Here is a 72,089-nt window from a genome sequence, read left to right as displayed (position 1 = left end):
AAGGGGAATGAAAAACAGGAGCAACAACACTAGAGGTAAAAGAAGACATAGTAGGAACAGACAAAGTAGTCGGAGTAGCAGAAGCAACAGTCTGCGAAGGTGCAGGTACAGGAGCAGTAGGAACGATAACAGATAGAGGAACAAACGTAGGGTTAACAGCGGGCTGACCCACAGCCGCTGGAGCAACAAGAGGAACAACAGGAGGTATTACAGGAGGAACTACAGGAGCAGTAGCACCCTGTACATAAGGAGGTGGTGATTTCATCAAGTATGATAGCAAGGGATCCTCCTTCGAATCTTCTTCTTTCTTGTCTAATTTATTCGGTAAAGCTGGATAACATTTATCTATTCTCATATGATGTAATCTAGTAGCTATTTCCATATCTTTTTCTTCTTTGTCTTGTCTACATTCTTTTATAGCTTGCATTATCGGAACAAATTCTTGCTTTTTATCCTTTTTAAGTTGTTTGATTTCTTTCTGCTTGGCCTCTTTGCGCCATATCCGAAAGGAATCAAACATAGCTGGCCTAGCTTTCTTTAAAAATAATTTAGCCTCAAGATTATCTAAAATCGAAAGTTCAAAAGTTCCGTGTGGTGGCCATCTAAGGTCACCGTCCTTCTTTGTGTAGCGGATCCAGTAATCATTATAGATTATGGGACCCACACCGTGTCGACTATAAAGATCATGTATCGGAGTTCCAACTGGAGGTATCGGACATGAGTCCTCCAACCGGGAATCCATTGCGCAACATTTGAAAATACGAAACAAACCACTATGGCTAGGCATCGTGCACACTAACCTAGTATCAAACTTCAAGGATTACCGAAGCAATAAAACCTCGTGTAAGTCAAAACCCTCGGTTTTTGGCAATTGCAACTGTCAAATAATACTAAGAACCAATACTAAGAACCACAAATGCAATGGAACCATGCAATACAACAAAGCCGTAAGGCTATTACAAAGCTCGGAGAGCTATTACCACAAAGCCTGAGGAGGCTATTACAAAGCTCAATGAGCTATTACAACAAAAACCTTAAAGGTTAACACCAAAGCTTTCAAAAAGCTAAAAACAATCACTAAGGACTGGGAGCGACCCACAAATACTTAACTCAGAATTTCAATGGCGTCACCAGGAAGGCCCGTCTATCGTCTCGCTCTGTACAAAGGTCTACGCCGGGCGTCGAAGACAGGTCGACAGTCAGGGCATCAGTCCGTTGCAGCCGTCAGGAGGCGGGAATCTTCGCAGGGAAAAACTTCGGGCCACTTATTTCGACAACAGGATCGATGAAGCGGGGTGCACCTTCCCTCGGAGATTTCACACGAAGTTCCTCACGAACATCAGGCTTTGGACCGGACCGGTACCGCTGAAGTCGCCCCACGTTGGGCGCCAACTGAAGGACTGGACTTTCATCAGTACCAGCGGTGCCAGGGAACAACACCTATAACCTTCATGGGATTACCTGTTTCGGCGCACAAACTACAGAGACACGGGACACTTCCTTCGGCGTCAAAGATTCAAGGTTTATTACTGCAGGGAACACAGAAGTCACGACAAGTACAACACGTGCAACTTGGGGAGACTGCTTCAAATTGGTTCTGTGGATCGCTCCTTTTATACAGTTTTTACCCATAGGACATCATGATACACAAAGTTTACAACCCGGTTCCCATAATTATCCCTCAGAGGGGTCGCTTTGGTCACTTTGAGACACATAAGGTCCGGAACATAAGTGCGGAAACATTTGGTGGTTCCCAACTGTAAAAACCCATCTTCCCAACATTAGTGAATTCCAATCGGCAGTAAAACAGATCGAAATAGGAACTAAAAACAGGTGAAGGGGAAGATGGAAACAGTGAGAGAGTCGAAAAGGGTGTAAAGGGGGAGTATCGGGAAACACGAGATACAGGCATCAAAGGGACGTGCCTAATGAGATGCACGGCTGAGACAATAAACTGGCACGGCAAGATGAGCCTCGAGCGGGGCCATCTGCCTTACAGTATCATCCCCCTCATCATAAAAACATTTACAAAGAACATGTGTCTTCCGTAAATATCGTGGGAGTCCCAGGGTCGCGAAGCGGACAGTGTCCGTTCGCTGGCTACTTGAGGGCAAGAGACAAAATGGATGCCGTATCTAAGATGGTACCCGTGGGTACAGATGGAAAACTCACATATCAAATGAACGGTTTAAGATAGCACAGCGAAACTGTGCACAATTACTAAACTCGTCATTTGCGGTTCTTAGATACCAGACTCGACCATATTCGTGCGAGTCAAAAACATCATCTAAAATTGTCACGGAACCTCAGTGCTAAAAATAGTGCAAAAAAGGCAGGTGCTGCAAATAGCACTGACTCACATTCCTGTTGCTCTCGCAGTTCCCATGTGCTCGCACTAATTGTTTCTCGCAAACTGCCTATAATTACTTACCGTGGAGTAATAGCATAACTTCGGGAATTGTGAGTAACAAGCAAAACATAACATTACTGATATTATGTGATACTATACCAGCATAACACATTTTAACCACCATCCCTGTGAAAGAAGTTAAAAAAGGATTTATTTTTTCAAAGTAGCCCGAGTGGGCATGAACCTCTTCCTATAGCTTCTGAAACTGCCACCATGAATCGCAAAGGGGAGAAGGATCCAACGAAGACGACCCATTTGCTTTGCAAATCAGTTACTATGACTTTGGAGTCAGTAACTGGTCAGTGGTTTGTGACCAGAATTAGTGTTGCAAACTATTGATACCTTTGTTACTTATTTGCAGTTAGGAATGGATGCCTCAGACCTACCCCTTCAAAATCACAAATCTGTAATGATTCCTAAAAACATTTCTGAACCGTAAATGGGTTTAGCAAATTAGAAGCATGTTTTTACGAGTCACAAGCCATCTGATTTAGTGAAATAGGGGGTTTTCAATCATTAAAACCCTTTATATATCTGGCCCAAAAATATGGATACCAATTTTAAAAGCTTGTGAGAAGTTTCTAGTCCCCATATCAGACATTGATTCTATCAACCCTTTTCTATTTGACATGTATAGTGCATTCCCACTAATTAAGAAACCTGGAACATGCTGATGCCCCTGTGACGGTATATCCAAGCAGAGTAGCTGTCAATTTATGCTGTTTTGCAAATTTTACATCTTTTATAGGAAGTTTTACTTGAAACCCATCTTTTTAAAATACAATACGCGCAGCACCAAAACAGCGATGCAATTGATGTTTAACTTAGAGAGCCCAGATATATGTTTTTATGTGGCTACATATATTTTAAAATGTATCTTTGCACGGAAATCAATAACTGTATGAATTCAACATATGGCCTAGACTTATATGCACTTTACTATTGCTAGTATGCACATGCATTATTAGATGTTGTATCATCATGCACTTTACCTTTGCCAATTTGCACATGTGCTGGAAAATGAGAATTTCATACTGCACTATATAACAGTACATTAAATGCACTTTATTATTGTCAGTGTGCACATATATTATTAGGTGAATGTACCAATATGCACCTTAACATGCTTATTTGCACATGTGCTGTAGAATGACTATTTTAAATGGTATTGTTAGTATTTGAAATCAGAGCTTGATATAATTTAATGATGTATATGCTATTTTATTTTTGCATGTTGCTATATGGTTGTAATCATACATACCGAATAAAGCATTTTTTGATTTCACTTGTATAGTGTTATAGATTATGTCTATAAAGTGTGAATCATATATTTTAAATATTGTGGTTGCTACTGCCATCTTGCACTTTCAAAACATTTTTTTTCAACTAACCATTCTGAGGTATAAGGAGAATGCTGGTTTAAGGGATTTGACCAGAATTGCTGCAATTTGACCATACTCCGCTTTCCTTAATAGACACGTAGACATCAGGCATAATCTTGTTGCAAATCATCTTCGCCTATTTTAGCATGGATAATATCTGATCTCAATTTCCAGTTGTATGTAATCTTGGCCACATATTTTCTGAATCACGTCCTAGTATTCTTACCACAAAAAGCTGGGGCTTCTGGGTACCCTCACTTCTCCATTCCAAATCCCTGCTCTTGTAAGCTTGTTAGCTCTTACAACACTATAAATAATCCCACTAAACTTGTCATGAGGTGTTCACACAATACAACATGGCTGTTAATGGGGAGGGCCTCATTTTTAGAACATTTGCACTTAAGCGGCTAGCTGTTGTACGAAACACATGCCATTTCATAGGGTTTTCACATTACTATTCTCCAAGCAGTATGAGTTAAGAGCTATTATTGCACTGAAATAAAAAAATCAGTAAAGCCATGTAATTACAGTTTTATCTTCATTGTTTTGTAAGGCTCTCCTAAGACTAGTTTCAGGTATTTTGGAGAGTTCTGTGACCCCGGTGATTGGAAGCAGCTGATCCAAGTTCAGATATACATCTTTTCAATTGCTAGTTGTGTTTCACTTAATGATTAAGATTGTGTAAGAAGTGCTATGTAACAGTGTAATTTCAGTGTGTATAATAACATCCAGCATTCCCCTGATATCACAGGTCCGGTTGTAGAGTTTAGCTGGCTTACCAGTATATAGATAAATATGTATACCCTTTAAATGAAACTTTCCTCTTCCTAATCTGTTTCGGTGTTCCTCACCCACTTGTGAGTCAAAGTTAGTGATTTAAAATAAGCCTGTAGATATTTTTGTTATCTCAGTGCAGTTGATGTCGACGAGTACAGTGCAGCTTGGTATTTTAGAATAAAAATATGTCTAATCTTAGTAGCACTTTTGCTACACTAGGCTTTTCCAATCAGTGTAGACATTGGCCCTATGATTAATGTTGGCATGGAAGGAGACAATTGAAGTCCCTGGCCTGCTTTTTTCCTGCCATGAGATGTAGAACCTAAATCTTGGCCAGAAAACCAGAAAACTAGCCATTGGACTCCATATGAATATTTTCCCAATGAACGAAAGACCCAACTGTAGGGGAAAAGCATTCTAGTACATTACACTGCCTTCAAGATGATGGTAACTTGTGGGTGAAGAAAAAGGGAAAGGGTGGCTAGGGATTCAGTTACTGACAGAAACACTCCTCTCTAACTTCTCAGACACTATCTCATCCCAGTTCACACCTCAGGGCTGAATCACCTGTAACAACTGGTGTTAAGCACTGCCAGTTTATGTCCTTTCTCCGGGTCGGTGTGTGACCTTAAAGGGTGCTACTTTTGTAAAGAAGTCTTACCCCACTTTGAAAAACTTGAAGTTCACATTAAAATGTTTTAACTCATGGTCTTTTCAGAAGCTTGGCATTACTGTTTTTCATCATAACCAACTGATGCTGATAGAATGATGCTACAAAAACATACAAAACCCTACAAACCCTTCCCCCTCCACAGATGCATTGAGTGTTGCTCTTCAGAGGGATCATTGTGCTATGTACAAGGATTCTATTAGACTAGTGCTTTTAAAATTGTGCTGCCTCTGGGCATTACAGCACCTGATATTGCCTCATACTACACAGTGGCACAATTCATGATAATAAATAAGTGATGGTATGATACCGGAGAACCCGGCTTATGCATCAGAAAATGGGCCAGGCATGGAACACCGCTGCGGCATCTCCTATATGGAGGGATTTCTTCACCTTCTCCTCCACCCGCTACTTGAGTGGTCTTCAGACATGGTACAGTATAACCAAAGCCCTGTGATGTAAACATAAACTTACCAAAGAAGCACCTTTGTGAACCGGCGATTGCTCCGACAATTGGCGGAACTTTGGGTGTTCTGACAATATGACACCACAGGGATCTCCAAACTGGCAATGCCATGGCCAGGACAGTAATAACATCCTTTGCAATACTACAGTAAGAATTTGAAGAACATTGCTCCGAATTTTTCAAATATTTACATTTGTTACATGCCCTGTTGCTCTAGAGTAGGAGCATGGACTTGATTTAGGGATTACCAGGGGTCGCTGCTCTGACCACTGGCTTCCTCCTTGCAACCCCTGGCCCTGCCTTTGTGCACCCTATACCGCAGAGGTTGTGAAATCAGTGCCAGGAACGCTGGGACAGCTCGCCTTTATGGATGTCGGTTGTGTCTCCACTCTCCTTGTTTTCTATCTATAGAAAATGGAGTACAAATAGCAGTTATATGACAGTTGAGGTAAGTAAAAATAACATTCTTTTAAATGTATGCTGTGTGCGTGATTACGCGTGTGTGTGCGTGTTTATGTGAGAGAGTGTATTATTGAACCGGAGGAGGTGCAATTCCCGGCTAAGGAAATTATAAAAACAAAGTACTGGGAAACAGTAAACCATAGGAATTGGAATGATGCTGACGCTTCTACTTTGGAGGGCCAGTATCTTGAAGTGAAATCTTGCCCTTCCCTTGAGTCTTACTGGGACATTATAACTAAGCCCCAGGAAAGAAAGTTATACTTCCAGCTCAGGGTGGGGTCTATTCCTATTAGATCGTTAACTGGAAGATGGGCCGAAGGTAACTCTTATATTTGTCCATCTTGTAAAGTCTGCACAGAGACCATTGCCCATCTACTGTTTGTATGTGTGGCCTACTGTCTACCCCGACGTGTCTGGTTGAGGGCCATGTGTAAACAGCTTGGCACAAGGGATAGTGTTGTGGCCCTTAGAATAATATGTACTAATTCTTTCCCCACCATTGCTGTGGCTGTTGCGCAATATTTAGGCCGGGCATGGGCAATTAGAAGAACTTTCCTGGCACAACAATAGGATGTTTAGAGAAATGTAGTCCTTTTTCTGCCCTTCCAATTAGCAATTGAGAATCTGCCTATACATTGGTGTTGTATCTGTATGAATTTTGTGGGTTTATAGTGAATTTTAATGGAAGTCTTGAAGCTTTATTTTTTTAACATTTCTGTGATTGTAAATAGGTTTTTAATATTATTGTTATGAACGTATGGTTTTATATGTGTTCCGCTTTTATGAGTTTTTTTACCTCGAATAAAGCATACTTGACTTGACTTGAATGTGTATATGTAAGCACTGTGTTTATTTATGAATGTGTGTGAGTGGAAGTGAAGGCCAAATGGCATGTGATGTCACTTGTGCTACCCCTAACATGTTGGTGAATTGGCGTCTATGATCATGGGCGACATGAGGACCTCCATGACTTTGACCCTTTAGAAGATAAACTCCAGACCGAAGAGTTCCAGATGCATACATTCTTGAAAATCTATTGAACATTAGTAAAAAACTTTTGTGACACTTTTCCCCACCTCCATGAGGGAGGGAGGGAGATCTAGGTTCGCTCGTCGAAGGAGATTGGAGGGAGACATGTGCTTCCCTGGCAATCTGGCTTTACATCACATTTTAGGATCATCCGACTACATTACTTTCATTGTACATACCTTACCCAACAGAAATTGTGGGAAATGGGTCTGACGAGTTCACTGCATAGCCACACATGGGAATGTTAAACATAGTATCTGGGGTTGTGGGGTGGTTGCTACTTTTTGAAATGGGCTCCTCCTGATGCTTGAAGAGGTGTTGGGCTTGTCGCATCCCAAGCACCCTAATTTCTGTTGATTGAGATAGAAACCATTACAAACTCAGACTGTTACCAATTGGTTGCAAATGAAGAACCTTACTCAAAACTGGACAGATGTTTGCCCTCCTTCATTGGAGAACTGGAAGAGGGGTATTCATTATTCCATGAATCTGGAAAGGCCAGTCTATGTGACCAGGGGGTGACACCAAAATCAGAAATTAATGGGCTCCTTATAGAGGAAGTGGACTGGGATCCCTGCCCACAACTCGTGGATGTTGAAACACAGTGGTGTAACAATAGCCCCTACGGGCCCCCAACATGCGGGGTGGAATCTGAACTTCAGGGAAGCCCCTTCATTACTGTGTGACACTGAGAGCTCCTGACTGGATCTGGAGCATGGGTCCCCCACCAGGAACTTTGCAGAGGGGCCCCCTTAAATTCCGTTACACCACTGGATGTGGGGTAGACCATTGAGGCGTTCAGGCTCCCGGGATTCAGCACAGCACGCCCACAATGCCACTGGTGTGTCAGGGTCACTGTGCTCAAAATGGGGATACTGCTGTATCCAGACTATCCTGACTCGTAGTGGGCTCTCCAAGCATTCCCACACAGCAGCGCTCTTTAATGGGCCGGTACACACCAGGATCTCCCAGCGCCACCTACATCCGATCAGGTGGCAGGAGCAGGTCTCTCCGCTGCTGTGCTGTACAGCTTTGCTGCATTATCACCAGTAGCAGCATCATACCACAGGAGGCGGCCGCACGATTGCCCTAATCCCATCGTTTGTCAGACGCCGACAACTGGGGCCTGCCACTGAAGCAGAAGGCGCGCTCCGATATTCGCCCGCTTCCATGCCCACTAGCAAGGAGCCGCGGACCCAAGGCCTTACTTTAACTCTGCTCACTTCACCAGCACAGGTCACGCTGGTTATACTTGTCTGCCCCGCCGAGCTGCATCACACCATGAAAACCCTCTCACCTCCATGCGGTTATGAAACCAGAAGGGTAGCAACCATTCAAGCTCCTAAGGCGCAGTCTCATTAGCAAGCGGCAGTGGTAGACAGACGAGAGGAGATCCCAAATTCCCTGATATGAGGCTCCCCTTGGAAATCCTGTCACAGCCGCCGCTGCTGGGCTTGCATCCTCTGCCACGCCTACTGCTTGCACACTCTGCAACCCTACAGGTGACAATTGGGTGTGACGTGAATGACGTGTCCCAGTGCTCCCTCATGCGACAGATCTACTGAAATAAAAAATGTACAGCTTGTCTTCACCACCAGAAATCTCCCCCAACAGACTCACAGCTAACTCCATGCAGATTCCCCCTCACCAATTTGCTAACTCTCATACTAGATTTTCAGATTTGGAGGTTCCAAAAAGGAATCTCAGTGACTAAGCCTGTTTGTGCGCTTTTCTGACCTGGTCACGACTCAGTTCTGGCAAACTGTAATGCAACAGCAGCTATTATGGCTGTACGGCAGCATGTAGTGATGTCTGTACATACAGCCAATAAGACGTCACCATTTTTATTCAACAATGAAGCAAATCATGTAAACAAATCATCACTGGCCCGTGAATATTTTTCTTTTTCCGGCCAAAATTGTAAATATCGCGTTCATCACGCAACTTAACTGATTCCACGATTATTTTGCAAATCACTGGAGGCAAACTGTTAGGTACTGTCAGCTCTTTCCATGAGTCTTCCATCCTAACAGCTTTTCCTACTCCCAATGGGAACCTCACTATCCTAATTGATAACAAATGTCTATTCACTAGCTAATGAAAAAGTGTCCAGAAATATCCAACATCTGCAGTGGGAAGGAAAACACATAATGGGCAAAACAACAGATACAGCATGTGCTGGCCTTTCAGCCGTTCATGTGTAAAGCAACATTCAAAATGGCATTAATATCCGGCTAACTGAATTAATTTCAAATTCAACATTATACGCTTGTGTGTTGCTTATAATGTCTAGGTTCTGTCACCTACTACAAATTATATGATTATTATACACTCCTTATCTAATGTTTTAAATCACATTTGTTTAATGAATGCATTTAATAATATAAATAAAAAACTAACACTCTCCCAAAGGGAACCAGAGCCACAGGGTAGTGGCGCTCACGTTTTTCTGCTACCTTAACCTGGTGGAATGTATTTGGGATTACCTACTGTGAGGACATCAGAAGACACCTTAATGTAGTTATATTGGCTCGTGGGTCCCTAAGAGTCCCCATCCTCTGCCCATTGATGGTGACGCACTGCCTATATTCGGAAGTATTAGAGGGAATGTGGACTTTAGGCACTATCTCCTTGTCACCCATGACACTAGGGTAACCTCTGTTCTACCACCCATGCTAACTGGGGCAATCTCCTTACAATGTGCTACACTAGCCAACCCCAGTGTCTGCCCACAAGTGGAGGGGCAGCGCCCTCTTGGGACATTTAGGGTCTCCCTGAATGGGCCTGTACCTTTATAACTCATAGAACTTGGGGATGAACTTTCCTTACTTCTTGTCAAGAAACACACTTAACTTGTAGTCAGGTTTGGATTAGGTATTCTTTCCCTGTGAACAATTTTCAAGGGCTTTAGACAACTTGGTATTTTTCGGATTGTCTCTCCCTTTTCCTTCTGTTGGGGACCCTGTCAACCATTTTGGGGTCCCCCAGATGCCTTTTTGGGCACTCTGGTGCTGACTCTGAGGTCTGCTTCCTGGGTCAGCTCCCTAGGGGAGATAAGATTGCTGTCAATTAGATACTGACACCACTCTGTAAAGCAAGTAATGAGCATGTGCTCTCTCAAAATCAGATATACAGCCCAATGAAAATACTTGCTTTATTGCTCCTCAACTTACAACTCACTGCCTTGCTGAAGAAGTCCAAGTAATCCACCCAGGACAGGTATGATAACTTCTGGCTATCCCTCAGCCTTATGCACTATTTATCTGGGTTGTGCTCCAACTTATTGAGCAGAAAGGCCTGTATTGCAGCATACCTCATCCGGTCCCCTACCTCTGTTGTATGAAGTATGTCCATCCCTGCTGTGGCTGGTGTTTCCCCTGTGTAACTGCAGGCTAACTCACAGTCAGAAAACCTTGTTTCAGTTCCGGGGACAGGTTTTGGGAGCACACACTGCTCCTTATCGTGTCGGGGGCTTCATTCTTATAAACAAGTTGTCCTCCTCAGGTTGCTGCAGTCCAGGGCCTCTGGCCAGGCCCTTCTCCTCCTCTTCAGAACCATACGCGTCTTGCTTCTTCTGGGTAGTCTGAATCCTTTTGACTTCCTCAAAGGCTCTGAGCACTACATGGAGGTCCACGTTTGAGGTTTCCCTTCCCACATTCAGCCCCCTTTCCTTGCAAAGCATCCGCAGCTCTGATTTGCTATGTTCATCCATGTTGATCAGCTCAATCTCCATTGTTAGCAAAAAGGAGATGAAGTAAACATATATTTGGAAAAAGAAAATATAGCTAAATTAAAAACTAAAAACAGTAGATAAATAATAGTTGCATTTGGTGTCAAATTATTTATATGGGATTTAGTTACACAATACACTGTGTGGTGCTCCAAAAACATAAGTATTGAATCCCACCACCAAACTCTAACATAAGAAATTAGGTTATTGGTTCAAGGTTTGAAACTGTACTGTGAACCAGTAAAGTCACTAAATTAACCTGTGCTTAACCCTCTGGGAGCTTGGCACAAAAACAGTCAGGCTTAACTTAGAGGCACCATGTTAAGTATTTATGCAGCACACAAACATTAATAAAGTGAAAACGCAACAAGAGAACAATTTAATAAATAAAATAAGGGCAAAACAACAACAAAACAATTTGGAGAACCTGAGAGATACAATTTCAAAGTTGTATGAAACATAGCACCTAAAAGCCCAAAGCACCACTCATGGTCATCAAGTCCTTCTAGACTGGGGAAAGTGACAAGTTCAGTCCGGCTGAAAATGTTACATTCTCAAAGGCTGGTACAAAAGTCCAGTTTGCTGTGGAGGGGGCCGGTAGAGGCAGGGAGAGCATTGTAGATGGTCATCGCTGTGGCAGACCTAGTGTCATGGACAATCACTTCTGGAGCTTCCAGTTGGCGATCACCATGGGCTGTTGTTGCTGTTGCTTATTGCAGATCTTGCATTTGTGGTCATCATTGAGGGCTGCTGTAGGGCGAAGAACAGGGTTTACCAGAAATTTGTGTTGGTGGTCTTCACGGGTTACAGATTCTTGGCACGAACAGGTCTAACACTACAGGATTTCTCCCTTGCTTTAAGATGAGATCACTCTGATGCCAGCCAAGGGTTCAGGGCTGGGGAGGCACCTCTTGGGGATCGGGGACTCAACCTACCAGGGGCCGGAAAGGCTCAGGCAGGCCCAGTTGCAGGTCCATGCAGTTCAAGTTTCAGTAGGTCAGCCTGGCAGCTGCCGGGAGGCCTCTTGAGCTTGTTGTGTCCTTGTAGCTCAGAGCAGGTGGTCAGTCAAATGACTTGAAGTAACTCCTGTGTTCCTGGGAAGAAGCAGATGGTCCAGTTCTCCTTCAGCCAGGCAGGTGTAAAGCAGCAGGACAGACCTCTGGGTGTGCCAGACTTTGAAGTGGGGTAGGGAATCTTCTAGACAACCCCCACATCTGGTCCAGGGAGCTTCCTTCTCCAGACTCCAAGTGCTCTAGGGTGACAAAAGGCTGGTTTCAAGTTCCTTTGCGAATGTACTGGAGGCAGTTCTATGAAATGTAAGTTGGGCAGGGAACATCTGAGCCCCACCCTTCCCGGAGGGTTTGGCCCATCCTTCCCACACCTATTACCCCTTTGTTACACTGTCTGGGAGGAATACAGAAAGGCCAATTGCCAAATATTCACAGTCATGTGACCCAGGAAACAGACTGTAGGCACCAAATAGCCATAGCTTTACCATTAAAAAGGATTTAAAATTACAATTCTTTTGTGACTAGACATAACATTTCTACTGGTTTACCAATTGAAAGTTACCACCCACTAATTGTAATGAGGTAACCCAAAGTTTGGCCTCACAGTAGTGAAAAATAACTTTGGGAGTTTTTAACAACCAGTACATGTAAAACCCCCCAAAAACATGTACTACCTTTTAAATACAATGCACCCTGCCTTGTGGGCTATCGAGGGCCTACCTTACAGATGACTTATACATATTAAAAAGGGAGGTTTGGGTCTTGCAAACGGTTAATTTTGCGGCTACTATATCCCTGATTTACTGCTCTGCAGCTGCAATATTGAGTGCACCACTGAATCTATATCAATTGAAATTATAACAATGCAGGAAATCACCTTGTCTTGAGATGACCCAGATCCTGAAATAGAAACTCGAGAAGTTCTCCCTTCATCTCCTCAAAAAAGACATGACCATATCTCAAGTTAGCCTAAGTTATAGATCTCTCCTTGCCTGTTGCAGGTTCAGTAACAGAAACATCTTTCGATCAGGATCATGATCCTCTGCTGGTATCTCACTCCTATTATAGATTTTAATGATGGTTATAATTTTGATGCTAATGCATGTGAGCTACCTACCTGAAAGTATAACAGTGGTTGAAAAGTTTCGGCTGCTTTTTACTTAATGCCAAACTAAAACGGATCACCATGCTGTTAACATACATCACCGCATAACCTGTGCTTGATGGTGTTATTTGGGAAAAGGTTCCTTATTAAATGTTTGACCCTACATAAATGATCGAGATTCTATTATATTTTAAGAATCTCATTAGATAAAACACAGCAAGCATAATAAACAGTCAGTAACTAATCAATACAATATAATTAGATCATCAAAAATTAGGAAAAATGCAACAGGGGAAAATCATGGTAGTTTCAGGACCCCATCTGATGAATTATCAATGTGTATAGTAGTATTCCTGAATTTCTGTCTGTACTTTTCAGGAGTCAGCCCAAACTTCCTGATCAGCGCCACTTTCATGGTGGGGTAGTTAGTCTGTTCCTCCTGCTCTAGGGCTAGAAGTGCATCCCTCCCCACTGGAGGCATATATTTGTATAGGCCACCCCCCCAGTGACTTTCTGATATCCCATGGGCTCTTAGCAAGACCTCATAGGCACCCAACCATTTTGCAATATCGTCCCCTACACAGTAACTGGCGACTACGTCTTTTGGCAAATAGGGTCGGGGTTCCCTGGTGATTTCTTTAGGTATGCTGCCACCAACAGGAGTACTAGGAGTCCCCATTTGCAGGGCCTTGAGGTCTAACTCCTTTAAACTCAATTAATGAGCCATCCTCTTTTCCTCCCTCTCCTTCTCTAACCTAGCTAGCTCCCACTTCAACTGCCTTTTCTCTCTCCGGTCAGCTAATTCGGCTTCAGTCAAACTCCTTACAGAGACACTGCTGCCCTCCCTCGAAAGTGTCCTAGGACCTTGCAGTAGGTTCTCCCTTTCGGTTTGGTACAGTTCATCCACTCTGATGACAGTGTCCCGATCCCCCTCTTCCTCCTCCTTCTTCCCATCCGGGTGAGCTGCCACCCATGCTCTGAAGCTGGTTTGGAGTTCCCCCTTTTTAGCACCACGCTTGAAAAACACCCCCTAACTTTGGCAAAATTCTCTGAGTTGCGCCGCAGTGTAGGTCTCCAACTCCTCTAATTCAAATTCCATTTTGCCAACAGGGTCTCACACAGACACTTTGAAGGATACAAGGAGGGGCGATAATTAAGGGCTATTTCCACCCACCACCAGGAAAGAATTTGAAAAAAAACCAACTTTTAATTAGGGAGTCCGCTAGGAGAAAACTCCAGGTGTAGGCATGTGGTGCACACCAAGCTACTGCTAAGTGGATGCAAGCACAAGCTCTTATCCCACCACTGAACACCAATTATGTTGGACCTGGGGTTACCAGTCCACATAGGGTAGCCTGGCACAGAGTAGGAATGGCTAATCCCAAAGGCAAATGTGTTGTGCTTACATCACTCACTTACAGTAACCCAGCGCCCAACCACTAAAAATAAATGACACCACACCAGATTAGAAAAATACGGTCTGCTTTATAAAACTCTTTTTAGTATCTCTTTGCCTCTAGCGGTATTTAGTTTCAGTACATTAAACAGCTCTGCATTTGATTATTAGCATATGCACAGTTTCATATAGCATTAATAACACTTTTCTCCCCCAAATGAAAGGAGCTCAGTAATAACTCCTGCACCTTATGCAAGCAGTGTATATTCCACAGTTTTAGTTAAGATAAACAGCAAATATAGAGCTTCCTTACAGTTATGCACAGCTGTACATTACCCTTGAGGACTCAATGTTATTACTGGCAGGAGGATACAGGGTTTCAGCAACAGTTCCACTAATAGCACACTAACACAATGGTTCAAGCAGCTGGATATCTGAATAAAGACAGGCAGGATATTTTATCATTCTCATACAGCCATATAGATTGCTCTAAAACCACAGTGGAATGTCCAGCTCTCACAGTGACATTCTTTGGCTCTAATTGATGTGCTTAACAGAAGCAACCCCCCAACCAATACTTTCTCACTCCCGGAATAGCCCGGTTACCACAGCTTTCATGTACAGTCAATTAAACCTCACTCAGATACTCCTTCCTTCAGGTGACTTTGAATTAGGCAGAGAATGTACTTTAATCATTGAGTCACGCACTTATAGAATACTGTTCCTGGCGCAGTTTAGCAAGTGGGAGATACTCTCAAGCCGGGTTGTTACTCCTTCGACCCCCACCGCTGGTTGTCAGTTAATCGGTATAAGGTCGACAGCCCGGGTGAACCAAACTCTCCCCTCCCGCCACAGCTTCGTAGTCAGCAGTGAGGCCCTCTCCGCCCCTGGGCCCCCGCACTTCACTTCACGGCCTTACCGGGATTCCGATAGACACGTCCCGGTCTATTCACTCGGCCACAAACCACTTCCGATCACGCTACCACTGCTCTGTGGTAATTCCGGGCCCAGCGCTGCAGGCTCCTAGCAGCTGACTGGGCCGGAGCTTTGCCGTGTCTCCTTCGGCGTTCCTCTCAGCTCCGCGTCCCGCCCTCGCCTCAATCGTCAGAGGGGGAGGATGCTAACGCCTTCTTCAATTTCCCGCCCCCTTCTTCCGGTTCTTGCTCGACTGCACACACTGGCCTCCGCGATGTCGGTCCTCAAAACCGCTGGCCCGCCGACCCAAACCAGGCCTTCCCGGCTAGGTAGGGGGTCACGTCAGCAAGTAGAGTAGCCGGCCTTTTATAGACTGGGCTCTGGTTGCTAGAATCAGATGGAAGGTTCTAGAGCCTTCCCATTGTAGTCCTATTGCTCAGGATCCTGAGGTAGAAAAATGTGGCAGTTACAAGCCTCCATTTTGTGTCTCCTTATTCTCCATTTTAAAGAACACCTGTGCCTCAGGTGGTTGTAGGGGGTAAGGAGGCACTCCGAACTCTAGGGACAACACCAAAAATTGTAGTGGACACAAAAGTAAAAGAAGGGTAGGAGGCAAAAAGGGGACAAAATAAATAAATAAATAGGAGGGACCACTCAAAGGGCTGACAGGTCTAACAGGAAGCCATAACAGATCCCTTTTAATAGCGAGAGAAATGGGAGTAACTTAGTTGGTGTTGAGTCAATGATGGAAACAGACAGCGTTCCACCATGCTTTAACCGTGACCATATCATCTTGTTTCCAATTGGAAGTTATTAAATGAAGGGCGATAGCTAAAAATAAATCTAACAACCGAAAATTGGAAAGTGACTGAGGCCAGTGGGGAGAGAGGGAGCACAGAAAGGTATAGATCTCTCCTTGCCTGTTGCAGGTTCAGTAACAGAAACATCTTTCGATCAGGATCATGATCCTCTGCTGGTATCTCACTCCTATTATAGATTTTAATGATGGTTATAATTTTGATGCTAATGCATGTGAGCTACCTACCTGAAAGTATAACAGTGGTTGAAAAGTTTCGGCTGCTTTTTACTTAATGCCAAACTAAAACGGATCACCATGCTGTTAACATACATCACCGCATAACCTGTGCTTGATGGTGTTATTTGGGAAAAGGTTCCTTATTAAATGTTTGACCCTACATAAATGATCGAGATTCTATTATATTTTAAGAATCTCATTAGATAAAACACAGCAAGCATAATAAACAGTCAGTAACTAATCAATACAATATAATTAGATCATCAAAAATTAGGAAAAATGCAACAGGGGAAAATCATGGTAGTTTCAGGACCCCATCTGATGAATTATCAATGTGTATAGTAGTATTCCTGAATTTCTGTCTGTACTTTTCAGGAGTCAGCCCAAACTTCCTGATCAGCGCCACTTTCATGGTGGGGTAGTTAGTCTGTTCCTCCTGCTCTAGGGCTAGAAGTGCATCCCTCCCCACTGGAGGCATATATTTGTATAGGCCACCCCCCCAGTGACTTTCTGATATCCCATGGGCTCTTAGCAAGACCTCATAGGCACCCAACCATTTTGCAATATCGTCCCCTACACAGTAACTGGCGACTACGTCTTTTGGCAAATAGGGTCGGGGTTCCCTGGTGATTTCTTTAGGTATGCTGCCACCAACAGGAGTACTAGGAGTCCCCATTTGCAGGGCCTTGAGGTCTAACTCCTTTAAACTCAATTAATGAGCCATCCTCTTTTCCTCCCTCTCCTTCTCTAACCTAGCTAGCTCCCACTTCAACTGCCTTTTCTCTCTCCGGTCAGCTAATTCGGCTTCAGTCAAACTCCTTACAGAGACACTGCTGCCCTCCCTCGAAAGTGTCCTAGGACCTTGCAGTAGGTTCTCCCTTTCGGTTTGGTACAGTTCATCCACTCTGATGACAGTGTCCCGATCCCCCTCTTCCTCCTCCTTCTTCCCATCCGGGTGAGCTGCCACCCATGCTCTGAAGCTGGTTTGGAGTTCCCCCTTTTTAGCACCACGCTTGAAAAACACCCCCTAACTTTGGCAAAATTCTCTGAGTTGCGCCGCAGTGTAGGTCTCCAACTCCTCTAATTCAAATTCCATTTTGCCAACAGGGTCTCACACAGACACTTTGAAGGATACAAGGAGGGGCGATAATTAAGGGCTATTTCCACCCACCACCAGGAAAGAATTTGAAAAAAAACCAACTTTTAATTAGGGAGTCCGCTAGGAGAAAACTCCAGGTGTAGGCATGTGGTGCACACCAAGCTACTGCTAAGTGGATGCAAGCACAAGCTCTTATCCCACCACTGAACACCAATTATGTTGGACCTGGGGTTACCAGTCCACATAGGGTAGCCTGGCACAGAGTAGGAATGGCTAATCCCAAAGGCAAATGTGTTGTGCTTACATCACTCACTTACAGTAACCCAGCGCCCAACCACTAAAAATAAATGACACCACACCAGATTAGAAAAATACGGTCTGCTTTATAAAACTCTTTTTAGTATCTCTTTGCCTCTAGCGGTATTTAGTTTCAGTACATTAAACAGCTCTGCATTTGATTATTAGCATATGCACAGTTTCATATAGCATTAATAACACTTTTCTCCCCCAAATGAAAGGAGCTCAGTAATAACTCCTGCACCTTATGCAAGCAGTGTATATTCCACAGTTTTAGTTAAGATAAACAGCAAATATAGAGCTTCCTTACAGTTATGCACAGCTGTACATTACCCTTGAGGACTCAATGTTATTACTGGCAGGAGGATACAGGGTTTCAGCAACAGTTCCACTAATAGCACACTAACACAATGGTTCAAGCAGCTGGATATCTGAATAAAGACAGGCAGGATATTTTATCATTCTCATACAGCCATATAGATTGCTCTAAAACCACAGTGGAATGTCCAGCTCTCACAGTGACATTCTTTGGCTCTAATTGATGTGCTTAACAGAAGCAACCCCCCAACCAATACTTTCTCACTCCCGGAATAGCCCGGTTACCACAGCTTTCATGTACAGTCAATTAAACCTCACTCAGATACTCCTTCCTTCAGGTGACTTTGAATTAGGCAGAGAATGTACTTTAATCATTGAGTCACGCACTTATAGAATACTGTTCCTGGCGCAGTTTAGCAAGTGGGAGATACTCTCAAGCCGGGTTGTTACTCCTTCGACCCCCACCGCTGGTTGTCAGTTAATCGGTATAAGGTCGACAGCCCGGGTGAACCAAACTCTCCCCTCCCGCCACAGCTTCGTAGTCAGCAGTGAGGCCCTCTCCGCCCCTGGGCCCCCGCACTTCACTTCACGGCCTTACCGGGATTCCGATAGACACGTCCCGGTCTATTCACTCGGCCACAAACCACTTCCGATCACGCTACCACTGCTCTGTGGTAATTCCGGGCCCAGCGCTGCAGGCTCCTAGCAGCTGACTGGGCCGGAGCTTTGCCGTGTCTCCTTCGGCGTTCCTCTCAGCTCCGCGTCCCGCCCTCGCCTCAATCGTCAGAGGGGGAGGATGCTAACGCCTTCTTCAATTTCCCGCCCCCTTCTTCCGGTTCTTGCTCGACTGCACACACTGGCCTCCGCGATGTCGGTCCTCAAAACCGCTGGCCCGCCGACCCAAACCAGGCCTTCCCGGCTAGGTAGGGGGTCACGTCAGCAAGTAGAGTAGCCGGCCTTTTATAGACTGGGCTCTGGTTGCTAGAATCAGATGGAAGGTTCTAGAGCCTTCCCATTGTAGTCCTATTGCTCAGGATCCTGAGGTAGAAAAATGTGGCAGTTACAAGCCTCCATTTTGTGTCTCCTTATTCTCCATTTTAAAGAACACCTGTGCCTCAGGTGGTTGTAGGGGGTAAGGAGGCACTCCGAACTCTAGGGACAACACCAAAAATTGTAGTGGACACAAAAGTAAAAGAAGGGTAGGAGGCAAAAAGGGGACAAAATAAATAAATAAATAGGAGGGACCACTCAAAGGGCTGACAGGTCTAACAGGAAGCCATAACAGATCCCTTTTAATAGCGAGAGAAATGGGAGTAACTTAGTTGGTGTTGAGTCAATGATGGAAACAGACAGCGTTCCACCATGCTTTAACCGTGACCATATCATCTTGTTTCCAATTGGAAGTTATTAAATGAAGGGCGATAGCTAAAAATAAATCTAACAACCGAAAATTGGAAAGTGACTGAGGCCAGTGGGGAGAGAGGGAGCACAGAAAGGTATTAGATAAGGAAAAAGGAAGGTTAACTTCAAAAACATTGTTCATTTGAGACCGAACAGATTGGCAGAATTGAGAGATAGGAGGGCAATCAGAAAGCATATGTTTTAAGTCAGCAAAAGAGGCAGGGCAGGACCAGCAAGTGGAAGGGGTAGAGGATGAAAAAGAAGCTAATATCGCAGGGGAAAGCAAGAGACGTTGATTAATAAAATAGAGGGTTTGGGTGGTATTAGCAGTGCGGGAAGCTTGATGGATCTTAAGCCATAGTTTGTTCCAGGTGGAGATCAGCCAACATTGTAATAAATCCTTCTCCCAAGCCATCTCGATCTTTGATTTCTGCCTCACAGAATTTGACAGCAAACGATTATAGATAGTGGGTTTTGAAAGCATTAAGAAGTGAGAATCATGATTGAAGAGCGGGAAAGGATAAAGGAGTTAGATTGTTTACGAGTTGGGAAATCCAGATCAAACCTCTTGAACGCCAAAATTTCCAATAAATGGTACTATTTTTGATTCGCAAAGATTTATTATGCCAGATGGTGTGGACAGATAATAAAGTCGAAGATGGATAAGAAGAGGGCAAGAGGGGCTTTAAAATCTTACAGGTATGTGCAATGACAGAATGGCGTAAGGAAGAGATTAAGTAGGTAAAAGCGAGGAGTTCGTGAAAATCGAAAGGAGAGACAAGAAACTTTTCAATGGATAACCTCACTGGAGAATAAGTGACTAGATTGTGGGAGACCTAGCGAGAGGTTTGCATTATGATGAGATTTGAAATCAGGGAATTTAAGACCTACAAGGTATTTATCTTTTTTCAGCGTGGACAAAGCTATACGAGGACGTTTATTATTCCAGAGAAATTTCACTAAAAGAGAGTCAATTTTCTTGAAATAAAAAGCAGGAAAATGTACAGGGATCATAGAAAGGGAGTAAAGAATTAAAGGAGTGAGCATCATCTTAATAGAGTCTAGTCGACGCCACAAAGAAAGAAAAAGAGGATGACATCGGGTAATGGAGTCAGATAACGTTTTGGTAATGTGATTGAAATTCAATTTAAGGGTGTCGGGGATATTCGATGAGAACCACAAACTTAAATACTTAAATACATAAACCATTGAGGGGCAGGACTTCACATTTATCCTGGTTAAGGCGATAGCCAGATAAATGGGGAAAAATGTCAACCTGGTGTAAAAAGGGAGGGAGTGAAGTATCTGGATTGGAACAAGACAAAAGGCTATCATCCGCGTACATGGACATTTAAACCTGTTGAGGGCCGAGCTGAAAGCCGGTGATCTGAACGTCCTGTCTGATGTTAGTTAAAAAGGGTTCCACTGCGACTATAAATAAAAGGGGCAATAAGGGACAGCCCTGTAGGACCCCCCTTAAAAGACAAAAATAAGATAAATCTTTCCCATGAACAAAAATAGAAGCCTTGGGGTCAGAATACAAGAGGGAAATCAAAGAAATCAATTTAGGAGGAAAGCCAATCCATTTCAAAGCCTAAAACATAAAATCCCATCCAATCCTATTAAAACTCTTTTTCGACGTCTAAGGCTATAGCAGCAAGAAGGTAGTCTTGAGAAAAATAAAGAATGTGACCCTCCCAAAAAATTTGTTCTGGGGATTTAACTACAGACAGGAATTGCATAAGGTCAGTATGTTGCAAGAAGAACATAATGACTCCACTAGGCTTAGTTGAAGACTTGGGACCCAGTCTATGAGCTCTCTGAATGTTGAGGGAAGAGATAGGAGACATTAACAAAAGTTTCAGCACAAAGGTCTGAAAGAAAGTTGTAGGATTTGAGCCTTCGATGTTTTCCGGAAGACCGTAGATTCGGAGGTTGTTTCTGCGGTTTCGGTTTTCCAAATCTTCGATACGCCTCTTGATGAGAGAAATCTCAGATTTCAAAATGACGATACGGGAGGAAGAGGAATGAAGGAGGTCAGTCTTTTGTTCCACCACAGACACACAAGACTTCAACAAAGACCACTTTTTGTCTAAATGTTTTTTTTGTGTCTTCAATGAAGGGTTTCAGAGCATGAATCTCCTATAGAATAATATCCTTGGCAGGTGAGGATGAGCTCACTGGAGACGGATGGTCTTTTTTTGTTCGTTTGGAGGAAGCCGCTGGAAGTTTACTGGCAGGGAGAGTCTTTGGAATGGCGCCCATCGCTATGTCAAGTTTTCATGAAGAAGACTCCTGCACGACGTCCTATAATACACTTCTCATTCCACTGCACAGGCTGACAACCGCTCCTCTTATATCTCCGTTTAACGCCACCGGGCCTCCGGGATGCCGGTTTAAGGCTGTGTTTGACCGACAATATACTTTCTTCTGATTGCATTGTAGCCGCCGGCCTCCGGGTTGTAGGCGTGTGAAGCAGTGTACTGAAGTCCAGTTATAATAAAAGCAGTTGAACTCAAAAAAAAAAAAAAAGAAAATAGAGTCGCAGTCGGAGTGTACAACAGACTTCACAAGTTAGGAGGAAGAGCTGAGCCTGCGGTTTTTCAGTCTTCCCATGGGAGGTCAAAAAGAAAATCCGAAGAATCGCCACTTCAGCACCAGAATGTCGTGACGAGATAGGGAACCGTGTAGATGCGATGTACATCCAAAGGGTAAAGTGGAGAAAGTGAGAAGTCCAAGCCCCATTAAGAGTCAATATTAATGCTAGCGCTCCAGAACTGTTAAAACCAGAATATATGGTAGGAGGATTGAGAAGAAGGACAAAGGAATGAGAAATAAGGAAGAAATGGAAGCTCACAAAAAGGTTATCATGAGTTCCAAAAGACTTCCAGGTCTCAGCAGTAGAAAGAAGGAATCAAAACAGTCAATGTTGAAATGGAAAAATAGCCATCAGAAGGCATTTATTACAAGAGTAGGCATGTAAATAGCATGACTGAAGTTTTCTGAGGCAATGCGCATTGCGGTGGTGTAGGTACAAAATGGCGGCCACTCTGAGGAGAACGGTCGCAGCAGTAAAAATGCTGAAAATTGGGAGAAAAGTCAAATTTCTGGGCAGAGAAATGTAGCGTGCTACTTCTTGATGGCACAGACCTGTAGTTGAGGTGTGGAGAAGGGCTCAGTCAGGTGTTAAAATGTTGCGATTGGAGTTCTGCCACGGAGTTCTAAAATGACGCCACCATCTTGTGCGACGCCGAAACCACGCCCCCGCCCATCATTTTAGACAACTTGTTTCAATCATTATGGGCAATACTGCATTCATTTATCCAGCAGTCAGAGGGAAGTATATATTTATACGCAGTGGGAGCATTTCATGACTCCTTGATTAACTTTCCTAACAGTTTTCAATAAGGGTTTTCTTATTTTATTATTGATGACTGATCTGACCCATCTGCATTTCATTATTTTCAAGACGCTTAAAAGCTGAAAAAGATTTTTTTAGGCATATGTTTATCTATTGCCCAAAAATCCTTGATTGATTTCCAGAACAAGGTTATGTATATTTGAAGAAAAAAAATGAATGAACAAAATATTTGTGGAACGACAATGTGGCAAATTCACAGAACTGATACTTTGTTCTGAGCATGTATGATTCCTAGAGAAAATATAGTGTTAAATATGACTGTGCAGCAGGCATTTCATAAGCTTTGCCTCTCCTAAAAACTTAAGAATACCGTTAAACTGCAAAAATGATTTTGACACACTTTATAGATTGGAAATGGAAAGAAAATATACATCACTAATAGTGATTTGATTGAAGTAGTGAAGACTAGAACCTACACTTTAACATTACTGTGTTTTAGATTGTAAAGCATTGTGTCCGATAGGTACTGATATTTGTATGAACATGTTTCAGTTAAAAAGTAATTGTCCATTCCCAAGTAAACCAGTTCCCAGGTATAACACATATTACCCTATGACTATCCCAATCTAGTTTGAGTGTTGTTAAGAAACATGTGTACATTCATTAAAATATGGGTATGTGTGATTTTCTTTAGGGACCACAATCAGTAAAAATAAGTTTGTATCTGCCATGATGTAGGCTGCTCTGAAAGTAGAACAAGCATACTGATACAGAAGGTGCAAAGATAATTAGGGAAGCTGACAGGGATATAATAAAAATAATTTTCACAGTTATTGACAGTAGCATTTAGTCTCTTTCTAAATGCATCTACACAATCTTTACCATCACCCCCTGTGCATCTCACCTTTTACAGGGAGATTCAGGTTCTTTTCAACATGAACAATCTTTAATGTGTGCACTTACACAGCTGAGCTGGGCACTGCAAGCCCTTAAATACCATAAGGTGTCATGTTTACTCATAAATGAGACTGACAACTTTCTCCCTTACAATCTTATTTCAAGGACAGATAACAATCTCTAACTTCTTTTCTGTTGTTGAAGAACTTTATGTTATATGGCTCCTGCATGTAGTAATTTCTTTCACTATAACTGCCTTTCATTTCTATGACTGTCAACAAATAGTAAAATGTGCAGTTATTTATTTAATCCTCCCTCAATGAAGGTTTTTGAAAGTACGTCATGGCCAAAAGAGGACATGATAAATACTCACTTTGATGAATTAAACAAGCTTATTGCAGTTCTAACTCAGAAAGAGGTACCTTTAATCTCTGTGGTTGAAATATTTGCTCTAAGACAGCCCATTCCGCATCCGAGATCAAGCAACTTCTGCAAAAGCAATTCCCCACTCATTTTTGCTGATCTATTAGACACTATGGGCCTCATTTACAATGTTTTGATGTAGGGCAGTACCGCAAGCCTTCCTGGTGCACTGACCTACATCAAAAGAAAAGTCTGGGATGCACATTATTTATCAGATGAGACACATTCCTGTCCTTTAACCTTGCGCTTGCACAGAAATGGCTGCCATGCTCTAACGCAGCCACCCTTGCGCCATCGTGCCTCAATGGAGGTGCTTTTCTCTTTCTATGTGTGCTGCGAAATGCAGCACACATAGAAAGAGAAAAAAATTTATTTCTCCTCGTCGCGCCTCCCCTCGTCATCCCTAGGGAGGCATAGGCTTTTGTCGCATTTACAGGTTTATGAAATCTTGTAAATCTTGGAATGTGTCAAATGTCATGGGTGTTACTTGGGGTTCACTGACAGAATATCGATGTAAAAAATATAGATGTAAAAAATATCAATGAAGAAATATGGAATGCAAAAATATCGACTCCCTACACTTAAACTGGTAAGTACCAAAATATCGGGGGGAAAATATAGATGTTAAAAATATAATTGTACAAAATATAATTTTTTATATTTAAATAACATACAATAATACATATTAAATAATACAATTAATAAAAAAATAAAGTAGAGATAATATACAGTTTAACAAATATAACAAGTAAGCTTAATTGAGAAAAAGTTAAACACACATGCATAATAATTAATATTTAATTAATAATTAACATGTATATATAAACATTTGCTTGAAAACAATTAATAAACTATTCATTTTGAAACACACACATATATATATATATATATATATATATATATATATATATATATATATATATATATATATATATATATATATATATATATATATATATATATATATATATATATATATATATATATTTATTTATTACCTACTGGCGATAGCCAGTAGGTATGTATAGTTAGGATTGTTTTCCATAGGGAAATCGCAACATTCTATTGGGAATAACTTTGGTGCCGGTTGAGGGATCTGCCTGTAATTTTCCTTAACTTTGCCTCGCTGCGCTCCGCTCCTTCCCTAAAAGTTTCGGGGGGATTCGTCAAGCGGGGGCCGAGATAAAAGGGGGGTCCCAAAACGTGTTTTCCCCATGTTAATTTCCATAGGGCGGTTGGACTCACTTTTAGCCCGAACGGCTGAATGGTTTTCCACCAAACTTGGCAAAATTGTAGGGACTGGTAGCCCGATGTGCCTTTGCTATGTCTCAAGATATGTGCTCCAGTGGATTTTGAGTAATTTAGGTTCGAAAAAATATATATATCTATAGCAGCTTACCCGTGAGCTTACCCGTACGCTTACGGTACGCTTACCGTACGCGTACCGTACGCGCACCTACGCGTACCGTACGCGTACCTCTAGTGCACGAGCTGCATTCTGATTGGCTGCCAATGTCTGTCAACACTCCAAAACAGAAACTGTTGGCAGCCATCTTGTGCCTCGGTAGACTGAGGCACAGGAAAGCAGAAAAACAAACGTGTAGAACTCAAAAAGGGGGCAGGGTAGAAGCATCCTGCCCCCCTAGGCCTGCTCAGGGGGGCCCACAAGGACCCCCAAGGCCGAAAAAAAAAATCGGAAAGTCGCGGGGTACGCTTACGGTGCGCGTACCTCATTTTTTTAAACAAAAAAAAAAGATTTGGGGGCCTTGTAGAAACACCCTGACCCCCCTAGGGCTGTTCAGGTGGTCCCACAAGGATATTAACATATATAAACGTTATCCGCTAATAGAATTAGCATTTAAAAAACCTTGCGAGTTCACTGAAAAAACCAAAGGTTTCAGGCCTTATATAGTTAGGAATTAGCATTTAAAAAACCTTTGAAATTCACTGAAAAAACCATAGGTTTCACACCAGTTATAGTTAGGAATTAGCATTTAAAAAACCTATGAAATTCACTGAAAAAACCATAGGTTTCACACCAGTTATAGATAGGAATTAGTATTTAAAAAACCTATTAAATTCACTGAAAAAAACATAGGTTTGACACCAGTTATAGTTAGCTGAACATTTTACTCATACACACACACACCCCACACACATACCCCCCCACACACACACCCCACACCCCCCACACACACCCCCCACACATACCTCACACACCCACACCTCCACCTACACCCACACACCCCACACACCCCCACCCACACACACCTCACTCCCCCCCACACACACACCTCACAGACACACCCCACACATCCCCCACACACACCTCACCCCCCACACACACACACCTCTGACACACACCCCACACACACACACACACACACACACACCACACACACACTCCTCACACACACACACACACCCACACACACCCACACACACACCCCACACACACACCCACACATCCTACACACACACACCCCACACACATACCCCCCCACACACACACACACCCCACACCCACCCCCCAACACACACACCACACACACACACACTCATTTTTATTTTTTATTTTTTTGAGGGGGTGCGCGCCCTGGTACACGTATCGGTACACGTACCGGTACACGTACCCTGGAGAAAAAAAGAAAGACAGAGTTTTTTTAAAATGTAGCATTTTTATATAAATTGGAGGTACCCCGCGACTTTAAAAAAAAATAATAATTTTTTGCCTTGGGGGTCCTTGTGGGACCCCCTAAGCAGGCCTAGGGGGTCAGGGTGCTTCTACTCTGGCCCCTTTGCGAGTTTCACACCTTTGTTTCACTGCTTTCTTGTGCCTTGGTTCTAACAAGGCACAAGATGGCTGCCAACACTTCCTGGTTTTGAGTGTTGACAAACAGTGGCAGCCAATCAGCATGCCTTCCCAAGAAAGCTGCATGGTCATTGGCTGTCAACACTTCTAACAAGGAGGTGTTGGCATCCATCTTGTGCTAGTGTTGACAGACAGTGACAGCCAATCAGCATGCCTGCCCGAGAAAGCTGCATGCTCATTGGCTGTCAACACTTCTAACCAGGAAGTGTTGGCATCCATCTTGGGTCTTAGTAGACTGAGGCACAAGAAAGCAGAGAAACACCCTGACCCCTTAGGGCTGCTCAGGTGGTCCCACTAGGATATTAATATATTTAAACGTTATCCGCTAATAGAATTAGCATTAAAAAAACCTTTGAAATTCACTGAAAAAAACCATAGGTTTCAGGCCTTATATAGTTAGGAATTAGCATTTAAAAAACCTTTGAAATTCACTGAAAAAACCATAAGTTTCAGGCCTTATATAGTTAGGAATTAGCATTTAAAAAACCTTGCGAATTCACTGAAAAAAACATAGTTTCAGGCCTTATATAGTTAGGAATTAGCATTTAAAAAACCTTTGAAATTCACTGAAAAAACCATAGGTTTCAGGCCTCATATAGTTGGGAATTAGCATTCAAAAAAACCTTGCAAATTCACTGAAAAAAACAAAAACCATAGGTTTCAGGCCTTATATAGTTAGGAATTGGCATTTAAAAAACCTAATTGTCAACATAATTGTCAACATAATTCCAAGACTTTTTCTGGATGATAAACGGTTCAAAGTAGATTGGTGCCAAGTATCTTGGAAGTGCACCAAGGACCTACTTTTTTTGATTAGCCAAACAGCGAAACGCCTTTCGGATGCACTACAAGAGAAAATCTCAGCCCTGGAAGCCACCATGAAAAACGCAATATCTAAGAATAACAAGACAGCATTCACGACCAAATTATCGGAGATCAACCAAGAAATGGCTGACCACCATGAGTTTTTACTCAAACAAAAGACAACCAAACTTGAAAAGGATATTGCCAAATTTGCGAAAGAAAAAGTATATCCCTACCTGAAGGATGACTTCAGAGGGAAAAAGAATAACTATTCATCTGATGAGAACTCAGGCAGTGATAACAGACGCGGATCGACAAGCAGTGATTCCAGTGGTGGCTATTCTTCTAAGAATCCTCGACCACCTCGTACATGGCAACAAGGCTACCATCAAGGCCCAGTCTTCCACGGACCACCTCATATGGCACCTCCATGGCAATACCCCTTCTACCCACAGGGCCCCCCGCAATTCTACCCCCTTAATCCGCCACCTTTTCAAGGCAGAGGTTGGGGCAGAGGAAGAGGGCGAAAGCGAGGCGGGCAGAAAGGAGTACAGTGGCAGGACCAAACACCAGTACCGACTGCGATGGAGACCAGGAGCACGACATCCAGAGGGAGACGAGTTTGATCGTCAATTTATCGAACAGAACTCTCTCACCAACAGAGAAAAAAGTCTTGGAGAAGGGACTTGGATTTGTCCCCACCCCAACCCCTGATACCTTCCAAGAGATGATTGAGCTCAAACAATTCTTCAGGAAGATACGCCTTCGTGCCTTCTTCGAGAACCAACCTGAACTTCCGAGTCAAGACACAGGTCTAAAAAAGCCTTCCACCTTCACCCCCACTGATGGGATGGTACCGCCAGAAGTCTTAACCTTTGAGCGGGCAGTGTTGAGGAGCCTGCGGAACAAACCAACCACCAAACCCTTCCATAACCTATCCACTGCAGAAAGACTAGCATCCAACAATCTGGGCAGGGATGAGTCCATCATCATCAAGCAGGCAGACAAAGGGGGAGCCACGGTCATACAAAACTACGAGGACTATGATCGCGAATGCAGGAGACAACTGGCAAACACGACACATTACAGACCACTCATGGAGGACCCCACCAAACGGCTCTCCACCACCATCATGGGTCTTGTCATTGAGGCTGAGACGAACGAGTGGATAAGTAAGAAGGAAGCAGATTTCTTGGTGACACTGGACCCTGTTACACCTTATTTTTATACCCTTCCAAAAATACACAAGGGTATCTCTCCAGTCCCCGGGAGACCTATTGTCTCTGGCATCGGGTCATTGTTAGAGCCTCTATCCCAATTTTGCGATGCCTTTTTCCAACCTTTTGTGAAACAAATTCCATCTTACTTACAAGATACCAGAGACGTCCTCCGCCTTATCGATGATATCGATGGGAGAGAAGACATCGACCTGCTTCTCACCCTTGACGTGGAGGCGTTGTATACGAATATTCCACAACAAGCTACCCTTGAAGCAGTCGACTCATTGATGCGAGAAGAAGAATGGCTGTCTCCAACACCGATAGCCTTCATTATGGAGCTTGCCCATATTGCCCTCACTGAAAATTTCTTCAGATATGAATCTCAGTTGTACCATCAGGTCCGTGGGACCTCTATGGGTTCGACATTCGCGCCGAGCCTGGCATGTATTTACATGGCCTCGTTCGAAAAGAATCATATCTACCCTCCAGAGCACAATCCATACCGAGAGAACCTCACTCTCTGGCGTCGTTACATCGATGACATTTTGATCTTCTGGAAAGGGGACCGACTCAGCTGCGAAGCCTTTTGCGAGTGGATTAACCAACAAGACCCATTCTTGAAGTTTACGGGCACTATCTCCGAAACATCTATACCTTTTCTTGATCTAACCATTTGTTTAGAACCAGAAACAATCAGCACTTCCCTCTTCAAAAAGGACACTGACAGAAACAGTTTACTCCTCTACCAAAGCCACCACACAAAAGCCCTGAGGGATAATTTGCCCTTCGGGCAATTCCTCCGCATACGGAGAAACTGTAGCTCTGTCCAAAACTTCAAACAAGAGGCTCAGATTCTGCAACACAAGCTCCAGGATAGGGGATACCCCACACGACTGTTGAAGAAATCATTCAAAAGAGCCTTGAATAACAATAGAGATGCCCTACTCGAGGTTCACCCAAAAGAGCAAGATGACACTATTACTTGTGTTACATCTTACACCAGGCACTCAACGTTCATAAAAAAGGCTGTTACCTCACACTGGGGGATCCTAAATTCCGCAGGGATGGAACTGTCGCGGCCACGTTTTGCATTCAAGAGAACAGCGAACCTGAAAGACACGCTGATCCACACCCGCCCGAAAAAATCGAGCACTCGACCGGTCAAGACCTTATGGGATCTCCCTCCAGTCACTGGACATTATAGATGTGGCTCTTGTGTAGTATGCCCCCAAACTATCCAGGGGAAAACTATTGAACTGCAAGGGGACTTTACTTGGACCATAAATAAACACACCAATTGTAACAGCTCGAGGTGTATCTATGTCCTGGTGTGCCCCTGTAGGATGCTCTACATTGGGATGACGATGCGCCCTGTGAAACAGCGCATCATGGAGCACAATAGTAATATCCGTTGTGCAAAAACACATACAAGGCTATATGACCATTGTAAAGAACACAACCACTCCATTGAGAATATACGTTGGACTGTCCTCGAGTGCCAACCTGGAATGAACCAACAAGCCCTCTTCAGATTGGAGCAGAGATGGGTGCATCGTCTGCACACCGACGAACTCGGTCCTAATGATGCGGTGCCTTGGACAATGCTAGCCAGATAGCTCAGTACTTGGACTTATTGTCCTTATCCAAGTTACCTCCAATACTAGTCAATACACTGTCCTCCCGTTCTTGAGACGGCGCTAGAGAGTTCTGTGTACGAACTCATTGCCCCTTCCCTAGCATTAATTTTTGCCATCAAGTAAACTACCTCCCCGTTCCAAGATGGCACCCACCTTTTACCCTTTTTGCAACCTGGGGTAATCATCGCTTTTCACATCGGCGTCACGTTGCCTAGCAACACGCCTTGGACACGCCTCCACGGTGCCCGCGCTTCCCGGTCTCATCTGAGGCAGCGGCACTTCGCGGCTCCACCGGCTGTCCTGCGGTAATACCGATGTGGGAGGGGTAGGTGACTAGACGCCCTCTGCCAGCAACGAACAGGTAAGGCGCACTGATTCAGGTAAGTACCTCCGCGAGCGTTTCCTCCTGATCGCCGTGGCGAGGATCCATGCGGGACTACAGTAGACGGTAAGCCGCGCCGCTAAATAACTCCCTGACTCGGCGGCGCTGTTTACTCGTTCTAGGTTCTTTACACCCAGTTCTGGCCCCACCAGGTCAGCGTGAGGGATTTCCAACCCTGGGACTACGGGTAAGGCTTGCATTGTTACCGTTTTCCCAGCGTGTTGGGTGTTTCACGATAAGGCCTTTCTACTACACTGGCGCCTATCTGCGGTTGCCATTTATTCATGAGCCAGAGTGATAATATGTTTCTCTCCCTTCATGTTGTCTCGAAATAATTTTAATTTCACGTGTGTGAATGTGCACACTCACAGTTGTTTGTATTACAAAGATACAAACGCATGGCATGTCACGGCATACGATACAGGTATAAACCACTGTGCATGCCATTTCCAGGGCACACATGTCGCATGCCTACTCAATGAGCACTGTTTACACATATAGAACGCGGTAATTCCTCGTTCACACTATTCTCTAACCGTCTCTCTCACTCGAATGTCTCTTCATGATGGGGTCTTCATATACCCATCTAAACCCCGAAATGCATCACCAGCATGTAATTTTTTGCATCTAAAGATGGCTGGGGTACACAGACATATTTCTGACTATACTCTTCTTCTTCTTTTTCCTGCCTAGTTCTGGGGAGGGACTGGACGAAGGATTGCCCTACGACACACACCAGGTCGTATACTCGATTCCTCTGACCACTGAGGGATCTACAGCAATTATATGAGCACTTTTTTGGTCCTGATGAATTGCCTCAGTGGCAAGAAACATGTTGACCACACGTTCACTAAGGGTTGAATGAGGCTCGATTACTTTAATTGTCTCGCCTCAATACCCCTTATCGTTCCTTTTAATAAAGCAGTGAGCCATGCCATTAAAATTTTGCCCTATGGACTCTACTGACTTTTTTTAGACTACACTCACGCTCACTATTGCACTTTTTTAGGCCCCTCACACCCACACACCCTTTGGCTAAGGAATAAAAGATCCCCGCCAAAGTGCAGCATCCGTTGTTGCCCGACAGGCATTGCACCGCCAGTCTGTCGCAGGGGCAGGATACCGATGATGACGCTGGACGATCACCGGGTGGGATGACAATAGTCGTCCAACCGGTGACCTGTGTGAGGTATCCCTAAATTCCGTAAAGGGTTCACAACATTCACTTTTTCTGTTGAACTCAATGAGAGAGAGGTTAACGTTAGTCATCTAGTTGACTTTTCCCGGGGAACTCTGTATATTTTTTGTTGTTTGTTATTTAAAAAACCTTGCAAATTCACTGAAACAACCATAGGTTTCAGGCCTTATATAGTTAGGAATTAGCATTTAAAAAACCTTTGAAATTCACTGAAAAAACCATAGGTTTCAGGAGTTATATAGTTAGGAATTAGCTTTTACAAAACCTTTGAAATTCACTCAAAAAACTATAAGTTTTAGTGGTGTTATAGTTAGCTGGACATTTTACTCATACAAAACCATTGAAATTGCTCCTATATAGTTAGTTGTACTAACTATATTTCGCGCACCCGCAATCCACTGCTGATGATGTCACATATTAGATCATTCATGACATGGTCAGTGACATCACTGATGACATCTCAAATGACATCACTGATGACATCACTGATGACATCATCCACGTGACAATCACATACACCTTTTCATACACTATTACAATTTTTCATCACTCTTTGTAAAATACAGAGTATCATATTTAAATCCATTGTCACAGCAATACAAGTATCTAAAAATACACTCAGTGATTCATAGATGTATACACACATCTAATCACTTACCTATGGATTCACTCATACATGCTGTCAATCAACAATAGAACACTATCAAAAATACTTATACATCTATAAAACTATTAGATAGCTGAAGGGTAAAAATTACTATTCCCACTCCAGTGACAGCAACAATAGAGTAAGTGTTTGGTAGTGGAGGGTTAAAAACTACTATTCCCACTTCAGTGAGTGCACTGTAGTGTTAGATACCAGAGGGGTGAAAATTACTATTTCCACTCTAATAAGTGTAACAGTAAGGAAAGTGTTGGATAGCGGAGGGGTAAAATAACTTTCCCCTCTCCAATGAGTGGAACAGTAGGGAAAATGTTGGATAGCATAGGGGTAAGAATTGCTATTCCCACTCCAGTCATTGCAACAGTAGGGAAATTGTTGGATTGCGGAGGGATACAATTTACTATTACCACTCAATTATTTGCAACAGTAGGGTAAGTGTTGGATAGCGGAGAGGTAAAAATTACTATTGCCACTCCAGTGAGTGCAACAGTAAGGAAAGTGTTGGATAGTGGTGGGATAAAATTGACTATTCCCACTCCAATCAGTGCAACAGTAGGGAAAGTGTTAGATTGCGGATGGGTAACAATTAATATTCTCACTCCAGTCAGTTCAAAATAAAAACAAACAAAATAATTCAAACAACAAAAATATATACCAAAACAAAATAAATACAAAGAAATATAAATATGTTTAAAATTCCAAATATATTTAATATTGAAAATTAAAAATAATCATATTATAATTAACCCTGGTCGTAGGACTACGCTACGCTCGCGGTGCGCGCCTAGTTTGCGCTACTACTTACTACGCGAATTGCACATAGCACTGCAAAAACGCATAGCGTAGTGGGCATTTTTTGCTTGCTCGCGGTCCTCAACCTCAATAATCAACATCCCGGCGAAACTTTTTCCTCGTTCGCGATCAGCAAGATCAAGTTTCCAATCGTGAGCGTGGAAAATATACCTCTCCGTGCGGGGAGGTCAGGTTTCTCATTGTGTGTGGTCACGTATGCTCCCGATCGCTCACGATGACAAACTACCAGTCCGCGTTGAGAAAGCTGCTGCTCCAGTACAAATGTACTCGAGCAGCACAAAACAACCACTTGCACTGTGCAAGATGCCGTTTGCAATGACTGCACAGTGCGGACAAGCATTCGGCTCTGTGCAATCAGTGCGAACAGCAATTTCCCTACTGCACTACGCAGTTCACGTAGATACGCGTAGAGCGAAGTGCACTTTGCGTAGCTACGTGTAGGACTACTATGCTAACTACGTCCAGGATTAATTATAATGTTAAATACATATGGCAAAAACCTGCAAATATAATATTAAATAAAATAAAAAAGAATTTTCAAAAAAATGAACATTTTTAATTTGATAATATTTAGAAACATAAACATAAATTATTACATACATTTACTTTTTTTACATTTCCTACCATATAACACCACCCAATTCACATACCACATCTAAATTTAGAAAACAAATGTACTTCCATAATTAACATAATTGATTACCAATTAAAGACATATTATTAATTAAAAAACAAATTAAAACTCATACAAATTAATAACTTCCCGCCAATTTACCCCTATAATCCCATCAACCCACAGCTAAAATTAAACTGTAAAAAAATGAATTACACAATTAAAACTTAATAGTACTTAACAACTAACTTCAAAGTAAATAACATTAATTTACTCCCCACCCCTTACCCCTACAAAAGTAACCCCCCCCACAAAAAATATAATATGCATGTAATCGCACTTTACCTAACTGAATATCAATGCCACAAAGCTATTACATTCCATCTAGGAAGATAACTGCTTTCTAAGCCAAGTGTGCACTGGACTTTGTGTTATCATAAACTTTAACGTCCTCAAGTGAGACCAGTTTTTCAGTACTTGAACTGTTTTTAAATTGTCAACTAGAATAGTCATCTGAAACAACAAGCTGTACTACCTGTTGATTGCTGGGAAGTAGCTCATCTCATCAAACAGCATCAAGCGTTCTGTAATGCAATGCAGTTACCCATTGTCAAAGCTGCTGTATATGAGTCTTCACCTATGCTAACACATTTGATGACATGTGTAGGACCAATCGTCTCACAAATCTCGGACACCTTTTGTCACCTTCGTTTCATGAAGTGGTTTAATAGGAGCAGTGATTTCAACAACTCCAATCTTCAATTGCATCCTGCTTGGATCATCATAAACAATTAGGGGCCCATTTACGTAAAAGTCATGCAGGGCAGCAAGTCACCTTTTGAGCTGCATTTATTTTCTCCATATTTATGCAAACACTCAGGGCTATGCAAAATGGCCTTGCGTGGCTTCATAGATAAAACTTAAGGTTTGAGTTGTGCATGTACCATGTTGCGTTGTGCAAATGCGAAGCAAACCGCTCATTAATTGGCCCCTGTGTGAGTGGCATCACCGTTGCACTAAGCTTTTACAATTCTAACTTTTTCTATTTACAAGTGGGACTTGAAAAACACAGTTGCCTCTGACTGTGAATTCCCTCTTTGATACTGCAAATCTGAGTTTCGTTCTGTTTTCATAATGATATTAACCCAGTAAAACAGAAGAAATACAATAAAAAATAAAACAATATTTGTTTATTGTTTTATTTTTAAAACTGGCTCAGCAAGCGTGTTCAGGGAGTGGCGGGCCAGGACATGGGAGGGGGTAGTAGAACAAGTACCTTGTGCACTCTCTAAGTCCAGGTGACCAAAACACACATGCGCACTTAGGTTTCTCCAGCCTGGCTGTATTGAGCAGCCGGGCTGGAGAATCCCTACAGACTCCCTGATCGGAGCAGGATGTCTTGCTAGCCTGCTTTGACCAATCCCCGTGCTCCAGAGCAGTGCAGGGATTGAACAGGGAGTCTGATGCAGCCCAAGTGCAATCTGGGGCATTGTAAGAGGAAGAACTCAGTGCGACCCCAGATACGGACGTCAACTTAAGGTAAAAATGTTTTAATTCTCCTCTGTGTTTCCCCTCCCACATGCCCCCCCTCCACCACCCCACTACCTTTTGTATGTGGCAGCCACCACTGCTCTCTGAGTTCTTGAACAATGAGCTTGAGACTTGTTACTTAGGAGTAAAGTTTCTTCCAAAGAGATAATCAAAAACAAATGTTTAGTTCTTTACACTGTTTGTAATACAACTTTGCTTTACTGGCTTTTAGATCTCAAAATCTTTGTGAGGTAATCGCTGTCTCTTCCATTGTTAGGTTCTACTGCTGTGTGAGAGAATGCTGCCTCCAGGGATTACGTCTACTGATGGAAAGCATTTCCATTGCTTGCTGCATGTGGTTATTACCTTTGTGGTTGTGGAATGGTTCCTGCTTGTTGATGTTTTCATTGTTTTCTTTCTTGGCCATCATGATCAGAAGTTACAGTCGTCGCAAAGACTGTAACTTACTTTGGGAGAATCTTAAGGGATCTGCACAATTGACCCATTCCTGAATTCAAAATGAATGTTGTCTACTTTTCAGAAATGCATAGCTTTCCGGTATCACCCATGGGTTTGACACCTGTTTCCACTACAAACTGGAAGAAGGTTGAAAGTACAGAAAATCACAAAAATTAGTTTCTTCTTAGAAAAATGCCAAAACTGGGGTACAATATGCTTTATGATACATCTTTGCATGTTCATGGAAGCTAAGAAGATGGTGATTTTAGCACAGCAAACCTTTTGTTGATGCCATTTTTAGAAAAAAATTATACCTTTTTGCAGAGCACTTTTTTCAAAATTTTCCCAAAATGTAGCTATATTTTGTGTATTTTCTCTGCTCCCCCTGGTGAAATCCATAAACTTTAGGTACCTTTAGAATCCTCATGATGTTGGGGAAAAAAGATGTGTATTTTGCATGCATACCTTATGTGGATAAACAGTAATGCATGCCTAAGTGTGAACTACCCTGAAAGCCAAAAAAGGGCTCTGCACTAGGGTGTAAAAGCCTCAGCAGTTACAGGATTAAAGATAATACATAATTGGATCCTATACTGGTCTCACAAAGTGTCCTGATATCAATAGGTATTGTAGGTGTAAAGTTAGAATCTAATAGACTAAGGGCCTCATTTGCGAGGCCCTAGCTGCACTTTTGTGCTGCCTGAGCGTCACTTTTTTAATGCTCCGGTGGCGCAATGTGCCGCAGCATATAGGCCACGCAAAAAACTTTATGGTGCTTTTCATGGCCTTCTAGATATGTTCCCTCTCACGCAGACCACTGCATGAAAGGGGCGTTCCAAGGGTGCTGCTAAGGGTGCTCCCAGGCAAGACCCATGGAATTTGAAGCATTCCCAGATTTACAAAGAATTGTAAACCTGGGAATGCGGCAGATTCCTACGCCTCAACAGAGGAGGTGTAGGAGTGGTGCAACAAGGGGAAATATTTTTATTTCTATTTGTTTTTCCTCTTTCTATGTGTGCTGCATTCTGCAGCATGCATAGAAAGAGGAACATGCCATGAATTATCGTTTTTGTGCAGGAAGGTGTCGCTTCCTGCCCAAAAACAATCATCCCTGCAATGCAGAAACCCTTGCAACATGATGCAGGGGTGTCTGAAATGGCACACGACTGCTGTTGAGCACCAGCGCAGGGGAAAACGACAGGAATGCACTGTATCTTGTAGATATGGTGCACTCCTGCCCTTTTCTTTTGATGCACAGCAGTGGAGCAGGAAGGCCTGCTGCACTGCTGTGTGTCACAAATTGGTCAATTAGGCCAATAGGCTTAGAGCTGCAACTACCTCACCTCAAATTTTGTAAAATGAACATAAGTACAAGTGATTGCTAAGTATTCTTGGTCTCTATTCCATTCCAATCAATTGGATCAGAATTTGGGTCAGTTTCATTTACCTTCTGGGAAGAATTCTTGCAGTTTCGCTGGGATATTCTTTACATTCTTGACCCTTGGACCTTGCACCCTTGTTCATGTTGTATCAGGAATTAACCCTTGGAGTCTTGGGAATTGTGTACATCCTGTTCTTTGAAGTATCGAGATTCGCTTCTTTTTTGTTGTTTTCATTGGTGACTTATCTGCCCATTCAAGAGCCCTTACAAGTAAGACTGTTCCTCTTTTTTGCATCTTTGACCAGTACTCAACTGATTGCTGCCTCTGGACCTGGTGGGGGTGAAGCTGTGCACTGTAGCCTTCTATCGCAGCCCTGGGGAGACTACTGCTCCCATCAAACACAGCTCTCCACTGCGTATAAAAACATGCCACGCTCCCGCTGGGGGTGTTCTCACCTGATTGCTGCCTCTGGACCTGGTGGGTGTGAAGCTGTGCACTGTTGCCTTCTGCCGCATCACTGGGGAGACTACTGCTCCTGTCAACCCCTATCTCCACTACGTATAAAAATGTGCCACGCTTACATGGCAGAGGTCGCAAGCGGGGATGTGGCAGAGCAAAGCAAGAGCCAAGGACGGGACCGTCCACGCCTGTCGGAGCCCGGTGGATGCTAGGCCCACCCTCTAATACCTGAATTTGTGCTATGACATGTGGAAGAAAAAAGTAACATCTACGTGTGCGGAGGGGGGAATTATGTTAATGCTAGACTCTTTCCTGTTGTAAGCAACATCAGCAATTTTGAATCAGATTGCCCTAACATAAAAAAAAGGTTATCGCTGAAAGGGGGTGACACTTTAAATGAGCCACTAGTAGTGTCGGGCAATGTATTGCTAGAAACCGAACTGCAGGGTATCGCCTCTGATTCATCTATAGTGACTTTACCACTCACATTAGGTTCTATGTCTGACCCATCATCTTTGCCAGCTGAAAAGTCCCTCCCAAAGAGGAAAAGAGAGACCCCAAAAGTAACCTTGTCCAACAAAGCAAAAAAGTTGAGGAAGACTTCCCCCACCCAGCGTGCTCCAGATTGTACAAACCAGCTACAAGGGGAGGAACCCTCAACTTCCCTTGTGCTTCAGGACATTCTAAAAGATAAAATGTCACTCCTATAACATCCTATACTATTACTGTGGACCTCAATACAAAGAACTGTTGAAAACCCTGTTGGATGTTAAGATATTAAATGAGAGGGTGACTCTAGATATATGTAAGCCACATACATCTACCACCAACACTTTTCTGTCCAGCACACACAATTCCTCTAAAAATGATCCCCACTTCCAATAGATATTGGGTCCTAGAAGATCTAAACAGCTGCAATTGACTGCCCTTGATCCCTTGCCCTCAAGTTAGCACTGAACCCGAAGGCCACAAAAGGGCAGATACGACGCTGAATACCCTACTAATGGAAAATCAACAAAAATAACAAGAGACAGAAATATACTGTTCCCCTTTCAATCTTCGTACACTAACCTTAATGATCTGACAGGTAACTCAGAGCTAACAAGCAATATTAATTATACCTTACTCTCTTGGGATATAGAAAAAGTAAAAAACACAACAAGGATTGGTAAAATGAAGTTTCAAATCATCAAATCTTCTGTTTTCAAGAGACATGGGCGGGAGGACCCTATCTATTTTTTCAAACCCCAGCCCTATCATCCACCAAAGGGAGAGCAATTGGGGGCTTACTATCATGCATGGCTAATACAATCACATTTAAATTGGTGCGTTTTACTACTAAATCACTGTATCTCTATAATGTGTTGATAAATTGCCATTCTAGCGTAAACAGGATGATAAAAAACTTTTATAATAACAATTTTGACAATCCATCTGTGGTGATAAATTAACTTGAAACCGCACTTGAGCATATAATCTTTTTACAATTAAAACCAGCCTACTTTATATGGGCTGGTGACTTTAACGTAAAGAGATGCTTGAATGACGACCACCATATATGTGAAGAAATTGCTCACACTGATGAGATAAAAAAAGAAGTTTTATTCATTCTACATATGAAAATGCTTTAAACAATTTATTAATGGTTTTGAAATTAGGACCCAGAGAGTTTCTAAGAATGTACAAATGATTCCTACTTTCGATAGAGCTGGGGTTACCTCGTCAATAGATTATATAATAACCTTTGATAACTTTGAATACATTTCTACCGAGATAAATATCAAGATGACGGAATTTAGTGATCACTAATTTCAACAACGCTCCCATTGAGAGACCAATTGCCAAACATACAAAGTGCCTTAATCCCTAAACCTATTTTAGCCAGACTACACGGATATTTCTTTAAGTGGAACAAAATTGATGTAAGACTTCTTTTAACTCGCCTTACTCGCCTAATATCCACCAACTATAATGAGGTCGCGGCTTGCTTAGAACCACTCACAAATATATACCAAGTAACCAAAGGATTTAGTGAAATTTTATAAAGCATTAACAGCCAAACATCCCTCCCTTAAGGCATACGAAACGAGCATCAAAACCGCTGGTTTGATAAAATCTACATGATAGCATTGACTAATCTTTGCAATGCCTTAAAGGTAAAACCTAAGGACAAGACACAAATCAAAAATCTGAGAGCAACATATAAAACAGCTATAGAAGGGAGGAAAAACTGTTAAGAACTGAGGCATCTGAAATATTAAGGGTTGCCTCTAACAGTAACGAAAGTAAAGCCTTCTGAGTAGTGATTAACATCCCCTTCCCGCAAGATGAAGGAGGCACTTCCCTGGATGTATTCATAGACGAGGATACATGGGTCAATCATTTTCAAAACATCTTCCAAAAGCATAAGAAAGGTACAATTGCTGAGCTGCCTGAATTCCCTAGAGAAACCCTTCCGTGTGTATTCAAAATGGATAAGGTAGACCTCGCTCTGTCACAAGCATCATCCTTTAAAGGCAGCAGGACCAGATGGGGTCCCTCTTGATAAATTCCTTACCAACAAACCCTTTTGGATGCCCTTGATTACAGCAGTTTTTAACAGCATCATCATAACAGGCCCTCTCCCGTCATGGAAGCCATTCATAATTATACAGATACTTAAGAAAGAGAATGGCTCAAATCCTGCAAACTATCAACCAATTGCTTTAATCGATAGCACAGCAAAAATAATTGGCCAACTATTATTAAACAGAATTGAAGACTGGGCTGCTGAAAATGGGATTCTTGCAGAGGTACGAAATGGGTTTGGGAAGGGCAGGGGCATGGTGGATCTGAACCTGGCTCTTTTAGCAGCAAACTACTCACAGGCTAAACAAGATAACCTTCACATGGCCTTTATGGACCTCTTAGCTACTTTTGATTGTGTTCTACATAAGAAGCTGTGGCACATTATGGAGGTAATAGGGGTGGATCCCGCAATATTTTTTTTATTAGACAACAATATTTAGGGGCCACTGCGAAGGTTCGCTATGGTAAGCATGGTGAATGCACCAAACCCTTTAACATTCAGAACGGAGTAAGACAAGGTTGTGTTCTTGCTCCCTTCCTGTTCTTACTCTATACTAATAAATTAAATGAGACTTTGGTGGAAAAGTCTATAGACATCCCTTATGCAGATTCAGCCCCGTTCCCCATTCTGTTATATGCTGATGATGCCGTTCTTCTGGCAAGGACACCCCTATCCCTACAAAAGTGCATTACGAACTATGTACTTTTTATGAGGAATTTGGATTCACACGTTAATAATATACAGTCATTCATCAAGTCTGTTGGAGAAGGAATACAAAAGAAAGCTAACTAAGTGATTGAGGACAGAAAGGATGAACTCGTAGATAACTTCTCATGCATTGTTTTTGATACTACATTAATCTGGGAAAAGATGGTGATACCAAGGGCCACACATATGAAGAAAAGTATAGCTTAAATTTTTAGGTCTGCCACTAATTTAGACAGTAAACCAATACAGGAGATGGTCAAAATGTATCTGGTAAACACAATATAGCACCAAGCCGTTCACGGGAGCACCAGAACAACCACACTGGGATGTTAAGGAAGGCCCTCACTCACCACCTAGTGATGACATGCTTCATCATCGGGCCCCACCAAAGAGACCGAATGTCTCTTCGGTGTGCTGCAACGCCAGAATTACTGCGGAGCGGGATGGTGAGTAGAGGGCGTGTTGCGTGCAAATGAAAATTAGTGAGTGATGGAGGTATTAAAAAATGTCAGTAGTGTATCTGAGATAATACTTTATTAAATGATCACTAAAGACAATGGATTTAAAAAATGTGAGGGACCAGTCCACTTTAATTGAGTGGTGGGTTCCTACAGAGTGGTCGACATGTTTCTTGCCATTGAAACGGTGTTAATTTACCCGGCAATTCATCAGGACTGGGTGTGAACAAACCCCGGCGGTATGGGCACGCTAAGGCCCACCCTTACCTGGGGACGTGAGTGTGAAAAATTTAAAAAGGTGAAAAAGTGCAAAAAAATTAGGAATAGAGACTTATTCCTAATTACTCCTGGTTTAGGAGGCTTCTACTGATCGTTTCTGCACCTGGAAGGAAAGGGACAGAGACATACAAGTAGAACAAGACAAACATATAGAGTTGTTATTGGTTGTCAAAGGTTCTATAGAATGGAAGATCGTCAGCTTTGCGATCAATATAAAATTATGTCAAGATCGCCATCAAGTTAAAATTGTCTCACTTTTAATATTGTTTTTGTTTTCCTTTGTTCTGCCATATTACAGGGTGTGCCGAATACGCTTCCACCCCCCTCCTGAGACCCATGGTGTTTATTCACAACACCCAAAAAGTGAGACAATTTTAACTTGATGGCGATCTTGACATAAATTTATATTGATCGCAAAGCTGACGATCTTCCATGAAGATTTTCACTGTTTTTATCCCTTAGTCACTTCTAGTTTGTACCACGAATAGTACACTACACCTCTCCTAGCTCATACGAACCCGGGGCTATCAGGTGGTGTTAACCATAGCGCTATTCTGCCACAGCTAGAATGCCTTTCACCTTTGGAGCACGTTAGTTACTATAGAACCTTTGACAACCAATAACAACTCTATATGTTTGTCTTGTTCTACTTGTATGTCTCTGTCCCTTTCCTTCCAGGTGCAGAAACGATCAGTAGAAGCCTCCTAAACCAGGAGTAATTAGGAATAAGTCTCTATTCCTAATTCTTTTGCACTTTTTCACCTTTTTAAATTTTTCACACTCACGTCCCCAGGTAAGGGTGGGCCTTAGCGTGCCCATACCGCCGGGGTTTGTTCACACCCAGTCCTGATGAATTGCCGGGTAAATTAACACCGTTTCAATGGCAAGAAACATGTCGACCACTCTGTAGGAACCCACCACTCAATTAAAGTGGACTGGTCCCTCACATTTTTTAAATCCATTGTCTTTAGTGATCATTTAATAAAGTATTATCTCAGATACACTACTGACATTTTTTAATACCTCCATCACTCACTAATTTTCATTTGCACGCAACACGCCCTCTACTCACCATCCCGCTCCGCAGTAATTCTGGCGTTGCAGCACACCGAAGAGACATTCGGTATCTTTGGTGGGGCCCGATGATGAAGCATGTCATCACTAGGTGGTGAGTGAGGGCCTTCCTTAACATCCCAGTGTGATTGTTCTGGTGCTCCCGTGAACGGCTTAGTCCTTTCTTCATGGACACTCTTCTTTTTGTTTATTGAATATTGACCGGGGAACAAGAGTGTCAGAGTACTCTCCCTACCTCTCTCTTTGTCATACAAACACAATATAGCAACATATGGTGCAACAATTTGGGGTATACTTCAATTGGGCAATTTACAAAAGATAGAGGATGGGTTCGCCAAACAATTATTATCTGTCCCAAATGCCTGTACAAATGTCATTACTCACAAAGAATTAGGATTACCTTTCATTACTGATACAAATAAACTGCCCCCTTTGCTATTATGGTTGTTTATTTGGAAACAAAAGACGGTGCAACCAAACCAGTGTATTTTAAGAGATATCATGAATTTGGATGATGCTTTTAAAATCCCATGGTTGCTCTATATTAGGCGGTCTTTTTAATCTCTGGGACTGGGGGACCTTTATGATCACCCTATTCACTGTGAAACATTTCCTAAAGGGAGATTAAAAAATATTTTCTTAGAGAAATGTGTACAAGATAGATGGAACAAAAACAAAGGCAAAGCGACATAATTTGCATATCATGCTTGTAATAATGTGAGATGCAGTCTAGTGTTTGGGGGTAGAGTCAGAGGAGTTACGGTAAGAGGAGGAGTGGAGACAGGAAAAGTGCAGATAGAATAGGGACGAGCTCGTGAATAGAAGCAAGTAATAAAGCTCCGTGAATTATAAGTGGTGTCTGACTGTTATTGATCTCGAGACACGACAACTGGCGACGAGGGTGGGATGGTCGTGCTGTGCCACTGTGCGAATCCCAGGAGCTGCATAGTTCGTCCCGTGAGGCACATGCAGGAGGTCGCCGTCGCGACAAATGTGCCCCGAGTGAAGACCGCCGCTAAAGTTGACGCAGACAACCCTGCGGTATATGCCTCGTAGCTCCGTGGCCGGAAAACCACGTGGAGCGCCTGTCTGAACGCGCTGTTGAGCGCTGACTCGTGGGTGCTCACCCCCGATGCGTGGCGTTGCGTATGGTTGCGCGCGGTGAGTAAAAAGGTCGTCGGGAACCTACCCCGGTCCTACCTGCAGCGTGAAGCCATCTGGGCTGAGTGGTTGTGACAAGGAAGCCCCCCTGAGAGGATCGAAATCCAGTGTGGCGCGTGTTTGCTGAGTGAGTGCCCAACCGAAAGTGAAGATAAAGGGGGCCAGATCTCGTGAGACACGAGATTTTCAGTTTGGCGGCCATCTTGGAGTCAGGCGGCTCCTCCAATCCCCCGTCAGGAATCCAAAGCGGCCATGTTAAGGTCAGGCAATCAGGTTTGGCAACAAGCACCAGCAAAAGCAACTACAAACACAACAAGCACTGGTGAATGCAAGAGTAACAAGCAACAAGAAACACAAACTAGCACAGGACAGTGGAAAGAGTGTAACCAACAAGCACGAGTTAAGACAAACATACAAAGAAGTAAAACACAATGTCGACCTCGCCACACAGACAAGCTGTGGGCCCAACTGCACTCAACCAAGCAGGCATGATGGGCGTCTCCTACTTACGCGCCCCAGAGCCACTTACCCTTTTATCTGGAGGAGGAATGGGCCTCAGATGGCAGGAATGGTTCGAGGATTTTGAGGATTTTATGCAAGGATCAAAGGTTACAGATGATGATCAAAAACTAATCGCTCTGCGAAACCTGGTTGGGAAAGAGATCAGCAAAATAATCAAAGAACTGCCTATGGACGATGCTGGATCATTTATCAAAGTCCGAGATGCTCTGAATAAGAAGTTCCTACATAAGAAAAATGTAGATTATGAAAGATACACTTTTAATTTGGCCTGTCAGGATAAGGAAGAACCCATGAGTACTTTCATAACGAAGCTTCGACGACTCTCCCGATACTGTGAATTTGACAACTTTTCTACGGAGGATGCTATCAGACTGCGAATCATTGAAGGATGTCAGTCAGAGACTCTCCGAAGGCGCCTCTTAAGGAAAAGTCATACCTTAAATGAAATCGAAGAAATGACCAGAGTCCATGATCAGGCGGAAGAGCATGCCCAAAAAATGGAGGCAGGACGGGCCGAAAAATGGAAGCAAGCCTACCGTCTACAAGCCAGCACCACTCGCAGACACTCTCGAGACAGGCGGCCGACATCCAGACCCAATTCCGGTCAAAACTATACGGGACGCAAGCGCCATGAGTCTGGCTGAGGAGACAAGAGACGGGAACATCCACAAAGGTGCTATCGGTGCGGGTATGATTTTCCACACACGAATGCCTGTCCGGCGCTTGGACAGCAGTGTCGAAAGTGCGGAAGAGAAAACCACTTCGAGAACGTCTGCGGGGATTATCGTAAAGACAGACTGAAGGAGCCAACAAGATCCTCTCGCTCCAGCACAAAGTGACATTATGCTAAAGCAGTTGAAGACCATCAAGGGTCCTCCTCTGGTTCCTCAGAGTCGAGTAGAGAGTCTCGCAAATCACAATGGATGAGAAGATCACTGTGCCGAGAGTCAAGGTCAGCGTCTCCAGTGGTGCTGTACAGCAATGAGTATATCAGCATGGTAGCTGATCCAGACCAATTAAAGAAATATCCCAGATTAGACATTTTGCATAGGAAACCACGCAACCAAGTTTGTACTGGATAGTGGGGCCTCACTAAATTACATTCCAGTAACCGATTACAGGAAAATGCAACCGCCACCTACCCTGAGCCCGGCATACGTCAGAGTGTATACGTGGTTGTCAAAAACACCTCTCACGTGTCTGGGAAAGTTTGCAACCACTCTCACGCACAAAAGCACGTCAGTGCCAGCGCACATTCATGTCATCGAAGGGCCGGAAGCTGATTGCCTCCTCAGTCTACCCATATCTGAACGTCTCCGGTTAGTCTAAATCTTATATCGGGTGAGTGATGACCCCGATATCATCCACAAATTCCCTAAGCTATTCTCCGGACTCGGGAAGATGGCAAAATGTCAGATTCGTTTACACATCAACGAGCAAGTACGACCCGTCGCGCAACATCATAGGCGAGTCCCCTTCCACCTTCAACAGGCCGTGGAAGATGAAATTCAAGAACTGCTGCGAACGGACATCATCGAGCGGACAGAAGGCCCAAACCCGTGGGTTTCACCTGTGGTGATTGTGCCCAAGAAGGGCACACCAGGAAAGGTGCGCCTGTGCATGGACATGAGGGTCCCAAACACCGCAATTGAGCGGGAGCATCATCCGGGACCCCACTTGAGTGACATGATTTCAGCCCTCAACGGTGCGCGAGTTTTCTCCCAGCTAGATCTAAACAAGGGATACCATCAGCTGGAACTGCATGAGAAGTCACAATATATAACTAATTTCGCCACCCATCTCGCACTCTTTAGATATAAGCGACTCAGCTTTGGAGTCTCGTCTGCTGCAGAGATTTTCCAAGAGGCCATTCACCAGACCATACATCACATACCTAATGCACTGAACTATAGTGATGATATCTTAGTATACGGTGCAAATACCCATGAGCATGACAAAGCATTAGACCAGGTGTGTCACGCCCTCCTTGAAGCCAACCTCACGCTCAACAAGGAAAAGTGCGAATTCCACAAGTCCACCTTAAAGTTCTTTGGACACATATTTTCTGGAGCTGGGATGAAGCCCGATCCTGACAAGGTGATAGCTCTAAAGGACACAAAAAGCCCACAAGACGTGAGTGACATCAGATCCTTCCTGGGGATGGCAAGCTACTGTGCCAGATATATAAAGGACTATGCCACCATCAGTCATCCGCTGCACTGCACAATCTGACCAAGCAAGGACAGTCGTTCACCTGGACCCCTCATAGCGAGCATGCATTCCAGAAAATCAAGAGAGCTGTGGAGTCTGCTGATGATCTAGCTTACTTCAGCCCTAAAAGAAAAACAGAAATCACCGTCAACGGCATCCCAGTCGGGTTGGGTGCAATCCTCGCACAATTTGACCATGAGACGGATCAGAGACACATTGTGGCGTATGCCAGTCGAAGTTTAACGGACACTGAGAAGGCTTACTCCCAACCAGAGAAGGAGAGTCTTGCCGTTGTGTGGGCCTGTGAACACTTTCACATTTTTGTATATGGAAAGCACTTCACGCTTGTAACTGATCATCAAGCACTGGTTACCATATTCAGAAACCCCAGGGCCAAGATGCCACCTCGAATAGAGCGCTGGGGTTTACGGTTGCAGGAATACACCTACACCATAGTACACAAGCCCAGGAAATCCGCTAATGCTACCGACTACATGTCGAGACATCCCCAGGTGTCCCACGTGTCAGAACCATCTCTGGCAGAAGAATACATTCATTTTGTTGTGGATCAGGCCCGACCACCGGCGGTTCCCCTGGAAGCTATATGTGAAGCCACAGCCCAGGATGCCATCCTGCAACAGGCGAAGAGACGACTGCTGACAAACACGTGGCGTCATTCCACTGAAGATGAAAGTGAGGATCCGAACATCCGACAAGAAATACAGGTGTTTATAGATATGTAAGTGATGAACTGTCAGCCATCGAAGAGGGACTCCTGTTGAGAGACCAACGGATAGTCATCCCCATGCAACTCCGCCAGGGCGTAATTAATCTCGCACATGAGGGCCACCGTGGAGTGGTAGCCACCAAAAGAGCGCTCCGAGAAAGAGTATGGTTCCCCTTACTGGACCAGATGGTTGAACTCACTCTAAAAGATTGTCCTCAGTGCCAACTTGTGAATCAAGGAGACCCTCCTGCTCCTCTCCAAATGTCAAGACTACCCAGCAGTGTATGGCAAGAACATGCTCTAGATTTTTATGGACCTCTTCAGTCTGGGAAATACGTCTTAGTCCTAATGGACGAATACTCAAGGTTCCCCATCGCACAGTTTGTGCCGTCCACCAATGCTACCAGCACCATTGCTGTTCTGGACGAAGTCTTTGCTGCATGGGGCATTCCGAAGGAAATAAAGACAGATAATGGACCGCCATTCAATGGTCATGAATTTGGGGAGTTTGCGAAACATCTCAACTTTAGGCATCGCAAAATCACTCCCTTATGGCCACAAGCCAATGTAATGGTAGAGATGTTCATGGCCACCCTGAAAAAGACATTCCAGCAAGCCACCCTGGATAAGAAAGACCTTCAAGTAGCTCTAAATGAAGTTCTACGAGCTTATCGCACCACTCCCCATGCTACGACAGGGAAATGTCCTGCCACGCTCATGTTGGGACGACCAATTCGGACACGAATACCTACCTGGGAAGGCACCCAGGTCCCAGCGTCCCTCAATGGTGCAGATGAGAAATTGACTGCCACTGATCGTGAGAGCAAGGATAAGATGAAGTCTTATGCTGATGCCCGGCGAAGAGCTAGATCCCCGTCGATTCAAGAAGGGGACTGGGTACTGGTCAAGCAGGAACAGCAACAGAAGACAGACTGTAGATTTAGAGCTGAACCCTTGGTGGTCACACAGCAAAAGGGAACCATGATAACGGCCGAGTCAGAAAACAAGAGAATCACGCGAAACGTCTCACATTTTCAACGGTGCACTCCAGCGGTCAAGGACGCTCTCACCAAGGTGACAGAAAGACCAATTAAAGAGATGCCCGAGACTGACTCTGCGGCAAAGACGCCTGAGGATCATATAGGAACTGAATCCGGAAATGAAGATGTGTTCCTGCGGCCCAAACGAACCATCCGCAGACCTGTCCGGCTGATTGAGGAACTATGACCAAGTCAGGAGTTTAATTTCTTTTTTTTTTGTTAAGAAAGGGGGAGATGTAATAATGTGAGATGCAGTCTAGTGTTCAGGGGGGTGGAGTCAGGGGAGTTATGGGAAGAGGAGGAGTGGAGACAGGAAAAGTGCAGATAGAATAGGGACGAGCTCGTGAATAGAAGCAAGTAATAAAGCTCCGTGAAGTGCAAGTAGTGTCTGACTGTTATTGATCTCGAGACACGACAATGCTATACCGCTTTCACTGCAGGGATAATTTTCATACATTTCTTTTGGTGAAAATTATCGTCATCAGCACATTTAGACAAGATTTCATTTAAACTATATGCCTATGATGTTGAGGTATACTGCAAATATGTTTTCATTTAATCAATTGGACCCCTGTCCATGTAATACCATCTCAAAGCAATCAAATGTACATATTTTTTTGAAAATTTTATGTACGAGAAGTAAATGTTCATTGTTCCATTCTTAAAGAAATGTAGCTTGCGTAGCCATGTCACAGCACTTTCCGTTCTACAACAATTGGAGACATTGTACGTATTTTTTGTGACAGCTTCGTATTTATATACAGCTTTAAAAATTGTGGCGTAGTCAACTTAAAGATCTTAAAGTATATTAAAAATTGAGAATTTTGCCTTGTCTTAGAATCGCACATTGGGATCTTTTCTTGTGGTGTTAAAAAATTATAATTTGATTACGAAGTCTTGGATATATTTTTAGCAGCGTTTTGGCTCCCAAGGAATAGTACAGATAATTACCCTACGAGGTTTTAAACTAATTTTGATTAGCATAATCATTTTAATGCAAATTAATTTTATATAAATGTTGCCCTTTGTATGCAAGACTCTTTTATCATCCAATGCGAAAAGTTATATGCATTTTACTTTTTATTCTAACTTGTAACGTTTGTATGTACTTTTATGCATTTTTAATGCATTTTTTTTATTATCGATTGACCAGACAGTGCTTGCAAACCTAAATCTATCAGTCTCAGTGTAGGTATTATGGACTGCTAAGTGATGTGAATAATCTCTCGGCTCTAACTGGGCATGTCTTTATGCATCAAACAAGTCTGGAGGTCAAAACATGGATTCTAGCATGGGATGGCTCTTGGATTCCCTGTCTTGCAAGCTAGAAAACCTATCTATCTAGAGTGCTGTCCAGAGAACAGATAAAACGCCTCCAGGTCACATCCACCCCACACTGTGAGCCTCAAAGAACTCAGGTGCATCAAACTGGGAGCCTCATATATGAAACAATATATATATATATAAAATGCAATCCGACCCTGTGTAGGAGGCAAACATTGTTCACCCCTTCCTCCTGCTGCCTAGATGTATGTGTCTCTATTTGACCATAGCGTTGATCACACCACTGGCTGACCACCCTGCTGTAGAATATATGAAATTATTTTGTAACTATTTAATGGGTCAATAATAGCCCATCCATTCAGATACATGAATGCCATGTTAACCACTATTAAAGAAGAAGTCTAATTTTAAAATGATTTGGTTATATATATTTTGTGATGTCCATACGCTTCCCTACACCCTTCAAATATTTCATTTTATCAATGCTGCATGCCATCACAAATGATTGTGATTCACAATCATTTATGTACAGTCTACATATTCAATTTTACATTTGCCACACTAAGCATCGCTTCCCATTAGTTCCTTCCTCAGAGCACAACCCCAACAAAGGAATTAGTTTTCCTTTCACTGCAGTAACCAAACCTCCAGGGAATACAAATATGAATCCTTTGTTAAAAGAAGGAAAAAGTGTAATTCCTACTAGTATTTGATTCGCCTTGCAATTCGACTTGACAATGTGGATCAGACCAGCATGTGCAGTCCTCAGAACCAACTTGCTCATCATGAGTCAATAAGTTAACAGTATACAGCACCATTCTGTACCCAACATAAAGGATCAAACAGTATACTCAATGCTTAATTTGAAAATCCTGGTGTATCTACGAAAATACACGACAAGACACGTCATTGGTTCACAGAATGCAGCCCAGACAACAGGGCATCACCAATTAAAGTGCCTCCCCTTCCAATTAAAAGTATGTAAACAGCAACTTGCATATAATGGACCCAGTGGTCCTAGATGGTCAGTAAATAACGATTATGGCCATATGTATGAAACTTAGGTCTTGCGATTCTCAAATAGCGATTTTTAGAGATTCGCTATTTGAGAATCGCAAATTGCTATGAATAGGATTTTGAAATAATTTTGTGAATCCTACATATTCCTTAATTGGGAATCGCAAATTGGAATTAAGGAATACCTCCCCATTCATTTCTATGGACCTAGAGGCCCATAGGAATGAATGGGAAGACATTCTCAATTTGCGATTCTCAATTAGAGAATCGCAAATTGAGAATGCAATTTCAAGGGTGCCAGGGTGTCAAAAGGACACCCTGTTGCACCCTTGAAATGTGCATGTGTGCACATGTGGCACACCTACATTCCTATGGGCATGTATGTGCGCCACAAGGCACTTAGAAAAATGCAAAAAAGTGCATTTTCCAAGGAAATTGCAAATTACCACCAACTTGAAGTTGGTGGTATTTTGCGATTCCTTAAGGCCAAATTGCACTTTTTCTGTGCTTCTTACATTGCATTTAAGGAATAGAAATGTGCGATTCCTTAAATGCAATTGCAAAATAAGGAATCGCAAATTTTGCGATTCCTTATTTTGCAAGGCAGTTTTGCTTTCATACATACCACTGAGCCAAATTGCGATCGCAAACGCCGAAATTCTGTGAATTTCTGGGTTTGCGATCGCAATTTGGAATGATAGATATATGGCCCTATATGTATATGATAGAAATGTCATCCTGATGGATTAAATATGAAAAAAACAAGTGCAGGATATTCAAAGATCTGCATCTCTCTCCTAAAATCATCTTTTAGTCTTTCTCTGTGATTGCATATTCAGCTCCTATATTCGCAATGTATTTTTGATATAGGCATATCTCATCCGAGAATATTTAAATTAGAATTTGTTTGCCTGGTACAGGGTTTTTCTAACCCCCTCACAGCAGTTAAAAGCTTAACATGTCCTGAAATTGGACAACAAGCATCCTCCGAGAGAGGTAATAGAATCCATTTACACCATCAAATAATCTGGAATTGCATTGTCAGCTAACAATTCTCCAGCAACAACTTCTGTGAACATCTCCATGCAGCCTAATTCAGAGCCCACTATCTTTCCTAGTAGGAACATGTTGTTATGTTAACTCATCCTCCAGATATTAAAGCCTGGCCTTGTGTTTTTCCCAACTAATGCCACAGTTCCAGATAGGGCTGACCTCATTGTACCGCCCTGAGACTCTGCATTCCAAACTAGTGGAGTTTAGACAACTCTTCACAAACACTATTCAGGCTGTATTATTCAAGTATCCATCAAGTCACATAATTCTGCTCTTTTACCAACACTTAGTAAATGCTGTTGTTCCTGTGGGGGGCAGCCGCATACCCGCCATCTTGACAGTGGCTAGGCAACTGTAGAGTCTGATGCACAGAGTTGGGAAGACTTAACAAAACCACAACTTTCTCTCCGACGTCTCTGCACAGTACGGATATTTTGAAAAGAAGGCGGAAGGAAAGAGCATTGGGCACAATATAGTCTTCCACAGTGGACTTTTTACAAGGTAGGATGATTTAGCATTATACATTGGAGGATTTTGCAAGAAGATGAAGGCTTCTGCTGTCTAAACAATTGCTAGCCACCATACACTCCCTAAGAAAGCACATATCTAAGGAAATCCAAAGTACAAAGTACTTGTTTTGCCTGCATTGGTTTCCTCATAACTTTTCCTAGGAAAAGAACAATGCTGAGGTTGTTTGCTTTGTAGTTTCTGTGTGCATGTCAGTTGCAAGTGTGTTTTGTGGTCTCACCCAGCCAATGGCAGTAGGTGACTAGCACCCAACATCCGTTTACAGCTGGTTGGTCCATAGAGAAACACTGGTTAGCAAAATTAAATAATAATTCTGCTATCTCAGGCTGGGGACCAACTAGAAACATGATTAAATGACTATTTTTAATATTTTTTATAAGCCGAGTTTACTGGTGAAGTCAGGTTTTTAATAAATTAAGGTAAATCGAATTTAGAAAATTACCTTTTTCCTGCCTGAAACTTCTGGGGACTAATTTGCATTAGCCCTCCAACTGTCATCCAGCTGCAGAATGGCCATGATGAGGTGTAAAACCTGCCCCTAGAGCACAGACATTGGCGTGGATGTGCGGAAGTGTTTTTGCTCCTCTGGCAGGAACACCAGTTTGTCTGTGACCATGTACCTAATTTACTTCAAAGGGTGCTCCACTGTACCAACCAGATGTTAGATGGCATTTGAACTTGCCACTTCCCTTTTTTTCAGTCAGGCAGGCACCATACCCAGTGAGGGAAATATGCCACTTCCCCTTGTGCCTGGAGGTAGGGTTTCTCATTATCCAGGCCACACCTCTGGGTGGGCACTTAGGCTCGGTACAATTTAGTTAGTGATGGGGACTGGAATTATTTGCAATGGGACACACCAGAACTGCTGCAAAGGTGGACAGGGTTACCACTGGGAATTTTTTCCCCTATGTTCAAGAGGAGTCAGGCATCACTCTGACCCATAGGCTAGTGCCAGACATAAATATGGCACCCCAAGACACTTTATTCAAAACATTGCGTACCTGTGGAAAAACACAAAAACACTGTGCCTGCTGTTTGAAACCTGTGAGGAGACCTGAAGTGATGGTCTTGCTCCCCTTGTATCCACCCAGGCAAAAAAGTGAACTCCACGGGTCAATTAGCTGGCTTCTGTGTGGCTACAAAGACATTACAAGCTGCAAGAGGCCATTTTCCTGAAGTGCGTGGCTGACTACTACCAGCTGAACCATGACCCAGACCCTGCTGGTGGCCTCTGCTTGAGTGTGTCTTGACCCCTTAACACTGAGGACCTGAGGTTGTCTGCTGTGTCTAACTGGACTTCTCCTATCATCTTTGAATAATGAGGACATAAAAAATATTTGGATTTCAAGACCTCTGGAAGACAAGACCATACTGCCAAACCAATCTCCCCATGGTGGCAACTTTACTCGTCTGAAGAAACAATTTTCTCTGCTTTGTTCTTGTCTGAGCTGGAAATCTGTTTCAGTGGGAACTCTGTGAAAATGTATTTGCCCTGTGGAGTCCTCGTAGGACATAACCCATTGCCTTACACTGCTGTGGAATTCAGAGCTCCAAAAAGGAGACTTACATCCTTATCCATAATATGGCAGGTCGCCCATTTCTTCATCAGAGTAATGGAGTAAATTACTCCATCGCACTAATATAGGTTGTGCCTGTCAAATTTAGAAATGATTGCCAAGCTGGCAGACATTTCAATAGCATTAGCAAGAGCCATCATCACAGCGGTTCCTGTGAATGCAGTTTACAGTTAGGTGCAGGTTGTTTTCTTTGTTATTTGAAAAAGAAAATGCTCTCCTTGCCATGGGAGCCTTCTCCCATGGTGAGGTGAGCATTTAGCAGCTTTCACTACCCATTTCCCTGGCAGTGAGGGGAAGTGAAAAATGACCACTAATTTCTCCCATCTAAATTAGGTGGGCAGAATTAGAGGCTTGCATCCAACATCTTTTACTGTGCTTGGCCATCTGAGGCTTTAATCATGGCACAAATGGTGGAGTCTCCTCCTTGATTAAACCTGAGGTCTACCCGTACTTAAATTTGGTGGGCAGACCACATTCTTGGCGGTGTGGATACTCCATCACCGTTGCGATGGAGTATACATATCGCCTAGATAGAAATAGGGTCCTAAGTCTGAAGGAAAAATATTGACTGGAGTAAACTGCAAAAGTATCAACCTGTCAAGGGTACTTCCCTGGGAGCAAAAATTGAATTTTCCACCTCAGAGCTTTTCCCTACAAAGCCAAATGGTTCATCAGGACCTCACCTAATGCCAATTCACCCTGTGGAGCACTCTTCAGATACAACCTGCTCACTTGCTCAGCTGAGGGATTTTGGCTTCCATTTTTTAGGCTGGATTGATTTAGAACTCAGTGGATGGGTTACTCCATCACAACAGTGACGGATATCCTGTCCACTGAAATATAAATCCCATTACATGCTGGTGGATATATATTTTGGCATATGGAATATCCGTCACTGTTGTGACAGTGATCTCCATTAGCCAAGTTCTTAATCTGACCCTAAATCCTAAGCTAAAACGTAATGCTTTTTGGCACTGTTTTTACCTACAACTTTAAAAATGTATAAATTGCGTTCCCCATATTGAATATTTGTTATTTAATTATTCCATGGCTAACAAGGATTGAGTTCACGTTCAAATTGCTGAAATCTTTTAACTAGACCTAACAAGATAGTGAACCTATTCTTTGTGGTGGACTACCATCCACCCCAATTATTAACGTACTTTCTCATAAAGAGTAACAAACTATTTGCAGAAATTACTTGTAAAATATGATAGCAAGCAAAGAACATTAGTCCAATGCTGTCTTCCAGTTCCCTTCCTGCTTCTGACACAGGAGCCGCTGGTCACAGAGACTGCAAGCAACTAGCTCAAGGTCCACATATTTTGACCTAATACTACATTGCAGCAGTACCTCAACTACAAGGAAATTTACAAAGTCAGTTGTAAATGTTACTTATCAGTACCTCGATGCAAATAAATAGGCCTCCACATCTACATCTACTCTTAATCAAAAAACATATATGTAATTCAAATATTTACGTATTCGAGCTCTAAGTGTAACCATAGTAATAAATTAAATTAAAGGACATTTCATTTGATCATTACATTTACAGCAAGGGGGCGTGGCTTGCACGCTGAGGGTGATGGCGGCGTGAGCCCGGAGCTCCGCGCCTATTCCCCTAAACTTATCCTGCCTGCTGCTACGGAGAGCCCGGCGCTGTGCCTGGAACCCATCGGGCCGAGCGTGGGCGTCGCTGGGGCAACAGCGGAGCGATCGCGGGGCCGCCGCGAGGTCCGATCTCCGCCACGTTGCAGAGCCGCCGGGGCCGGGCCGACAGACCGCCCAAAATGGCGTCCGCAGTAACGGACCCGAGAAGCCCGGCTGCCTAACCTGTGGGCCGCCACCTGGGGACACGGCCGGAACCCGCCGAGGACCGGAACCGAGGAGGAGGCGCCCCTTTTCCCCCCCCCCCCCGGGGCCCTGAGGAGCTCCCTCCTGGGGGAGCCGAGGCGCAGCGGAGCGACCGCGACCGAGCGGCCAGGGAGGCTGCGGGAAGAGCGCTGAGCGCTGAGGACATCCTGAGGCCTGACGGCCGCGGCGGGGGCCCGGCGCACCGGAGGAGACCTGCATGCTCCCCCCCCCCCCCCCCTGGACTGTGAGGTGAGCCGCAAATCGGAGCGACACGGAGGGGGGGTTGAGAGAGAGAGAGAGCCCAAAGTCCAGGGGCGCCCTGTTTGACCGCGGGGAGGCAAGCACGCCAGGGAGTGCTTGGGACTGCCTGCTGGAGGGCCACGAGAGCTGGTGAACCTTGGGCCCCGAACAGTGGCGGACGACGGCTGGGGGGGGACCTGCCCGTGGCGGCGCTGCGCAATTGGAGCCGCACCATTCACGGCCTGGAGCCCCACGCTTGTGCCCCCTGGAGGCTGTCCCCTGCCCGGCGACACTGGCTGCCAACGCTGGAGGCCTAATCAAGGAGGGTGGCCCGGCTCTGTGAGTGTTCGCGCCACGCTAGCGGAGCAGTGAGACGAGTGGGTGCTGCGCCGAGCCCCGGGACCGCGCGTGGGCCATTATGGGGAAGCCTAGAGGCAAGCAAGAGGAGGCGACGGCTTCGGGAGCGGCGGAAGGAGACGGGGGGGAGCCCACGGACCTGCAGAAGCTGCAGGATCGGATCCTGGAGGCCATCACAGCAACGAGAGAGGCGCTGCATGACGACATTGCGCAGGTGGCGTCGGGGCTCGGCCTGCTCCGAGCCGACCACGACAAATTGAAAGACAGAGTGACGGAGACTGAGGGGGCCCTGAAGATACTGGCACCGGCCCACAAGACTCTTGAGGGGAAACTCACGGAGGCTCTGGACCGGATTCAGGTATTAGAGCGTCGTGCAGAGGACGCGGAGAACAGAAGCCGTCGCAGTAACGTGCGAATCGTAGGTGTGCCGGAGAGCGAAGGGGGGACGGACCTACTGGCCTACTGCGACAACTGGCTAAGGACTGTGGTGGCGCCTGAGGGCTTGTCGCCCTTCTTTACCCTGGAAAGGGCTCATCGGGTCCCGTCCGGGCCACCTAAACCAGGCCTCCCACCGAGACCTATCGTGGCTAAACTGCTACACTACAGGGACAGGGACCTGCTGCTACAGAGGGCCCGAGACGATGGCCCGTTCCAAATCGCGAACAGTAGGGTCACGCTGTTCCCTGACTTCACGTTCGAAACGCAGAAGCAGCGGGCCTCCTTCCTGTCGATCAAGAAAGAGCTACGCACAGAAGGTATCCACTACTCGTTGCTGTTCCCTGCCAGACTCCGAATTGTGGTGGACGGCAAAACAATGTTCTTCAACCTGGCCGCAGACGCTTGGGACTGGTGGGAGACCTACAAAGCCGGTACGGATGGCGCCAAGGTCCGGGAGGAGAAAGCAAAGGAGCGGGAAAGAGCACCGGCGGGGCCGCGCCAATCGCAGAGACTGCGCAAGCGACGCCGCGGAGCCGGGAAACCGACCGCTTCACAAACGGAGGCCGAGCGCAAAGCTGCGCTGCAAGCGGTGATTACCATTGGGAATGGGGGCGACTCTCAATCCACACGAGGCACGGACACGGAGACGATTGTATCGGCTTCGGGCTCGGAGTCGGACCTGTCGGGGCTCCATGATGCCAAGGATCCGGTGGTGACGCCGCAAACGGCTGAAGAAATCCTGAACATTTGATTTGGACCTGTTGGGTAAGGGGACTGGGCCTTATGGGAGGTCCGCCTGCTTGGCGGGGGGGTTAGTTCCAGGCGCGGGCGCTGGGTGACCGATTACGCGCTGTTCTCCGTAGTGGGGGGATGGCGGCGGGCCTGGGTCACGCAGCCCCCTCTTGGGCGAGACCTCGCTCCGCACGCCCTTAAGGCGATTGCAGCTTCGGCTGTGAACTAAATACCTGGGGGTTTTGAGTTCAGGGTGTTTGGATGGGGTCTGGTATCTTGATATTGGGGCCTGTTCTGGGGGGAGGGGGAGCACCACAGTTGGGGTTTGGTGATGGGGGGATTCTGCAGACGCTGATTTTGATTTTCTTGAGGGCTGACCAGTTGGGAGGTTCTGTTTTGGGACGGGGAGGGACCATCATCCGCGGGAGTGTGACCAGGGAGGGGGAGGAGAACCGTGACTCATGGGACAATGGCTAACTCGAATGTTTTGAAATGCATGACCTGGAACGTGAGGGGACTCCACACAATGCAGCGCAGGCATACAGTGCACGCCTACCTACAGAGGAGAGGGATACACATAGCGCTCCTACAGGAGACACACATCACGAAGCAGGAAGGGGCGGCACTACAGATGAGATGGCGAGGGCAGGTCTTCCACACATCTTACTCGGCCTACGCAAGGGGCGCTCTGATCTGGGTGAGGGCGGGGACGCCTTTTCAAATGTCTAGACAGCTAATAGATCCGGAGGGGAGGTTTGTGGTTGTGGAGGGCAAGTTGCGGGGTAAAGCTATAGTCCTATGCAGCGTATATGCCCCGAACATAGACCAACTAGCCTTTTATGCGAGCTTGTCGGGGACACTGGCGCACTTCCTGGTGGGTCCGATACTCATGGGAGGGGACTTTAACTCCGTGGCGGATGTACGACTGGATAGGTCCCACCCTCCCCTGAGAGATTCCCCGGTGCATCGTATGGCTAAGGGTAGACATGAATGGCAAGAGAGCTGGGGGTTGACCGATGCATGGAGGGCGCAGCACTCAGCAGACCGAGATTACTCGTTTTACTCCGGGGTACACGAGCTCCACGTTAGGCTGGATGCGATATTGTGCACACGAGACGTGCTGACGCAGGTTACCTGGTCGGAATACCTGACGAGAACGGTCTCGGACCACAATCCGCTCCTGATCCATTTAGACTGGATGACGGAAAAACCTAGGGTGCCAATCTGGAGGCTCCGGCCGGAGACTTTGGAGGACCCGATATTCGGAGCGGCCCTGGAAGAGGGGTTGACACAATACTTCGCCAATAACGAGGGCTCCACGGGCTCTAGAGCAGTGGAATGGGATGCCTTCAAAGTGGTGATGAGAGGGCAGTGCATCACACAGTTCGTAGGCACGAGGCGGGTGCTGCTGACCGACCTGGAGAGGGCAGACACCAAGCTGAGGGCAGCGGAGAGGGACCGACCAGGCAGGCCGGAGCTGCAGGATGCGGTGTGCTCGGCCAGGGAGGCGGTAGCGGCTGAGGTGGAGAGACTACGGGCTTACGATTACCGAGCATACATGCTGAGATCTCATGTAGAAGGCGACCGATCGGGCACTCTGCTGGCATGGCTCTCCAACCCCACGAAACGCTGCGCCCCTATCTTGCAACTTGCCGGGGAGGGGGGTGATATGTCCTACACCCAGTCAGCCATAGTGGACGGCTTTCAGCGATACTATGAGACGCTCTATAGTAGCACCCCGGGCGACCGGGAAATGGAGGCGGAGGCTTTCCTGAATGACCTTACCCTACCGCGCCTGGAAGACGAGCAAGCGACGGTCTTGGGAAGGGACATCGAATTAGGGGAAATCCGAACAGCTATTAAGTCCATGGCCCGTAACAAGACGCCGGGTATAGATGGCCTGCCCATCGAGTTTTATGGCAAATATGTTGACGCCTTAGCGCCGCGGCTTCTGGCTGTGTACAAAGAGGCAGGGACCGCGGGTCGCCTCCCCCCATCGATGCGGGAAGCGATAGTCATCCCGCTACTGAAACCTGGCAGGGAAGGTAGTAGTCCGGCCTCCTATAGGCCGCTCTCGATGCTCACGGCCGACTATAAAATCTTGAGCTCTATACTGGCATCGAGACTCCTACCGCACATGACCGCCCTGGTCCACGAGGACCAGAACGGCTTTATCCCTACCCGGAACACGACGCTGAACATTAGACGGCTTATCCGACTCATGGAAGACCTGCGGGAGGGGAATGGAACTCCACTTGCCCTCTCGGTCGATATCGAAAAAGCGTTCGATAGCCTGGAGTGGGATTACCTCTATGCAGTTATGGCGCGATTCGGGCTGGGCGCAGGATATATCCGGTGGACGCAGGTGCTTTACACGGCAGCCGTAGCGAGAGTGCGGGTTGGATCCCTGGTGTCCCACCAATACCCAGTGGAGAGGGGCACCCGGCAGGGTTGCTCTCTGTCCCCGTTACTGTTCGCTTTAGCGATCGAACCGCTGGCTATGGAAGCCCGCAGGGGGCGATACTTCACAGGTGTGCAAACTGATGACGGGAGACAGTTTATCTCGCTGTACGCCGATGATCTCCTGCTGTTGCTGGACAACGACGCGACTGAGCTTGTGGGGGCGGAGGAGCTGCTAGGGCGCTTTGGAGACCTCTCGGGCCTCAGAGTTAACTGGGCGAAGACGAGCCTCTTCCCATTGAGAGAGGACGTGGTCCGTCCAGAACACAGGCCGCTGCTTCGTTGGGAGCCGACTTGTCTCCACTATCTTGGAGTATACGTCTACCACACAGCGACGGCTTTATTCGAGGGCAATGTGGAGAGATGCGTCAGGGGGCTGAAGGGTAGCATGGCGTTCTGGGCCACACTTCCGCTATCCATTGCTGGTAGGATAGCGCTGCTGAAAATGGTGGCCCTCCCGAGGCTGCTATATTTCTTCCGAACGCTTCCGATCTGGATCCCCAGCTCCTTTTTCCGTCGACTTCGCTCCCAGCTCACTTCATTCCTGTGGGGGACGGGCAGATGTAGAGTGGCGCTGGCGACGCTCACCCGCCCGAAAGATGAGGGCGGCTTGGCGCTCCCAGACTATGAGCTCTATTATCTCGCTGCCCAATTGCAGATCTTCACGCAGGAGGTGGCACGGGTTTACCGGGGCCCGGAGGATACACGACAGCGGGGCACGCCACGACACATTCTAGCCTATATTGCGTTAGGACAGAAACTCGCCACCCGGGATCTGTCCCTTGAACAGGATACATTTCGGCGTTGCTGGAACAGGGCGCGGAGGCGGGCAGGGATTCAGCACCCCTATGCCCCGGAGATGCCACTGGGCATGCTGACAGCGTTGCCCCATGGAGGCGATTGGTCCCGCCTGCAGCAGTGGGAAGAGGTAGGCATACAGGTGATAGGGGACCTCTTCGAAAACGGGGAGCTCCTCCCGTACTCGGCCCTCCAAGAACGCTTTGACCTTCCACGCGGGGGCTATCTCCTTCATGCTGCTGTGACGAGAGCAATGCAGAAGCACTGGGGACTGGGCCTGGCGGAGCCGGAGACGGCCATGGCGTGCCAATACACCATGATGGCGGCGGGAACGGTGAAAGCGGTATCTTGCTTATACAACAGAATGCTCCGCGAGCGCCTGCCGCCTCTCGATGCACTGAAACTCAAATGGGAAACTGACTTGGGTAAACCCATCCCGGACACGGCGTGGGCGCAGCTGGTGCGGAGGGCACGCAATAGTACGAGGAATGCTCGTTTCCAAGTTATCCATTTTTACATACTGCACAGGGCGTACATGACCCCTGGGAGAATCCTGAGATACTTTGGTGCGACTGAAGCGAGGTGCCCCCGCTGCGCGGCTGATGGAGCCGAGCTGGTGCATATGCTCTGGTCATGCCCGGCCCTGTCGGATTATTGGCGAGCCGTGGGGGAATCCATGAACGAGGTGACGGCCCGGACTGTTGATTTTGATGCAGGGGCGTGCATCCTGCATTGGTTTCCACACACCCCCAAAACCAAGCTCTCGAGCAAGTTCATAGATATGGGTTTGATGGTAGCCAAGCGCGAGATAACCAGACACTGGAAGGCTGGGGCGAGCCCGACGTATAGGAGGTGGTACAATGAATTCCTGAAGTGGGCGGCCTGCGATAGCACGCATAGATATCAGATGGCGCGCAGAACAGCCAATGAGAGAGCGCTGGAACAAGCAACGGCCTGGGAGGTAATGGTACAAGGCCTCAGGGATAGTGGGATAGAGGATGACGAGGAGGGCCTAGACGCGGCAGGGGTCAGCACAGTACAATAATCTGGTGTTAATAGGACCAATGAAGGGGAAAGCCTGGTACCTGAGATTGGAGTTACGCAACGGGAGGTTCCTGAGCGGATGATGGGGGGGAGGAGGGGAGGGGGGGGGAGGGACAAGGGGTTTGGGGACTGAGGGGCTAGTTGGGGGGGGAGTTCGGGGTTTCATTAAGGCGAGAACAGAAAAGTAGGCACACACAATAACCTGAGTCCATACTCCTGAGGAAGACCAACCAGGCATGGGGGTGCGAATTTACTGCCGCCGCCCGGCCCCCGGGATGTGGGCCTGCAGGCTGTGTACACGAGAAGTGGATGAACCTGACTATAGCACTGTGAATGATGCTGAATATGTGCGCCTATTGGCCTGTGTAAAGTGTGTCTACAATAAAAATTACTTTAAAAAAAAAAAAAAAAATACATTTACAGCAAACTTTCAGCATATTACAATTTAATTTTCATTTCAAATAAATGAAATAACCTTAAACACAACTAATGTCAACCCTAGGACTAACCCCCTATTGTTTTAAATTAAAATTGCATTAGCTTAAAAAAATAATGTATAGCAATTCATAATGCTAATCCCAACAGTGAGATTTGACACCTATTAGTCAGCTGCGGTCCGTGCAGGTAACAGCGGTGGGGCGGCGGGGCCGGTTGGGGTGGGGAGGATTTTGAGGGATGATGCTAAGGAAAAATTAAATAAATAATACATTTTCCCTTAGCATCGTCCGTCAGAATCCCCACACCTGGCCCCACTGCTGTTACCTGCACGGACCGCTGCTGCTATTAGTAATCCTTAGGACATGCTCAGATTTGTCAGCATTTACGAAGTAAGTCTGGGAAAATGCTTAGGATTTTCATCCATTACTTAATAAACCCTCTGGGCAAAAACAAGAGTTTCTGATGAATACATATCCATTAGAGCCAGGTGACCAACACAGTAACTGTGCTGTAAACATACCTATCCACATCACTTGCTTCCACAGCATTTTTGTATTTTGACCATTGAATCTGCACCCTCCATCATACCGTATTTTTTCTACAAGAAGCCAAAATGTAATGGGTCAATTGAATAATAATTCACTTAGCATAGCAATCAAAGTTTCTGTACTGCATTGCATGAAAGGGAGTGAGCAGGACAGCCTCACAGCAACAAAGAGATGGCGTTGCCGGACTCTAGGTGCTGGTGCAAAATCAGGATGCCTAGCACCAAGCACACACCTTTGCCTCATAATGCAGGTTTTGTGCTGGATTGGTACCTTTGCGGTACAAAAGGCTAACTTTAAAGTTTTTCTCAAATTGTATGTGGGCAGTACAATTTAGCACATAATCAAACTTTGAAACGTTTGGTGAAATAAAAACAAATTCTCCAATTTTGCAACTGCCCTGAGCAGGTTCATTTTCTTGACACAAAGTGCTGTCTACCATTGTTAGTAGTTAGGGTTTTACATTAAAAAACTATGAGTGGTAGCATGTAAATGTCATTTTACCACCCATTGGATGCCACCTTCACACAAAGTAATGCAAAGCAGTGTGATGCACTGCTTTGCATTACTTTTCAACAACTTTCCAGAAAGCAGATTACTAATGAACGCTTTGCACCGGTGTGCGTCACTTTTGGTGACTTTGTGCTGGCATAAAATGTTGCTAAATATGTTCCTTCATGTACATTAAGGCTTCATCCCTCACTCTGCCCATCAGTCCACGCATTCCTCTGTCTTTCTTACCCTGGCCCAGGCCTTCGATGTTGATGACTACAATGAAGAGGTCATGTAATAGAATACGAATGCAAACAGTACTGTATTGGTTCATATTAGTCATCATTCAAATGAACACAAGTCTTCCATCATCAAACAGAAGTAATTCCTAACAGAATAGGCCAAGTATGAGTGTTGACAAGCCACTGTTTTCTCAACTCCAAATTAATTTCCTATTCAGAGGTCCCCAATAATAAGCGCGCGTGAGGCTTGAAACCATCTGCTCATGCACCTGTTATTCTGCTAGTCAGTAGTGATGGCCCCTCAATATCAGCCTTCTTGTTTGACTGCATGAGCATTTAATACAATTGTATGTGGGTCAACATATGTGTTCATTTTGGGTATGTGATTCTCTGTATAGTGGGTTGTGTTCAAAAGTACCTGCATGTTTGCTTGTCTCTGAGTGTGGGTGACTTCTTGTGCAATAGCAGTGTTCATGAGTGCCTGTAGTTAAGTGCTGTTTGGAACACTATTGTTGGATATCCTTGTTTATCGGTTGACTTTAAGTGCAGGTGTATTGCTCACTGTGTGCATGGAAGAAGTTGTCCTACCTAGCCACCCACCGATCATAACTTATCTTTACATGTAGACATGTCCTTTAGTCTTTTGCTCCGGCTTGCTTTTCACACTCATGACGGATTTGTTGTTCTGGGCACCTAACACCTCCATGTCAGCATCTTGACTGTCAGCATTCTCTTCAGCTCTGGCAGCCATTAACTCTCACTTCAGACTAAGAGTTCCTCTCAGCATTCGTGATCTGAATGAATCAGACAAGTATCCATCTATAACTTTCTGACGAAGAGCTTCTTTATCATTAAATTAATTGAACTTACAATGTCTGATGAGTGTGTGCCAGTCTCACCACAAATTCATCAATGATTTATGAGCTTTCTGACGTTCTTGGTAGATTATTTGTAGCATTAATAATCAACATTTGGCATTGGATTAAATTTGAGATTTAATCTGATGATATGTGACATCACCAGTTTGCAGCATTTTCTTTATGACTTCTTTTACACCATCACTAGCAACATTTGTGAGATACTTGATGACCTTTTTGTTATCAGTCTTTTAAGGGCATCAATGAAATCATCAAATGCCTCTATCTAAGCAGTTCATCTACCGCCACTAATTTGCTTTTTGGCGGTATCGAACGGTGCTGGTGGTTTCAGGAAAGCAGCAGCATTGTAACCATTTCTGGGATTGGTTGATATGGAGGTTGGAGCACCCTCATCCTTGATGACTTTTGAAATGATGGCCTGTGTCTTTGCCTCCACTGGAAAAGCAGTGTTTCACTATACCACAAACATCTGCAACCATTCTGATTGTCACTCACTTCTATATTCCTGTTCTGATGACCTTCACGTCCATTCAGTCCATTTGACAGGACCCACCGGCACCATAAGCACAGCTCACTGTGCTTTGCCTGGGTGTCGGCACCTGCTGCTGAGGTCATACTGGCTCACTTTACTCAGGTTCTGGTGAGTAAATAACTGTTTTATTCTTTGACATCTCTTTGCATGCAGTTTGTCTTCATCACTCTCAAATTGTAATGTTATCTTGCAACTTGTGATTGTTATTAGCTGCTCTTCGAAAACCTGGTTGTATCTGCCTTTCGCGCGTTAATGCTCCAGATTACATATGACTGTATAGTGCATAGCAGGGTGGTACCTTTATGTACAGTCTGGCCAGCATGTTCTTGGTCACCAATGTGTAGATTTCTTTGCATTGGATTTGTTGTTTTCAACTACTTTACAGCACCTGGAGTCGCGCTTTGACTCCACATGTGTTAAGCATCGATTCCGTACTACAACTGCAACTCACGTGGCATGACAACAGTTTACTTGGACTAAGCCAACTCTCTGGGAGAGCACTGTTGAACTTCAGGTTACTTATCCCCTAACTCATTGACAGTTGTAGTGTTCACTCCACCATGGGTACCCGCCAGTGACTAGGTCTCAAACAGATCTTAGTTTTACACATCTTTGTTCATCTGCGTGTACCTGCAAACCCAACATTCTAAACCCGCTTTTAATGCATTCCGCTCTAACATTTATGCCACAGTTCTACAGAGTCCTGCTGGAGCCAAAAAGGATCCATCATTTCTAACTCGCAAGACACTATAGTCATTATGTGTACATGTGTACTCGTGAGCAGGCACTTAATCTGCCAAATGTACATGTTGTGCATCTCTGTATGCACACACTATATAAACCAATAGTCATTGTAAAAAAAATTTTATTTGAAAGCAGCAAGGGTCTGAAATATATCTCCAGATAATAGGGAGGGTGACTCAAAAAGGCTACTAGCAAGTGCCACATGTAAAGGTTCTATTAAGGCTGCTGTAGTGTAGGAGCAAAAGAAAACCATTTATCAGACATTAGGTGCCATTTTAGGTCTAATTACACGTTGGTTGTTTCCTTCATCACATTACTGACTGACTGATTGTGTTGTTTTATATTAGAAAGAGTTGAAATACTTTGATCTTCTATCTTGCGTCAATGTACCAGGTGGGGTGAAGGTTGAGCTCTACAAAAGCCAAACTTAACCTATATTTGATATGTCCCACAGTTTATTTGTGTTAATGTGATTAGGGCATTTGTTGTAGAGCCGTTTCATTTGCTTGATTGTTATTATCAACTACAAATGAGGGCACAGCATTGCTTGATTGTTATAATCAGCTACAATGTCAAGGTAAATCACCTGACTTTTTACACCACTTGGTTTAGTAATTAGTAGGTAATTGCCCCACCTGGCATGTTGTCTTAAGATAATATGCACACATAATAAGCATCGAAATTTTGTTGGGAGATCCCATTTTTCTCAATTATACCTTTGCTTGATGTAACCCATTCTACATGAACAATAGAAGATGAGTGAACAAAGCAGCTCATTACTTTTATCAACAACAAAAACAATTTAAACATTGTGAACATATCTAAGAATGAAGGGTCACTTGCAGTTTTAAATAAAGACAAAGGGCAAGTGTATTTGACTAAAATATGGAGGACTCAAACTGTAGAGAATATTTAAACCAAAATGATATACGTTGTTCCAAAGACATCTGGGCTATTGATGATGGTCACAAAGGATGGATATGTGATGTACTTTGAGTCAGGAACAAAATTCGAAAAAGGAATTAAAATGGATTACTTAGTAACCTGGATTTTAACAAGATTGAATGTCACTGGCAAGACATTTTTTGCCCATAAACTTCAACACATACCACAATAAACTCGATTGTGATGCCTTAACAATGGACTCATTCAATGTGTACATTACACCAGGACACCCCATTCAAAGAGGTTCAGGTGAGGCTACATGAGGGCAAATTAATACAAATTGGAGATAAGAACATGACAGGTGCAGCCAAATTGTACTGGTATGCAGGGACTTCAATATCAGACGTGCAGGACAACATGGAGAAAGAGATCATTAAAGAACAAAGCACAGGGGACTACCAGAACTAGACATGCCCTGGAGAAGATCTTTCTAGAAGCAGTAGCCCAGTATATAGCTGTTGTGGCTTGAGAGCACTAAATGGCCACACAAGGTCTGATGTGTCAGCTCATTTCACCTTCATGTCTGGCGGTAAATCTTACATTACTCTTTATGTTTTCATAAACATGAAAGTGTGACCATTATTAAACCATAGATTGGTGGAGCCAAGGGTGGAAAGTAATCATGATCCACTGCTAACATACCAACTACATTAAAAATCGAAGCATGAACAAATAGTGACTGATCTCTGACCAACAACTCCTCAATCACCACCAGCAAACAAAGAATGATCAAGCAAAAGTCTTAAAACTACTCTACCAAAATTGTGAGCATGATTGAGCAATATACACACGAGATAAACTCAGCCAAGGGCACCTAGAGGTGTGTGCTTGCTGAGCCACTCGGTCAAAGCGTTATTATTTTAAAACAGATTAAACATGAAAGCACAAAATCTAAAATATTTCACACAATTACATTATAAGCACAATCCACAGTTGTCTGGAAAACTCAAACACCTGTCTTATAGAAATTAACAGAGTAGGGAATTATAATGATCTACAGCAGATTTTAGATAGGACCCCACTGCAAGACAGACTTCACTACCTAATAACTGTCAAGTTAGAAATAAACGTATGTCTGCATATACTAAATCTCTGCTTCTTTAATGGGGCTAGATATCTAAGTGTATATGGGCAAAAACATTTACAAAAAAGAACCAAATGCTATAAGGTTTAAGGGGCGTTCTCATCGAGGGACAACGTCAAGGTAAATCACCTGACTTTTTACACCACTTGGTTTACTAATTAGTAGGTAATTGCCCCACCTGGCATGTTGTCTTAAGATAATATGCACACATAATAAGCATCGAAATTTTGTTGGGAGATCCCATTTTTCTCAATTATACCTTTGCTTGATGTAACCCATTCTACATGAACAACAGAAGATGAGTGAACAAAGCAGCTCATTACTTTTATCAACAACAAAAACAATTTAAACATTGTGAACATATCTAAGAATGAAGGGTCACTTGCAGTTTTAAATAAAGACAAAGGGCAAGTGTATTTGACTAAAATATGGAGGACTCAAACTGTAGAGAATATTTAAACCAAAATGATATACGTTGTTCCAAAGACATCTGGGCTATTGATGATGGTCACAAAGGATGGATATGTGATGTACTTTGAGCCAGGAACAAAATTCGAAAAAGGAATTAAAATGGATTACTTAGTAACCTGGATTTTAACAAGATTGAATGTCACTGGCAAGACATTTTTTGCCCATAAACTTCAACACATACCACAATAAACTCGATTGTGATGCCTTAACAATGGACTCATTCAATGTGTACATTACACCAGGACACCCCATTCAAAGAGGTTCAGGTGAGGCTACATGAGGGCAAATTAATACAAATTGGAGATAAGAACATGACAGGTGCAGCCAAATTGTACTGGTATGCAGGGACTTCAATATCAGACGTGCAGGACAACATGGAGAAAGAGATCATTAAAGAACAAAGCACAGGGGACTACCAGAACTAGACATGCCCTGGAGAAGATCTTTCTAGAAGCAGTAGCCCAGTATATAGCTGTTGTGGCTTGAGAGCACTAAATGGCCGCACAAGGTCTGATGTGTCAGCTCATTTCACCTTCATGTCTGGCGGTAAATCTTACATTACTCTTTATGTTTTCATAAACATGAAAGTGTGACCATTATTAAACCATAGATTGGTGGAGCCAAGGGTGGAAAGTAATCATGATCCACTGCTAACATACCAACTACATTAAAAATCGAAGCATGAACAAATAGTGACTGATCTCTGACCAACAACTCCTCAATCACCACCAGCAAACAAAGAATGATCAAGCAAAAGTCTTAAAACTACTCTACCAAAATTGTGAGGATGATTGAGCAATATACACACGAGATAAACTCAGCCAAGGGCACCTAGAGGTGTGTGCTTGCTGAGCCACTCGGTCAAAGCGTTATTATTTTAAAACAGATTAAACATGAAAGCACAAAATCTAAAATATTTCACACAATTACATTATAAGCACAATCCACAGTTGTCTGGAAAACTCAAACACCTGTCTTATAGAAATTAACAGAGTAGGGAATTATAATGATCTACAGCAGATTTTAGATAGGACCCCACTGCAAGACAGACTTCACTACCTAATAACTGTCAAGTTAGAAATAAACGTATGTCTGCATATACTAAATCTCTGCTTCTTTAATGGGGCTAGATATCTAAGTGTATATGGGCAAAAACATTTACAAAAAAGAACCAAATGCTATAAGGTTTAAGGGGCGTTCTCATCGAGGGACAACAGAAAATGTGATCAGCATTACACTGTCTCTTGTAAAAAGCCAAGTAAACTCGAATAATATCCAACCTGAGCTTACAAAGAAAAGCTCTCTCCCATGACTGAGTATCTAGAAGGAGATAGGCTCTGCATATTTCACTTCTTTCTATCCTTTAAAATTACCACTACATGACCTTTCGCCTCATTCACTTCTTTAGGACTTGATCATTTAGACTCTAGAGCTACCATTTTACTCACTCTGTTGCACTGACTCTCATCAAATCTCGTTTCTCAAACCTCCTCTCAGTTCTCTTCAGTTTACCATTGTGTCTTAATAGATCTGGATACGTCTTGGCCCTGTCACTAAGAGACTGACTTTTGACACAAGGACAATTCACTCTTCCCATCCAAGCAGGAGCAATACTTGTGAATACCACTGTTTGAAATGGGGTTTATGGTTGTCAGAGTATGCACCCTGTACATGCAGGAACCACCAATCTAGTCAGGGCAAACAAGATACACACTAAAAGATAACCTATACTCACTTTCTGGTAAGTTGACACAGAGCAGTCAGGCTTATCTAAAGAGGCAATGTGTAAAGTATTTGTGCAGCACACACACACACAAACACAGTAACACAATGCAAACACCAAAAAATACTCCACAAAGGGTTAGAGAAATAGATTATATTTATATAAATAAATCAAGACCAAAAGAACAAAAATCCAAAGCGTAGAAGTTGAGTTATGAATTTTTGAAGAATAAAAAGAGTTCTAGAGCTTAGAAGCAATAAGCGTCTTTGAGGGTTATCTCGTTGCGCTGGACTGGGCAAAGTCAACTGTTCAAGCTGACCATGATGGAGTAAAGGGCAAGGAAAAGAACCTCGTAGAACCAGTGAACAGAGCACCTTGATCCTGGTCGCAACAGTGCGATGCGGGGTGCAGACGATCGATGTCAGGGCCAGCAGTCGAGGAGATGCATTGAACTTCTTCATGCAGTGATGGCGATGCATTGGGCCAGTTGTGAGTGCAGCAGTTCCAAAGACGATGCACTGGTTTAATCAATGTTGGAGGAGTAATGCTTCGATCTTCTCAATGCAGTGGTGGTGATGTGTTGGTTGCAAAGCAGCGGTCGCAGACCAGTGCCGGCTCATGTAGGGCGTTCCACCAGGCGGTGACGTGGGGCGGGGGAGGGGCAGGGTGGGGGGGTGTAAAATACGGGAATGGACAAATTTTGGCGTTGCAGCGCGCACAACAAAATTCGTTTTATTTATTTTTATGTTACTTACCTGTAATTGTCCGTTCCTGTATTTTACACCCGCTACCTTGCCCCTCCCCGCCCCACGACACCGCCCGGTGGAACGCCCTACAAGAGCCGGCACTGTCGCAGGCGTGATGCAGTGGTTCTAGGGCGATGTGCTAATTCTACTCCCTTAACAGTGTCAATGTGCTGGTTTTGCTACACACACAAAAGAGATGCATCAATGAACCAGTGAACCAGGCACAGGAGCAGCGGTTGAGACTTTGATAGCCCTGGGTCTCAAGCAACAGGAGGCAAGCCAACAAGCCCTTAGAGATCACTTCAGTTGCAAAGCAGAGTTCATCTCTCCTAAGCAGGGACTGAGAGCAGCAGGGCAGCACAGCTGGAAAGAATGTCTTCCAGGGCAGCAGTCAAGCAGTTTGTTAGTCCTTGATGAGCACAGCAGTTCTTCAAACAGAGGTTTTTTTACAGGTTCAGAAGTGTCTGATTATGGGCAGTCAGAGACCCTGTACCCAGTTGTGCTTTTGAAGTGGGGGTAACTTCAAAGGAGGGCATGTGAAGCCCACAAAGGTCCTTTCTTTCCAGCCCTGGCTCCAGACTATCAGTAGAGGGTAATTATCCCTTTGTGTGTGGACACAGCACTGCCTATACAGGTGTAAGTGCCAGTCCCTCCCACCCTTCCTGCCCAGGTAGAGCCATCAGAATGCTCAGGGCCACCTAACATTCCTGTGTTTGTGGCTGTCTAGAGGTAATGCACAAAGTGCAGCTGTCACCCAGCACCAACATGTATTAGAGAAAGGCTGCAAGCAAACAGAGCTGAAGGAGCTTTCTAAAAGTGGCATTTCTAAAATAGTAATGTTAAATCCAACTTTACCAGTAACAATGATTTGTCATTACCGTTCCAAAGATATAAAATATGA

Source organism: Lissotriton helveticus, chromosome 6 (assembly GCF_964261635.1).
Source record: "Lissotriton helveticus chromosome 6, aLisHel1.1, whole genome shotgun sequence".
In the NCBI taxonomy this organism is placed as follows: Eukaryota; Metazoa; Chordata; class Amphibia; order Caudata; family Salamandridae; genus Lissotriton; species Lissotriton helveticus.
The sequence above is the reverse complement of the archived record's forward strand: the minus strand, read 5'-3'. Positions refer to the sequence as shown.